The sequence below is a fragment of the Cajanus cajan genome, chromosome 4 (genome assembly GCF_000230855.2).
Source record: "Cajanus cajan strain Asha chromosome 4, NIPB_CcT2T_4, whole genome shotgun sequence".
Lineage (NCBI taxonomy): Eukaryota > Viridiplantae > Streptophyta > Magnoliopsida > Fabales > Fabaceae > Cajanus > Cajanus cajan.
The window spans coordinates 20,238,114-20,310,202 of NC_138520.1; the positions used below are offsets into that span (position 1 = coordinate 20,238,114).

At 39.3% G+C, this 72,089-nt stretch overlaps 2 protein-coding genes and 1 pseudogene across 2 annotated transcripts; 1 reads left to right on the top strand and 2 right to left on the bottom strand.

Moving 5' to 3' along the window:
* Positions 1-7,479: 7,479 nt before the first annotated feature.
* LOC109788914 (uncharacterized) lies at positions 7,480-10,099 on the bottom strand. Its single transcript, XM_020347780.3, has 2 exons — positions 9,763-10,099; positions 7,480-8,946 (listed from the first exon to the last, which is right to left on the bottom strand). Exons 1-2 carry the CDS (start codon positions 9,823-9,825, stop codon positions 7,846-7,848), a joined length of 1,164 nt encoding a protein of 387 aa, XP_020203369.1. The 5' UTR covers positions 9,826-10,099; the 3' UTR covers positions 7,480-7,845.
* Positions 10,100-28,339: 18,240 nt separating this feature from the next.
* Positions 28,340-28,981, bottom strand: LOC145957226 (uncharacterized). The gene has a single exon (XM_083073447.1). The coding sequence runs from the start codon at positions 28,979-28,981 to the stop codon at positions 28,340-28,342; it is 642 nt and encodes a 213-aa protein (XP_082929573.1).
* Positions 28,982-47,509: 18,528 nt separating this feature from the next.
* LOC109788918 (uncharacterized) lies at positions 47,510-50,888 on the top strand (annotated as a pseudogene).
* Positions 50,889-72,089: the final 21,201 nt, after the last annotated feature.

The following is a 72,089-nucleotide window of genomic DNA, read 5'->3' on the forward strand; positions in this document are numbered from 1 at the left end:
GAACTTGTTCAACTTTGCTCAAGAGTGGAGCATCAACTTACAAGAAAATATTTTTGAGAAAACTACACTCCCTCTTATCCTAAGAGTTTTAAGAAGGAGGGTCACTCTTCCCAACCTTTTCCCAAGGAAGAAAAAGAAAAATAAAAAAGAAAAACCATCTTTTAAGGCATCTTCCAAAGACACTAAAACAAGTGACATCAAGTGTTTCAAGTGTCTTGGCCGTGGGAACATTGCTTCATAATGTCCCACCAAGAAAACCATGCTTTTAAAGGGCCAAGATCACTATATTAGCCTTGATGAAACTACTTCCTCATCTTCAAGTGATGAAGAAGAAGTTTTAGAATCCGAGGAAGAAATCTTACCTTGTGAAGGAGACTTATTGTTGGTTAGAAGGCTCATTAACAATCAATCTAGTGAAATTGACCAATCACAAAGAGATAACTTGTTTCAAACAAAATGCAAGGTCTTAGAAAGCATTTTTTCTCTCATTGTCGATAGTGGGTCTACTTCTAATTGTTGTATTACTAGATTGGTTGATAAGTTCACCTTAACTACAAAACCTCATCCTAAACCTTACAAAATGAAATGGATCAATGAGGAAAAAGGTGTTGTAGTTAACTAACAAAAATGCATACCAATCTCTAATGGAAAGTATAAAGAAGAAGTTTTATGTGACATAGTGCCATTAGAGGTTAGTCATGTCTTGCTTGGGAGGCCATGGCAATTTGACAAGAAAACAATCCATGATGGCCTCACAAATAAAATAAGTTTCCAACACTTAGGTAAAAAGTTTGTTTGGAGTCTTCTATCACCCTCTCAAGTGAATGAGGACCAACTCAAACTAAAAGCTAAGAAAGATGAAGAAGAGAAAAACAAAAACAAAAAAAAAGAAAAAAAAAAGAATTTTTCCTTTGAAGAAAAAGGGCTAGGTTCAAAAGAACCTTAACCCTTGTGTCATCCTCATTCTTGTGGTGCCAAAGAAAGATAGCAATAGAGGATGTGCACCAATTTAGAAAGCCACCAATAAAGTTTAGGCACCCCATCCCTAAGATAGATGATTTGATGAATGAATTACATGGGGTCACCAAAACTTTTGAAAATTTTCTTATATGGTTATGCCTTGTGGCTTACTCAATGACCCTAACACTTTCATTCAACAAAATATGTACTTAAGGATTGCATAGCTAAATTTTTAAGTAATTTCTTTCCCTAATTGTGGTCTCACACCTCTTGAAGGTACCAATGGAATAATTGAGCTTGAAGATTTGTGGTAAAATCCTTCTTAAGAAGGAGGGGATGATGGAGGACCATCTATGGAGCTTCATGTGGGACCCATCACTACGCCAATGGCTAGGAGATTGGAAGAGGATAAGGAAGTCAAAACCCTAGAAGACATGCTTCTCAAGATTAAATACACTAATCACTCTCCTAAGCTTTGGTAGCCTAGAATTTATTTTTTATGCCTATTTTGCCCTTGTCTTTGATTTTCCATTTTTACCCTTGTATTTTGGGGTATCTTAGACATAGGATCTATTTTACTTGTATTTCCAATTTTACCCTTATATTTTGGGGTATTTTAGTCACAGGATTTATTTTCTTTTGTATTTCCCATTTTACCCTTATAATATGGGGTGCTTTAGATCATAGGATTTTATTTTTGGGCTAAGGTATTTGATTAGGGTGGGAACAAAAACCTAGACGTAATTTTTGTGGCTATTGGACCTATTTTTGGTGTTAGAAAGGCTTAGGCCCAAGTGGAGAGCAAATGTTGCATGGTCTTATCATGTACCTAGATGTAGCCTAACTAATTTCAAAGATTCCATCCTTGGCCACCAAGTTGCATCTAGGGTTAATTTGCATTTCATTTGGTGTGCATTTGGCTTGTGAATTTCGGCCATGCACTCTCCAAATGCAACCTTAGATGCCTCCCACTCCTATAAATACCCTACGCTATGCATCATGTAAATATTTTGGAAATTGAATATAAAAAGCGCATTTTTTCCTTTATATCATCCTTAGTCACCTTGGCTATTTTCGGCCACATCCCATCCTATCTCCACCTTGAGAGCTAAACCCTAGAAGTTACCTTCATCTACCTTGAAGTGAGCCAAACCCTAGAGTGCCCTCTCAAACCTTTCATCAAACACTTCACCCACACTCTCCATTTTCGTCCATTCTTCCATATTCCTCCTCTAAACAAAACGCCTCCCTTGAAGGACTTGATCCAAGGATTCAAGGTGTCCTCACATTGATCAACCAAACCATCAATGCTAGCAAGGATGCCATCAGAAAATGAGAGCGCGAGAGAGTAAAAAAATGAATAGAGGGAAAGATTAAAGAGAATGAGAATGGAGGGAAATATAAAAGGTTTCTGACGATACTTTTAAAATCGGTTATTTAAGAATCAATTTTTTATACTACATACAAAATTGGTTCTTAAATAACCGATTTTAAAAGTAGCACTTTTAAAATCGATCATAAAATAACCGATCTTAAAAGTGTTCATATTATTTACAAAATTGTCACAACGTCACTTTTAAGATCAGTTACCTTGTAACTGATCTTAAAACTCCGATTTTAAATCTAATGTTTGCACTAGTGCACATTCCCACACCATGAAGTCGAGGCTCTAGCCATACTAGAGGCAATCACATGGCTGATGGATACTAGTCAAAGAAATGTCACCATAGAATCTGATTGCAAGATTGTTATAGACGACCTCTAAGGAACTGCAATATACCACTTAGAATATGGACGTATTTTAAATAAATGCAAACTTCTTCTCAATTCCCACCAAAATTTTTCATTCAAGTTCATTAGGAGACAAACTAATTGGGTTGCTCACTACTTAGCACAGACTGCATGATCTCATGTTAGTCATCACATTTTTTATTCTATTCTAACTTGTATTGTTTTTCTTATTATTAATGAAATAACTTAAGTTTGTTTATTTAAAAAAAAAGGTATACTAGTCTAAGTTAAACCAATTAAAATCAAATAAACAATTTTTTTGTTTAAAGAAACCCTCATGATTTTTGGATAGTGAATTCTCTTTTACATTACGATTGGGAGTGTAGAAGTAGTATGGAAGAGAAGAGATCAGTGAAGAACACATTGTTCAAACATTATTTGGTAGCGAAGAAGCATCAAGAAAAGCAACAAAAAAAAATCGAACAAAATAAAACTTCAACACAAAAGTGAGAAGAGTCATGTGAAAATCACTATACATTTCCCTTTTCTTGTTAATTTATATTGTTTCTTGTCAATTTACAACTTATATGATCAATTATGTTTAAGATACATTTTTTCTTGTTAAAGTTCAACATATATAATTGATTATATATTTTATAATTTATATTTATATGTTGAAAGTAAATAATTTAAAATATAAAAAATTATCTTTCTCCACTTCTACTTTCCTTCTACCAAATAACTTTAACTTCCACTTTATTCCTTACCTATTTCCCTTTTTTTTTTCATTTCTCTTTTCTATACTAAATAAAAAATTAAAGTAGATAATATTCGATCCTTCCAAAAACAATCTTTTACTTCCGAATTAGATTAATTTAAGATAAAGTCTTATGATACTTGTTCCTATAAGAAACACTCTTACTGATCTTCTAGGTGATTGGTCCTCTAACCTCGATATGTTGACTGAATCTTCGCTCCAAGTAGTGGGAAGGGTACTTGTAAAGGCATTCCAACGTTCAAGTGAGTATTCGGTACAGAGCAATAAATGCTATAATGTTAAATAACCATCCTACCTTTTCTATCCCACCAAGGTGTATTTATAATGATGTATTTGGGCCTAATAGGCCTTTTTCCTTGGGGAATGGGTAACTAGGGTTTTTGAGTCCTAATTTAACCTTAATTGATGGAAATATGTCAAGGCCAAGGAATCCAAGAGGTGATACATTAAAGGAACCAAGAGGAATGAGATGATTTTGAAGAACTTTTCTTATGTTTGTAAATATAAGAGTTGTTTTGTATAGGTTTATTTTGCCTTTGTATTTGTAAGACACTTTATTTCATTTTTATAAATCTTTGTATATTATTTCTAGGGTAGGTTACTTGGAGACTTTGACTCCATTTAACCTAATCTTGAAGAACACTCTTTTTCTATTTTTCCAGTAGTAGAAGTGGGGTGGCAATTAGCAATGCTTGAGGGTGTGACTAGTAATTGGGCCAGAATTAGGCCTAGGCAAAATTTTACATATTGGAATCATTTTGCTCCTAATTTTTCATGGATTTAATTTAGCTAGGTCTCATTATTTTTGGATGGACCTGACTAAACCAAACCAAACATTTTTGAAATCATTTTTTTCTAGTTCTTCTTCCTTGGCCGAATTGCTTCTCATTCCTTGAAGCCTTGAGAAGCTTGTGCTACAAGCTTCTCCTTAGCTTGCTTCCCAAGAAAGCTAAGTGAGAAGCTTGCTCCACAAGCCTCTTAACTAGCTTGGACGGTCAAGCAACTCAATCATGGTTCACTTGAACCATGAACCATGGTTAAAGTTAGCTTGCTCCCTAAGCTACCTCCTTCTATATATTTGTAACTCCAACCTTTTCCCTCACTTTGGATGAATAATATTCAGAATTTCTCTCAAAATTCTCTCTTCCAAAGCCTTAGAATTTCGTGAACTTTCTTCCCTAGGTTCTGTCACAAAGGTTTCCAACCTTTGTGCCTTTGATGGAAGCACTTGGTGAAGATTGTTGTTCATCCAAGCTTCCATGCATAGGACCGAAAATACTCTTGAGGCAAATCTTCAAATCTGTACTTGAAGCTCCATGAAGTAAACTCCAATGGAGGAGAGGCACCTTGAGGAGGTTCGGTTACTTCTTGAGAGGTGAAGAAGCTTGAGGAACCAAGCTTCTAGGAGAAGGAACCTAGAGAGAAAACTTAGGAGAAAGTTTCTCACGAATTTGACACTTGAAAATGAGAGAGAATTCTGAATTATTTTTATCATTAATGTCCAAAAGTGAATACAAGAGAAGGTTTTACAAATATATAGGGAGAGGTAGCTTCTAGGAGAAGCTAACCTTAACCATGGTTCACTAGGAACCATGGTAAGGTGTAGCTAACCATCCATGGTTTCTAAAACTTGTAGGAGAAGCTAACCTTGACCATGGTTCACTTAAGAACCATGGTAAGGTCAGCCAAACCTACCAAGGTTTAGAAACTTGGAGGAGAAGCTACTAAGCTTGAAGAAGGTGACTTGAAAATTTCGGCCAAGGAGGGACTTATGAAGCTAGGCGGCCAAGTACTCAATTTGCTGCTTGATTTAATTCAAAAATATTTGATTTGGTTTAGTTAGGTTCATCAAATGATGATGAGACCTAGCTAAATCAAATCTATGAAAAATTAGGAGCAAAATGAGTCCAATATGTAAAATTTTGCCTAGGCCCAATCTTGGCCCATTTACTAGTCACACCCTCAAGCATTGCTAAATGCCACCCCTTTTTCCCTACTAAAAAAAATACAAAATGAATGTATCAACTAGGGAGGTTAAATGGAGTTAAACTCTCCAAGTAGCCTACCCTAAAATCAATATACAAACACTAGAAAAAGCAACTAAAGTGCCTCACAAATACAAAGGCAAAAATAACCTATACAAGAGGCTATGTATAAACTATACAATATACACAAGTAAAACTAGGCCATCTCTTTGTGATTGAGTGGTCGAAGTGAAGAATACCTTGGGCTTGAAAAGCCCACTAGTCTTCAAGAGGTCCAACTCTTCTTGAATTCTTCTAGCCATAGCTCTAGTGATTGGGCCCTTGGCCCATGGTCTATCAGCCTTGGTGCCTCAATCTTCTAGCTTCTTGAAGAAGCTACCGAACCTCCTTGTTGCGTCTCCACCATTGAAGCTTCTTCAAGGTGTTTCTCTCTTCATTGGCGTGTCAACCTCAAGAGAAGAAAGGAATTGAAGGTGGAGAGTGAAGAAGAACATCAACCACTTCTACTCACTTCCATCATTAATGTTGGTTTAACATGGTCATGTATGGTTTAGTTTTCCTTCAGGTAGCATATGGTCCTGTTTTTGAGGTGCTAGGTACCCCTTCGGCTGAACTCTTAGCCGAAGAGGTATTCGACCCGGCTTTCGATCGAATCCCTTTTCTGTTAACTGAGGCATTTTGGCCCTCCTCATAGGTGATTCTTCTTCGGCCAACACTATAACCGAATGTAGGTGTTCGACCTTGGTTGAGGGTACCTTTTGACGCCCCATAGTGGGCGCCAAAATGTTCGTGCAAGAAACACTCCTATTGATCATCTGGTTGATTGGTCCTCTGAACTCGATATGTTGACTGAATCTTCGCTCCGAGTGGTGGGAAGGGTACCTGGAAAGGCACTTCGATGCTCAAGTAAGTATTCGGTACAGAGCAATAAATTTTATAATGTTAAATAACCATCCTACCTTTTTCTGTCCCATCAAGATGTATCTAAAGTGATGTATTTGAGCCTGATGAGCCTTTTTCCTTGGGGAATGGGTAATTAGGGTTTCTAAGTCCTAATTTAACCTTAATGTTGGTTTAACGTGGTCGTGTATAGTTTAGTTTTCCTTTAAGTGGCATATGGTCCTGTTTTTGAGGTGTCGAGTATCCCTGGGGTTTGTTTTGGTCGAATGGGGTCTTTGGAGGTGGCTTTCTTCCCTTTCATGTACAATACTGGTGTAAAATAAAATAAAGCAAACTACTTTCTTTGAAGGATAAAAGTAAATAATCTCATTTATTAATGAAAAAAAACTTAATGATTAATATTTTTTTTGAGCATGAATGATTAATATATGTATAGGCATAACAAATTACTAATCTATTAAATTTCAATATTCATTTAATGAACATTACTTATTTTACTCGCTACAAATTCAATTCATTAAGGTCAAAAAGTAACGACCATTTGCTAGTTCTAGTCAGAGCCTGGACACTACAAGTACTCGGTCTTAAGTTTTATCTTGTGATTCATGTATGTCAAAAAATTATCGCTTTAGCACCTCACTACACTCTGGAAGATTAAATTCCCGTCTTTTGGGACTCCAAAAAGGATTTAAAATGACCTCTTGCATTTCTCTAACCGCGCACTAGTATCATGGCCGAATTCTAAGGAAAAAAAATGCTTCAAACTAAAATTTTGCATTGTTGAATAACATGATACACTCATATTAAACAGAAAGAGACAGCTTTTATGAAATTTAATTAAAGGATCATACAACTAAACATGATTAATCCTCATCGATAAAAATTGTATCTTTCCATTGAATATGACAGTATCATATTCACTTGACAAGATGAAAATTTCCAAATTCTTCAGACTGGGCATGGTAGTGTCCAGCATTACTTCATATTATAAAACTAGATTACTTATAGGAAACTTGAGTTGTAGATAAACAGAAGAAAAAAAATGAAATACAGCAGTAAAATTAAATAGCTGAGAAAAAAGGGAATTTAAATTTAACACTGATCAGAATGGGGATCTAGAAGCAATTAATATAAAGATGATATGTGTATAACTTAGTCCAACAAGAAATCCAATTGGAGCTATTCATACCCAAAGTGAAGGTACAAAAGCTTGCCCAAAGGTATTCATAAAAGACTATTTCCCTCACAAGCTCCTCACTTGAGAATCTCACATGCCTCCCCCCATCACAGGGCTAAAAACCCCAGAGTATTTGAAATTGGATATACACAGGTTCATGTCAAAATTCAAAACCCCATCAGGTTTCTCTGGATACCCTTCTAAAGAATGACCTACATACATATATAGCTATAAATCATTCAATAGAGCCCCTTTTTGGTGTAATACACTTTCCTTCAATTTCCATCATTAAAGTTAATCACCTACATTCAAAGTCAGCCACTTTCTCTTCTACAGTTACCAGGCAACAAAAACCTGTACTTCTCTGCATTATTTAACAAATATGCTGGAAGATGTACTGCTGAGTAAGAATGAGGAATAGGTCCCAATTTCCCAATGATCTCCTTGAATGTATACTCTTCAGGAATCATGTCAAATAAGTCAGAACCCTTACATATAACATCCTGAATCCTGTTAGGGTTCAAGTAGTGAGGGAACCGGACACGATCGTTGTGGCTGTAAGCTTTCATCTTAAATATGAACTCACTGATATGGCGGAAACAGAAGCTACAATGCCAGCCAGCATCAGACAGCAGCACATCAGCCTGTCTATAGTGCGCATACCGAGTCTTGCCAGTCTTGTATCTATGGATTGAAGCTCTCCAACTCTTGTTGTCCAGAAAGAATTCGAAAGAGTACAAGTAGTTCCTCAGCTGAAGATGAAGAACTGGAGGGATGTCATCACACCACCGCAAGAGATTAATCGTGTGTGCGCTGGGAATCTCATCAACATCAGACATTATCAAGAGATCGTCGTCTTCTATGCCTGCTATAGTTAGAAGCTGATCCAGGGCAACTCTTTGATAGGCCTCCTCAATGAAGGGATTTTCATTTTTCTTGAATCTCCCTCCAATCATCCCATATGTAAGCCGTGATTGAACAAACTTGAACTTGTCCCTATTGCTCGCAAACAGCAACGGCTTGACAAATCCTGTGAATGTCGAGTTTGATTCAAGGAGTACATACTGTGTCACATAAGGATACATCTCTTTCCAGCGGATAGTGAGCATGTCAACTTCATTGTTGAACAAGACAGCATCAAAGACTCGTCTCGGTGACTGGCGAATCCCCCACCCATGAAGCTTGCAGAGAGACTCCATCGACATGTTCTCGTGATAATAGTGAGGGATTTCGTGGAAAGGCTTTGGAGGAGACTCCCACAGTGGTCTTAGAAAGTAGGAGATTTTTTGGCCGTGCAAATAGAGACCAAAGATTCCAACAGGGACAACCACAAGCAGAAATATGCAAACCTTGAAGTCCAATCCCCTTAGGATACATTTGAGTCTTGACATGCTCAGCGCTGCAGGAGTTCCATCCTGCATAGAAAATTAATAAAAAAAATTAAATTAAGTTACTAGGTTAACTTTTCATCATAAACGTAGCATAGTTGACTGCACACAGGGGCATAAAGTTACACATTGACTCTATAAACATGTAAATCAGAAGAAAAAGTACATTAAACACCCTGTCATTATTTTCACAATCTTCACATAGAAAACGGGACTCACAATGGTTGATACACATAAGATTCAAAACTACCATCATTCATGTAGAAGGTTCAGAAAGAGACCCAAAGGGTGAAAGAACCACACATTCAAGATTGAATTCAGAAACCCCTTCTGAGGTTCAAAACCATAAGAAAAGAGAAAAATTATGAATTCAAAAGGAGTGAAACAATGGCCTATCAATCAAATCATAGACCCATGAATCATAAATTCCAAAAAAAAATCACAAAATAATCATACCGGAACATCTCTAATCTCCAACACAAACTCACTACTAACAAATTAAGCAGGAGTATTACTTCCATCCATCCAAAAACTCCATTTCAGAAAACTCCCATGGAAGCACTGAAAAACGATTAAAAAACTAAAATTGAACGGCGAAGACAATTAAACTTGACACAAAAAAAACAAAATTCAAAACAAACTATACAGAGAAAAAAAAAATGAAAAAAAAAAACTCGTTAAACTTAAAGTTCCCATTTTGCATTGCCACCAAAACCCAACAGAAGAAACCCATAAAAACCATACCCCAAAAATTCCAAAAAGGAAAAAGGGTAGTGTAGAGTAGAATTAAACAAAATCCCAATCGAAAAAAAACAAAGCAAAAAAAAAAAAAAAAAACAGTACCTGCCCACAAACATCATCGCAGATATCATCAGTCTTCTTGGAATTATAATAGCCCTCAGACATGGCGAAGGAGAACAACCCTCGAAAACAAAACAGTTCGTGTCTGTTTTATGTGTTTTAGTGTTATGAGTAGTACTCTTTTGCCACTAAGAAAATATCGAAACTAGATCAACCCCTTTGAGACCAAATTGCAGGAAAGGGGAAAAACCCAGTAAAGGCACGATCTTTTAGAGTCTCTCTATTGTAACGACAATTATAGCCGTTTGGTGTGGTTTTTTCGCTCTTTCGCCAGAGACACTCTTCTCTTTCTCTCGCTCTCTCTTCTTATAGAACTATTAGGAGGGATTTCGTTTAACTACACGCACGCCTTCCCCAATTAATTATTTTCTTACTCTAAATTCAAATTAAATATTACATTACTGTCAATTCACTGTTAAAATATTATTTTGAGTTCAAACAATTTATTAAAAATTAAATATCAATCACTAATAAGTTAACGTGTTGAATAGTACTGTGAGATTTGGAATAATATCCGCAGGAAGCTAGATTCTGTTGGAAATTTGTAATTTTTATGAATAAAAAAATATGGAATTAGATATGTTTTTAATTTATGATTTTTTGTCGATTTTTGTTTTTAGTTTTTAAATAAATTTTATTTGGTTTTAATCTTTAAAAACAAATTACGAATAAAAGCTTTTAATGTCAGGGATCAAAATGTCAATGGAATTTTTTTTTAAGACTAAATTAAAAGTTAGTAAAATATTAGGAATTAAAATTAATAAAAAAAGTATTCAATTACTAAAAATATAAATGAATTTAATTTATATGCACAATGCAAAGCAATTTATAACATCGATTTATCAGAAAATCATAGTAGATATAATTTTTAATGTGATTATTGTGAAGTCAATCTATTTATTATCCTTATTAGGTATGATGGTTTAAATTTTTCTCCTAAAAATAATTTTTTAATAAAATAAATGTTTTTTTTATACTTTTTTAATGTGTTTATTTACATTAATTTTAGTTATAAATACAAGTAATTTATTTGCTTTCTTTAAGAAGCAAATCTAATTTCGCAAAATTGATTTTTATTAAATCACTTATTTTTATAAAAACTTTTATTTAATTTTAAACAAACATGTTTATTATTTTGTGATTGATTAATAATAGAAGGAATATTTTATATTGTAAGTACTTGTAATATTTTCTCTATGTAAACAAATTGTTGGTCCAAATTGAAATTGATTTCCTTCATCAAAGTCTTATATCTAAGTATTATGAATGGACAAAACATGCTTGGGAGGGAATACTCTATTAAAGGTGGACAATCAAATTCTTCAACAGAGATCAGTCATTGACAAAAGAGAATCTGATGGTGAGAATGTGTTACAAATGAATCATAGTAAAGAGACATGATTGTTATGGTGGACAACAATGTGGAGTAGTGAATCTGAGTGGTTAGCACTCTAAAGGACATGCTTGACAAGGAAAAGAGAATTTAACCATTTTTAATTCGATTAGATTGATTTATGAACACCCTTACTCTCTACAATGTATGTATTATCCGTGTCAGTAATTTCTCTAAAAGTATAATAATGAAAGAAATAAAGAGAAAAATAAATAGAGATAATCTTTTCTCATTATTTTTTTACACATTTAACATATTTTCTTGACGGATATGCCCTTGATTGCTATATACATTTGTGACATCTTATGCAATTGTGCCATTTGACCAAGTCAACCATGTCATTTGAGTCTTTTTGACTTTAAGATATTTTCTCACAATAATAATAATAATAATAATAATAATAATAATAATAATAATAATAATAATAATAATAATAATAATAATATCAATATATGATGGAATATCTTGATGCATGATGTATGGAGAATATTATGAATACCAATACCTATCTAGATCATGTAAGGCAATATACTTAATGGGAGACATGTGATTCATAGATTGTCAAACTAAATTGCGATGGAGCTCTTTCTAACAACCCATTTCAAGCAACTTGTGGAGTATTTAGGGACCATAATAGTAGGTCCATACTAGCCTATACATATAATTAGAGGCCTTGTAGTGTTGTTCAAGCTGAGCTTTGGGGAATCGTTTATGAGATTCAAGTTGTTATGGCTAACAATTTGAGAAACATTCAAGTTGAATTGGATTATTTAGTAGCCGACCAGAATTATCATGTAAGGTTGCCGCAAAGTGCATTCATCTTTGCACTAGTGGCAAAGATTAAAAGCTCGTTATTGTTGGAGAAAAAGATATTCACTAAAAAGGGGGGGTTGAATAGTGTATATCAAAAACTCGCGCTTTTGCAGTGATGTAGTAACTAGACGAAACGTTGAAACTTGATCAAACGAAATGTTGTAATAAAACAAACGAAGTGACACATGTGATACCCATTCCACCCCAACACATATAGTAATAAAATGAAGAATAAATTATCAAAATTCTGGGTAAAATGGTTCACAAATGAAAGCTCCAAATAATTGTTTAATCAAAAAATCAAAATTTGAAAATAACAGTTTGCAATTGTACTTAAATAAAAGAGCTTGAAGCCCAAATACAATAAAAATTATCAAATAAAATCCCTCGCCCTGATGTCACACTATCAGAGCAACCCCTCGACTCAACTGTCGGAACATTGAGTGTCACTCACATCCAGATCTTCCTCACCTAAAAATAATCACAAAATATACAATGAGAAAAGAAGACATGCATATACAAATCACAATAGAAAAATTCAACCAATACACCCTCAATTAAATAAATATACAGAATTAAACCTCGGTCAATCATACTTCATATTATTAATTCTAAGTTCGTTGAATTTCCATTACCACATCACAGTTTAAGTATGCACCATGTCACACATCCAGCACCATGTCACACATATGCTTGTGCCAATGCATCACACATCCAACACCATGTCATGCACACACTCGTACTGATGCATCACACATTCAATTACTGATCATTCACATTTAACCACATTTATGTATCACTCATCCAAATAAAAACCATTTATACTCAAATATACTTAGTCAAATACACATCATTTATATCTATTCATACAATAGTCATTACTAGACATCATACGATTCACAATTGTCATCAAAATCCATCAATATAATATCATATTTCACAATCCCACATCAAACTCATTCAATCATGTCATAAGTATTATAAAAGCATCACTAATAAATCATAAACTATCACAAACATGCTAAAAAGGGATCCCAAAACGTCAAAATCGTAAAGTGAAATAGAATATCCGCGTCGGGCACTGTAAATCCTGACAGCTTGACCTCTACTCACTATTTTGATCATAACTTGAGTTATACACATCCTTTTTGCGTGATTTCAACGCCATTGAAAATATAACACACAAGGCTACAACTTTTGTGAAGAACACGAAGCCTAAAAATGTCGTTAATGTCACCTCGTATGGCTTACAACACAAAACAATATTTCGTGCACTATAATTGAGACTGAACTTATAACTTGCATAACTCAGTCAAGTTTTAACATTTTTACACGATTCTATAGTCTAAATTATAGCCCCAAGTGTCTATTTTCTAACCCAACAAACAAAACTTGATTTGGTTAATCACCCAAAAAGATATTACAAAAATAATAAGGTACATCCATAAGTAAAATCTCTTAATTATTCATTAATTCATATAATTAAGGGTGTTCATCAATCTACAAGAACCCTAACTTACAGAGCACATCCCAATGAATTCAATTATCATCTAGATCATCAATTTTACCAAAAAATATGACAAATACATTCATAAATCAATATGAAACCCGATTGAATCATCAATTTTAGGGTTAGAACTAAACACGGACATCCCTAGTGAGCTTGGAGAAGCTCGATAAAGATGAACTCAAATTGCTCAAGCTATAACACATCAACAGATCTTGCTGAGCAACAATATCCATATCTTGCGTGGAGATGGATGTATAGAACACTCAACCTTTAGAGGATTTGCATGCGTCAAAGATTTGAAGACTTGAACAAATACATATTTATGTCTTTACTTGCCTTTGGAATAGAAAGCACAGAGTCTTTGATATCCGAAGTACAAGTAAAGATGGGAAGCTGTAGACACTAGTTTCTATCCGGGATGAGAATCCAAAGACGGGAAGCTTCTACAGTAAGAGAAGTGACCCTCAAAGGACCTTGAAGACTTTGGAACACTTGAAGAAGGATTAGGAGGCCTCCAGGAGACATTCCAAGGGTCAAACAATCAAGAATCAAGCCTAGAAGCATGGAATCAAGCCTAAAAGGCTGAGAACAACCGTTTTGGTCATGAAAATGGTTGTTTCCATGAAGCACCAAAATGATCGTTCTCATAAGGAGTATGGCCATTCTAAATGGGTTTTTACACTGTAAAATTGGGCTGAGAATGACCGTTCCAAAGGGAGAACGGTTGTTCTGCGCCCTTGAGCCCTATTCAAGCATTAATTCACTTGTATTAGACACACACTCTCAAATTTTGAAAATTTGAGTCCTTTACTCTCTTTAACTCTTTCTAGCATCTTTTGAGCGTCTATGAGGCATTTTGTAAAGCAAGGAGGAAGCCAAAAAGCTCATTCAGTCTTCTCTTCTTCTCTTTTATAAAACTTGCTTCGGAGGTTCCAAAATCTCCCTCTCTTCTTTATTGCTTTTATCTATTGCTTTCGTTAGATTAGACCATAATGTAGATAGCTAGTTACAGTACGTGCATAATTTATGGGGTAATAATGTTAATCACTGCTTTGTTTTATTGATGAATTTGTCATAGGGTACTAATTCTAGGCGTTGTGGGGTGCCTAACACCTTTCCCACACGTAATCGACCCCCGTACTCAACTCTGTTTACGAAAACCTTTCTTTTTCTGATTTTTTAAGTAAAATATCGGTGACAACTCCAAGAACCTTTCTTAAATACCATTGATGGTGGTTTAGTCCAATTATCAAGAATTCCAACATTGATGGAATTTTAAATGAAAGTCAAGTAAGCCATCTTTTTTAGGTCAGGTTCCAATAGGCATGTCCTACACATACAACCATGGCCTTGACGAGTTCCACACATAAAAAGTAAGGGTTGAAACATGTTATTCAAGGTTTGGTGGGCTTGAGTTTGGGCTACAACAAAATTACTAACACTAAGCTTGCCCACTTGTTACTAGGGATGAGAATAAGTTAGGTCATAAAAAAGATCTATGGTCTAACCTATTTAATATAATGGTCAGATTTAGGCTTTTAAAAAAGTCCATTTATTTCAAAAAGTTGGACTTAAGCTAATAAAACCCTATTAGGTCTTATTGGTTGACCTATTTATCTATATAATATAATAAAAATAATATGTATTACATTATTAACAACATACTTAAATAAACTTATAATACAAAAAATAAATTATCAATATTTTTTCACATTTCCGATAAACTTAAATGTTTTACATTCCCTGTTTGTATGTAATAAAGAAATCGATATAGAAACCTAACATGAGATATACATAGATGTTTCTCTTCATTAAAATCAATGAAAATGGTGGAAAGACAAGGCAAGTAAGAAATGAGGAACTTACCACAAGGAGGAATTCCTTGATAAAAGTTCTTGAGGAGAAAGGTTCTCTAAGGATAAAATTATATTTTTAAAGAGAGAAATTTGAACAAATCAATTCTAATATATCTAAAAAAATGGCATGTACAAAGGAAGAAGAGGATATATATATATATATATATATAGAGAGAGAGAGAGAGAAAGAGTTTGGTAGCTTGTGGTGTAAGTTAAGCTAACCATAGTTACATGTAACCTAGGTTAGGTTAACATGTAATCAAGATTACTAACTCTAGTTACAATTTGAAATTTGAATTTCTCTCCTAAAAATGTCACTATCTAGATCTAGAAGAGCCAATAGAAGCATGCTACATGGCAAGGTGCAAAAAGTGTGACTCGTGTCATCATCTTAGCTCTCGAAGTGCCAATGGGGACTTACCACATGGCAATGTGCTAAAAGTGTGAATAGGTGTGACATATGTGACATGTTGGAGACTTGAATGACATTGAGACACCATGTCCGCTAAGTGGACATCCAAGCACATGGACCATACGTCCAAGAGATGCCCTCATGGGCCATTCAAGTTCAATAAGCTTATATCTCATTTTTTTAGTTACACCCCCTAAAATATTATCTACACTTCTGAAAAGAAAATTTATAAGGACATAAATTCCTATACTATTTGACCAAAAAATACAAGGTCAAAAATAAGAAAATATGTACAAGGAAAAATCTTTACAAAAAAGAGAAAATAAGTTACTAAAAGTGACTGAAAGCTCAATATATAAGAGCTTTAATCTTCTTCCTTTAAGCCTAGCTCACTCCTCTTTATTTCTTTTGGATTTGGCCCATTTGCATGATGTCATCACATGAGTTGTCCTTCTTCGTGACATTGTATCTATACCCCTTGATATCGCCTTAAGAAAAATGGTTATGGCAACTTAATATTTAGAAGATAAAAAATTAATGGTAAAATATTGAATTTGCCACTTGTATCTTTATGCAATGTAATAATTTTCTTCACATAAAATTGTTTTTAATATTTTTTTAATTGTTAGTTTTGAAAATTCTTTTGTTAGATTTATAGTTTTCTTTTAAAATCTAATTTTAATGATAATAGAGTAAACAATTTTTATCAAGTAAATTAAAAATTGAAAAACTCTCACGCATATTTTGTAATGACTTGGAAAGTCACTATACTTGATACATTTCAACTACTATACAGCAGTTATAGATGTGTGTATATGTGTGTACGTGTGATTGAAACCTTAGGAGGAACTAGATTGTTGTAGCTTATCCTTCAAGTTTCTCCAATGGTCTTCAAGTGTAAGCCTTTTGTGGATGGTCCTCCATCATACCCTCCTTCTTAAGAAGGATCTGTCCTCAAATCTAACTTTTCACCATCAATGTCAACATCAATTGGAAAAGGTACAAGATTACAAACATTAAATGTGTTGTTAACACCATAATCAAACGATAAATCTAACCTATATGCATTATCATTGATCCTTTGGAGGATTTGGAATGGACCATCTCCTCTTGGACTTGGTTTGGACTTCCTTTGTCTAGGAAATCTATCTTTAAGTGAATCCAAACTAAGTCTCCTTCCTCAAATACAACTTTCTTTCTCCCTTTGTTGTTTTATTCAATATACTTTTGAATTTGTTTTTCAATTTGGTCTTTAAACTTATCATGAAGTGCCAAAATCTTTTTACATATTTTTTAAGTTTCGATCATTTATATGTTAATTTTCATTTAAGTATTGAATGTGTACCTTTTAGCATTACAAAGCATTTGAAAAATTCAATCGTTTTACTTATTATTTTTAAAATTAAATTTAATCATATATATAAATACTTAAGGGGTAGATTATGTCACACTATCAACCAAACCTCTTCTCCCTCATTGGGCCAACATTTTTGTAATGTGTTGGCCTCGCTCAATTGTCCTTGTCAAAGTTTTGACAACGGTTCACCATTCTAGGAAACTAGTGAATCTCCAATTAATTAACAATTCGCTTGATTATTTCGTTGCAAGCCATAATAAACTTCACACACTTTGTATGTTCCTCCATTTCATGGTTTTAGTGAGGAAAATACCATAAAAATTGTTCAAACTCAGCAACATATTTAGCGACAGACATGTTCCTTTGTTTAAGTTCCAAAAACTCCATCTATTTACATTTGCAAATGTCCTAAGGAAAGTACTTCTCTAAAAAAATATCTTTGAAGAATTTCTATGTTATTGCTCTAACTTCAATAACTAATCATTGGTGGATATTCTCCCACCAATATTGGCTTCCTTAGCTAGCATGTATGTACCAAGGGCTATTTTATGTTCATTAGGGCATGCCATTACATGAAAAATCTTCTCAATTTCCCTCAACTAGTTTTGAGCTCCAACTAGATTACAACCACCCTTGAAGGTAATGTGGATTGTTCTTTTGGAACCAATCCAACCTATTGTACTCAAAAGTTCCTCAAACACCAACAACATTCCTCTAACACCAACAACATTGTGATTCCTCGTAACTTGTGCTAATGCTCATAGAGAATTAACTATGTTGTTACCATTCCTACCAAACATTTACTTAATTTGTTGAGATTGCATAGTAAAAAAAAAGAAGGTAAAATTACAACAAAAGAACAAAGTAAGCAAACACATCACTAGATTAAACAAGTTTAGAGTACACAAAGGAAAACATGAAAAACACATAACACATTTGTCAACAGAATTAACTTCACTCTAATACTACTAAAGGTGATACTCATTACTCCTTCATGCATCTATTATTTTATGCATGCAAAATTAAATGAAAATGATGCAATATTTTCCAAAACTTCTCAAAGGAAATAAATGATACACATTTTTCAATCTAAAAGAATGCTTAACATTTAAAAAAATAAACATGAAATTAGAAAGTAAAATTTTGGCATTACAAGGGCCATACAAATGTTTTATAAGCCAAAGATAATTGATATGTAAATGATGTATAAAAAAAATCCAATTATAACTGAAATAAAACCCCAAGCCTAATGTCACATCCTATTAGATTAAGGGACCCAAAACTTGAACAAAAGCTAAGGCGTAAGTTTCTTCTCTAGTATCAGCATCCAACTGATCCTCATCTACAAATTCCTGCACTAATATATACAAATGCTTTATGAATATCCAAGAAGAGTTTGCATGACAACCTAAGGCAAGTTAATGTTATTGTTTTGCTACACAATTTTATTGTTGATGTGTTCTAAGTGTGGTGACTTGTTGGGTCGTTACATTCAAGATGTTGGATCCTTGTTGAGGCACTATTGGATCTCACCCTAGTTGAGAATAATATTGTTAGATACGTATGGATTGTGTGGTAATTTGAGATAATCATGTACTTGTAGACTAGTCTTACGTGTAATGCTACAAGTTTAAAATATCTATAATAAAAGAAACTGAAAACAAGTTCTAGGTGTCGATGAAGAATTCAATAAATAAGTTGTATCATAACAACTTCACAACTTCATCTACAGGCTCTCCCTCCACCTAATCCTAACCTACTTTCACACGAAGTATGATCATCACAATCCAACACCATAATCAATTTTCATCATTAAAACAACTTTAAACATAAGAATTACAATAACATCAACTTAAACAAACACTAGAAATACATTTTATCAACTCATATACACCACTCAGAACACAACTTTATAAATCAATAACTTCATACACACACACACATATATATAAAACAAAACAAGAAAACTTAGCAACATCATGAATAATTTACACAACACAATATACAACTCAACATCTTAATAAACAACTCAAAATCTCTGTACACCATCACACATTTCAACTTAAGAGATCTCCAAAATCATAAGTAAGCAATTAAAGTGGCTTGACCCTATGAAACTATTAATACAAAAAAAAAATTCTTCTCTAAATCATTCAACACAAGTTTGGCTTATAGCCTTTATTAATACTTAAATGGTTTCTCAGATTTCAACACTTAAATTAAGAAAATATAGTAATGTTGTTAGGAATAGAACAATTTGGGTATCAGCCTACCACGACACTAGTATTCGTCGTCTAAGTCTATATGGAATTAACCCATCGTCTAATCTTGAAATACTACACACCATTCCAATAATCCCCCTCATATATATATATATATATATATATATATATATATATATATATATATATATATATATATATAAGGAGAGGGAGAACATATATAAATAGTTCCCTAGTCAATGAATTAAAACATAAATTCTCCTTGTTGGGTTACAATGTGCTTGTATATACAAATATGTACTACATCCAAAACAAAAGCATAAAATCCTAGTGTCTGTCTAAAACATCTACACAGTTGCATTAATGCAACTATAAACAAAAAGCCACCTAAAATAAAGCCTTTACTACCTTTAGGCCTTCCCTCCAACCTATTATTGACTCACTCGCATACTAAGTATAATCATTGCAATCCAACGCATGAAACATAAAGGTAAGCTTGTATATAAGAAAACATCATATAACAAAAAAAATTGAAAGCTAAGAATTTCAACTTCATAAATAATATCCTCATAAGTCAACATTCAACTTTAAAAATAGATTAATGCATCAACTTTAATTAACTTTACAACATCATCAACACCTTTCAAGTTAAATATTTTTCATCATATACAATATATAACTTTCAGCATAACTGAACAACTCTCAAATTTCACAACTTCACAACTCTACGATTGGACAATTGATGCAACTTATAAAATTATACTTCGTCACACATTTTAACTTTGGAGATATCCTACAACATGTGAGCAGTTTAAATGGTTTAATCATATCGAACTATACAACATCAAACCCATTTGGACCAAGTTAAATATTCACATGTTTGGCATTTTAATATAGGTTAACAACTTTTCTTGTCTCAAATCTTTCCATTTAAAGTAGGAAGGTCCAATTTTAATGCTAGGAATAGTACAACTTAGGTGTGAGTATACCACGACATTGGTATGCATCAACCAAGCCCTAAAGCGAATTAGTTTGCCCTTAACCCTTTAAATACCGTGCTCCTTTTCAGCACTCGGTTAGGGATTTTGGCCCACGACTTTATGACTTACTCATTGACTATTTATGACAAGTATGGTTCAACCTTGTCCTGGTATTATTTTGAACTTAAGAATCTAGAGGAGAAAACTTTCAACAAAAAAAAATCCTTCTAGGAAGAAAATTTCTCTCTTAAGGTTTTTCATCATTAGGCTTATTGGAGCACCACAACTTTTGATATTTAAAATGTGAAAACAACTTATTCTCCTATGATTTCAACATTGCCTTGAAACCATGCATTTTAAATGGATGCTTACAACTTTCTACTTTACAACATATAACTTCTACATTCATCAACATACAACTTAACAACACGTACAACTTTTAACATTATCCACAATTGATAGATTAAAGGAAGGATTTTTATGAAATTCCTCTTAATCGAGCTTTATTGGATCTTCAATGGTAGAAACTAGGCACTTTTTGGCAGTCGTTCACACTAAAATTACCTCACAAAACTCAAGAATTACAAGGAGGAGAAGAAGAGAAGTGTGTCAACCCTTTAGGGACTCTTAGAGACTAAATTTATGGCCCTTGGCATTGTGTACGAGCCTATTATTTGCCCATAATAGACTAGGTCAAAATGGGGAATTCTGACCTAGGTTTACAAGCCTTTTTCCTAAGCTTGGAATGGCCTGTTCCAGGCTACTAATTCTGGCACTTGGTTCTTCGGATCTTTGGATGTCATATTGACTTGTTCTGGTGCTGCTTTCGAGCCTTTGTGAGCTTCTTTTCTCCATGCTAGAAGTCTGCTTCTTTGTTTATATGTCCCGGATGAAATCAGGTGTCTATAGATGCCCCTCTTTCTTTGTTTATATTAGACATTTCGTCTGAGTTTTCTCTTTGTCTCTTTGTGTAGATGCTTCCAAGTTGCTTCTTTTGGATAGACAGGTTTGCATGTGTCCCTATTCCTTTAGAGTAGCTAAATGTTGAATTGTGTGCTCCATTGGGTGACAAGGGTGGCAAACTGTACCATCTAGGCGTCCGGTTTGGCATAGAGACACTACGCTCCTTCTACTTATTTTGTGACAGTGTGACTTTATTCGTTGCTTGCTGAAGAAGGAGTATATTCTAAGCTCAGCCTCTCTAGGCTAGACTAATATTTAAGGATTCAACCAGCCTATGGCGGATACTTAGCGGTGATCCTTAGTTTTGACTTGAGGTACTTGACGGTGCCCTCGATGTTTGGGAGTATATTCTAAACTCAGCCTCTCTAGGCTAGACAGACATTAAGGCTTCAGCTAGCCTATGGTGGATACTCAACGGTGATCCTTAGTTTTGACTTGAGGTACTTGACGGTGCCCTCAATGTCTGGAAGTATATTCTATGGTCAACCTCTCTAGGCTGGACTGATATTAAAACTTCAGTCGGCCTATGGCAGATACTCGGTGGTGATCCATAATTTTGACTTGAGGTACTCGGTGGTGCCCTCGATGTCTGGAAGTATATTTTGAGCTCAGCCTCTCCAGGCTGGACTGATATTAAGGCTTCAAGTAGCCTATGGCGAATACTCGACGGTGATCCTTAGTTTCGACTTGAGGTACCCGACGGTGCCCTCGATGTTTGGGAGTATATTTTGAAATCAACCTCTTTAGGCTGGACTAACATTAAGGCTTTAGCCAACCTATGGCGGATACTCGGCGATGATCCTTAGTTTTGACTTGAGGTACTCGATGGTGCCCTCGATGTTGCTTACTAATTTGAGGAACTCGATAGTGTCTTCAAATCAAGATGAGTAGATGTTGACACCTTTTGTGAAGGTCGACGTCCTAACCTTTGATGGATACTCGACGATGATCCTTGAATTGGTGTTTGTAAATCTTGAGGTTGACGTGCAAGGAATGCTTGAAATGCCCCTATTTTAGTCTGGGAATAGTAGGATGTTGGGGATGCCCTACCAGGTTAGTATTGTGATGCCTCTCCATGAATCTTCATTGGGAGAATAAAGTGTGTGGCAGAGATCCTGGTGTTATTCCTGCCATATGAGTATTTGAAGTTAGATGGAAAACACACAGAAGGGGGGTTGAATGTGTGTATACGAAGGATTTTTAAAATCATTTTCAAGGTGGTGTTTCTTTTTGTTGAAAATAATATTTTTAATTACTTGAAGAATATGTAAGGTCTATTGAGAAGAACTTTGTGTCTGAAGAACTATCGTCCATTTTAAAATATTTCTTTAAGTCAAACCAATGTGATTTTTGCCCAAATATGATTTAAAAACAAGTAGTAGTAGAAGAGGATTTTTAGTGCAACATTTTGACAGAAATGAAACTGCATTTGTAAATCAAAAGTAACGTAAAGAGTTTTATACTGGTTCACTCAATCTGAGCTACGTCCAGTCTCCTTCAACTGAAGGGTTCTACTAATCACAACGGATTATAAGTATTCTTAACCACTTCTGGTTCGTCAACTTCACTCGCTGATGCTAGTATTCTCAAACCACTTCTAGTTATCCAAGTATTCTCAACCACTCTTGGTTCGTCAACTTCACTTGCTGACGCTAGTATTCTTAAACCACTTCTGGTTTCCCAAGTATTCTTTTGCTAGCCTATTCAGACTTTACAAACGAATGTTGTTTTGAGTGTGTTTATAACTCTCACAGAGAGGATGAAAAAGGTTTCTACACTCACTAAGGTTTTTGACCTTAGTTTTACAGGAATGTGTTTCTAGAGTGTGTATGTAACTCTCACAGAGAGGATGGAATATTTTCTACACTCACTAAGATGAACTATCTTAGTTTCAAACTGATATTCAAGTTTGAACGAGAAGAGATATAAGTTGGTTTAATGCTTGTTCACATATATTGCTTGATGCTTCTTTTTTTATTTTTTTTTCCTACTCAGGTCTTGATATTTTGTATCCTTATGATGAATCTGCCCGTTGTTTGAATTTGAATGTGTCTGTTGGAGCGGAGTTTTCTGTTGGTGCAGATACTTGAACATCCATGGCTTCACAGATCTTCTTCATTTAATGCATTTGATTTTGCATTAAGTTATTTGCTTGCTAAATATGTGTTACATGAAGTCCTTTGCGTAATTTGTTCCCTTTCATTTCTGACTTCACTCATGACCTAGGTATGTTTTTCCTTTTTTCGTCATCGTAGTTGCGGAGGCGTTACCTTTTTCTGAAAAGTAGGTGTACTTGGTCTGACATATGCAACTTTGACTTGTGAATTCGTGCTCTTTCATTTTTTCTTCTTTCTTTTCATAACTTTGATAACTCTGTGCACTTTTCTTATAGATGAAGATGATGTATGATTTTCATCGTTGTGATTAGTGGACTCTAGACGCTTTTCATCATGCTTCATTTGCGTATAAAATTTGAGTCTTCGTCTAAGAGTTAGACTTTGACACTATCATCTTGTATGATCAGTCTTGTGGATAGGATAAATAACTTTAATTTCGTCTAGAATGTTTCTTCATCTTTGTACTATTGATGGTTTTTGTTGACTCTTGAGCTTAGCTTTGCTCTTGTTTCTGTTTTCTTCTATTGCACTTTGAGTTGCTCTTGATACTTTTTCATTTGATATTTGTTTTCTGACGCACAATTCATGATTCTTCTAACATTTGGCTTGATTCGTTTGATCCTTGCTTCATGTTTTGGCTTTCCCTGCTCTTATACATATCTGAAACACTACTATTCAGATCAGCAATAACAATATGTATTATATTTGTCATATTCAAAAATTGTGCTGGGAATTGCTTTGTTTGACCTAACAATCTCCCCCTTTTTGATGATGACAAATATAATCTATCAGATATCAGATTGTTTCATAAATTTCAAGCAATCATGCACTTCATGTATCATTTTGATTTCTACATATGAAAGACAATATGGAGGGCTACGAGTCTTTCACGAATCTCCCCCTTAATAGATTAATCAATAGGATTGATAGATTCATACGATTTCTCCCCCTTTCTAATCATCCAAAATAGGATCTGCTACTCCCCTATCAGTTCCATTCCTAGCCTAGCTCTTAGCCATGAGAATCTATCTTCTTGAAGAGGTTTAGTAAAGATATCAACTAATTGTTCCTCTATTTTAACATATACTAGATCGAAGGTTCCTTTTTGCACATGAACTCTAATGAAATGATGTTTAATCTTGATATGCTTAGTCCTAGAATGCAAAACAGGATTTTTAGAAATGTTAATTGCAACAGTGTTATCACAGAGTACAGGAATAATACTTTCATAAATATCGTAGTCTTCTAGCTGATGTTTGATCCAAAGCAGTTGCGTAAGACACTATCCTACGACAACATACTCAACTTTGCAAGTTGATAGGGAAATTGTGCTTTGCCTTTTGCTAGTCCACGAAACCAAGCAGCGACCAAGGAAATGAAATCCTCCGCTAGTGTTTTTTCTCTCCCATTTGTCTCCTGCATAATCTACATCACAGTATCCTAGAAGGGAAAAATTATGGCTTCTATAGAAGTTGATCCCTAATTTAGCTGTTCCTTTGAGATATCTCAAAATACATTTAATAGCTTGTAAATGTACCTCCTTAGGTCTCACTTGGAATCTGGCACATACACAGATGCTGTCAGGTCTGGATGCCGTTAGGTATAGGAGTGAGCCTACCATTCCTCGGTACATGGTGCTATCTATGTCTGGTGAATCTTCGTCCAGACCCAAGGTTGTGGATGGATGCATTGGAGTCTTCATTGGTTTTGTATCATCCATCTTATATTTCTTAAGTAGTTCTTTTGTATACTTTGTTTGATGAATTTTGATTCCTTCGTCTGACTGGACGATTTGAAGTCCTAGAAAGAACTTCAGTTCTCCCATCATGCTCATTTCAAATTCATCCTGCATAAGCTTGGAAAACTCTTGACAAAGATTTTCATTAATAGCACCAAATATTATGTCATCTACGTAGATTTGAACTATTATGAAATCATCCTTTATTATTTTTCTAAACAGGGTGTTGTCAATTTTGCCTCTTATAAAATTATTACTTGTTAGAAAAGAGCTTAATTTTTCATACCACGCACGTGGTGCTTGTGTTAATCCATACAAAGCCTTGTTTAATTTGAAAACAAAGATGGAAGCAAATCATTTTCAAAACCAGGGGGTTGGTTTACGTAAACTTCTTCTGAAATGGTTCCATTTAGAAATGCACTTTTAACGTCCATTTGATACAATTTCATACCAGTGCATACAACAAAAGCATGTAAGATTCTAATGGTTTCAATTCTAGCAACAGGAGCAAAAGTTTCAGTGAAGTCTATACCCTCTTGTTGTGAGTATCCTTTTGCGACTAACCTTACTTTGTTTCTTACCACATTTTCGGACTCGTCTAGCTTGTTTCTATATACCCATTTTGTGTCGATGATTGATCTATCTTGTGGTGGTTGCACAAGCTTCCAGACATCATTCTTTTGGAACGGGGTGAGGTCCTCTTGCATTGCTTGGACCCAGCTTTCATCTAATAAGGCTTCGTCCGTGGTTTTTGGTTCAATCTAAGATAATAGTGCTATTTGTGCTTGGGTTTTGAAAGAGCTTCTTGTTCTTACTGCATCTTTTGCTTCTCTGATGATTTGTTCTTGTTGGTGATGAGCTTTCATTTGCCAGTTGCGATTGACTGGCTCTCTTTCCTCTCTTTCGTCTTGTTGAGTCGCTATTTCTTCAGACTCAGGCTTTTTCGTCTAATCATTGTTCACCTGTATATTCTCAAAGAAATTGCCTAGCTTTCTGTATCAAGCTTATTTTTATCAAATTTAACATGTATGGCCTCTTCAACAGTTTTGGTTCTATTGTTAAACACCTTATAGGCTCTTGACCTTTCAGAGTATCCGAGTAGAATACCCTCGTCGGTTTTTTAGTCAAATTTTCCTAGATTATCTTTGGTATTCAAAATAAAGCATTTGCATCCAAATGGATGAAAGTATGATATGTTGGGTGCTCGTCCCTTCCACAATTCATAGGGAGTTTTCTTCAAGATAGGCCTAAGATATATTTTGTTTTGTATGTAGCAGGAAGTATTAACTGCTTCTGCCTAGAAGTGTTTGGGAGTTGAAAAATCATTTAGTAGAGTTCTAGCCATTTCTTGTAAAGAGCGATTCTTTCTTTCTACAACTCCGTTTTGTTGTGGAGTTTTAGGAGTTGAAAAATTGTGTTTAATTCCATTTTCTTCACAAAAATCTTGAAATTGCTCATTTTCAAATTCTCCCCCATGATCACTTTGGATAGACGCAATTGATATTCCTTTTTCATTTTGAAATCTTTTACAAAATACATGGAATACCTTGAAGGACTCATCTTTGTGGGTTATAAACAACACCCATGACCATCTAGTATAGTCATCAACAATGACTAGTCCGTATCTTTTACCACTAACGGATACAGTTCTAGTGGGACCAAATAGATCTATGTGGAGCAGTTCAAGAGGTCTTGAGGTGGAAGCATGATGTTTACTTTCAAAAGAGCTTTTAATTTGTTTTCCCTTTTGACATGCTTCACATATGCTATTTGATTGGTATGCAAGACTCGGTAGACCTCTTACGAGGTTATGCTTTTTCAGCTTTGAGATTAATCTCAGGCTTGCATGACCAAGCTTCATGTGCCACAGCCATTGGTTTTCATAGGATACTAGACAATCAATATTCTGATCTTCTAGTTTATTAGACATTATTTTGTACAGATTGTTGCATCTGTTAGTTATAAACAATATAGATGAATCAGTTTGACTAACAGTACATTTATTTTTGTTAAAGGAAACTTTGTAACCACTGTTGCATAATTGACTCATACTCGGTCAGTTATGTGTTAATCCTTTAACATATAGGACATTATCAATGGTGATCGAGGAATTTATACCTATTTTACCTATTCCCATGATTCTTCCATTCTGTCCTCCTCCAAATGTGACTAGGCCTCCTTTCTTGGACTTGAGGTCTAAGAACATAGACCTTTCGCCCATCATGTGTCGCGAGCAGTAACTGTCCAGGTACCATGACTGGACACTTCTTCTTTTTTATTGAACAAATCTGCAACAAGAATTATTTCAGTCTTTGGTACCCAAATGGATTTGAGTCCATAAATGTTAGTGTTTGAGGTTTTGGAATACCTCTTCTTGTGCATGTGATTACACTTAGGCGTGAGATGCTTGTTATATATAGGATATGCAGATATACTTGTTTTCTTTTTTGACTCAGAATCAACATATCCTAACCCAGACTTATCATTTTTATTCTTAGAGTATTTCAAAAGATTTTAAGATTCTTAATTCCTAGAGTAAATTTTGATAAATAAGATTTTAGTAGTTCGATTTCTTTGAGTCTCTTTTCTGATTCTTTTAATAGTTTTGCATTTTCATTCTTGAGCAAAAGATTTTCTTCAACTAGTTTAGAAATTCTTTTCTTTTGTTCTTTATATGCTGTAGAGATTTTGGCAGAATCAGTTAAAAGCTGATTATATGCATGCTGAAAACCTTCAAAATCAGATACACTAACCTCTTCATCATCTGATTCAGATGATGAGTTTGTGTCTGCCATTAGACATATGTCCGCCTGTTCATAATCCTCAGATGATGTCTTGTCCAGATCTTCCCAGGTGGCCATCATGCCTTTTTTCTTATGGGGAGTTGACTTTTTTCTTTTCTTTTTCCTTTTCTTTTTCTAACTCTAGACATTCTATTTTGTAGTGTCCAGGTTTCTTGCATTCATAGCACAATGGCTGTACCTTTTCTCTTGAGCTTCTGTTGTACCTTTTCTAGCACGATCCTCCCTTCTTCTTCATCATAGAATATATTTTTCTAGAGAAGAGGGACATTTCATCATCTGAGTCACACGTCTCTTCATCACATCTTTCGTCAGATGTTTATTCTTACTTTAAGGCTTTTGATGACGATGATGTAGGTTTCATCTTTTGTGCGCTCAACACAATAGATTTTTGTTTTCATCCTGCTTCATCTTGTTGCAGCTCCATTTCATGGACTTTGAGTAGTCCAACTAGTTCTTCAAGTGAGAGCTTTTCAAGATCCTTGGATGCTCTCAGAGCAGTGACTTGAGGTCTCCATTTTCTAGGTAGGCTACGAAGTAATTTGTCAATATGATAAAAATTATCATAAGTCCTACCTAGAAAAGAAAGTTCATTAACAATAGTTTGAAATCTTCCAAACATAGTTTGGATAGATTCGTTCTCTTCCATCTCGAAGAGTTCATACTTACGGACCAACAAGCGTAACTTGTTGCATTTGACCTCCAGGGATCCCTCATAGGTTATGGCTAAGGTATCCCACATTTGCTTGGCACTTCTGAAGTTGTGTACTTTGGTATATTCTTCTTCGGTTAGAGCACACATGATTGCATTTCTAGCTTTGGAGTTTAGCATGAATCTTTGTTTTTGATTTTCATTCCAACGTCCCTTGGGTATCTCCTTGCCAGCATCATCGTGTGGAATGTAGTCTCCTTGTTCCACAAATTCCCACATGTCTATATGACAAGCATCAAAAAATGCGATCATTCTTTGTCTCCAATAGTCGTAGTTGGTTCCTTTGAATAGTGGTGGGCGATTTACTGCTTGTCCTTTGTTTTCCATGATTGTTCCCCTGTAGTGTTAGATGCTCAACCCTAGGGGTGAAACTTTGATACCAATTGAAGTTAGATGGAAAACACACAGAAGGGGGGTTGAATGTGTGTATACAAAGGATTTTTAAAATCGTTTTCAAGGTGGTGTTTCTTTTTGTTGAAAATAATATTTTTAATTACTTGAAGAATATCTAAGGTCTGTTGAGAAGAACTTTGCGTCTGAAGAACTATCGTCTGTTTGAAAATATTTCTTTAAGTCATACCAATGTGATTTTTTTCCCAAATATGATTTAAAAACAAGTAGTAGTAGAAGAGGATTTTTAGTGCAACATTTTGACAGAAATGAAACTGCGTTTGTAAATCAAAAGTAATGTAAAGAGCTTTATACTGGTTCACTCAATCTGAGCTACGTCCAGTCTCCTTCAACTGAAAGGTTCTACTAATCACAATGGATTACAAGTATTCTTAACCACTTCTGGTTCGTCAACTTCACTCGCTGACGCTAGTATTCTCAAACCACTTTTGGTTATCCAAGTATTCTCAACCACTCCTGGTTCGTCAACTTCACTTGCTAACGCTAGTATCCTTAAACCACTTCTGGTTCCCCAATGTCGCCACCGGCCCGAAACGGGCTTTCGGCATTCGCGAAGGATGGTTGGACTCTTTTATTTGTTTAAAAAAAATATGGATTGCTAGAATGACTTATTCTCAAACTGAGACCTTGTCAAACGAGCAATTTTATTAAAAGGCTCACCAATCCATGTTAATCCCAAGCGGGACCCTCCATGGATTAGCGGTTTTCATAAAAAGGAAGGGTTCATGGAGTCGCCACCAATGTTTTACTCAAAACATTGGAAAAAGAAGTTTAAGGCAATCGATTCAAAAATTGACTTCGGCCATGACAACCAGAGTCGGGTAAGGGAGTCGGTTACGCGTGGGGAAGGTGTTAGCACCCCACAGCGCCCCTTTCGGGTTCCCTATGACAGATTATTTCTAAAAATAATAGTGCGAAATTACTAAATTACCCCTATTTATTCTAAACAATTATAACTTAACTATCTACATGATGACAGTTAAATATGCACACAGAAAGCAGTAAAAGGAAGGACTTAAGAAGAAACCTTTGAAGCGTGCTTTTATATTCAAGTAAAACTGGGAAGCTTTTTGGCGTTCCCTCGCTCTACAAGCCCGCTCGCTCCCTCCTAGAAAATTTTAACTATGGAAATCCGGAGGATTTCCCTTCGACTTAGTTCGAGACTCAAGCAAAAAGCTCAGAACTCGAGAACTTTGTCGGATCAACTCTCCGAGTGATTTCTAGGCAGAGCACTGCTCAAAAAAACCCAGAATACTCAAGAAGAGGGTTAAAACTCAGTGTAAAAAGTGTAGAATGACGTCCAATTGACATCATATTTATAAGGATGAGGCGCAATACGGCCTCTGGGGGTCAATACGGTCCGTATTGAAGTTTTGAACTACAATACGGCCGTATTAAATTTAGTACGGCCGTATTGAAGTTCAAAAAACCTCAATACGGCCGTATTGAGTTCAGTGCAGCCGTATTGAAGTTCAGTGCAGCCGTATTGAGTTCAGTGCAGCCGTATTGAAGTTCAGAAACTTCAATACGGCCGTATTGAGTTCAGTGCGGCCGTATTGTAGTTTAAAATGTTCAATACGGCCGTACTGAACTTTTGGGAGGCCGTATTGGGCTTCATTCCCTCCACTTTCTTATTTTTTGCTACTCTAAGACCTCTAAACCTACAAATTGTTATCCCACGGTCTTCTAAGAGTCCCTTTGGCTGACTTTCCTTTGATCTTCGAGAGTCTTCGAGTCTTATTTCCGACCCGGACAATTTTAGGGGTCTACAGCTGCCCCCCCTTTACTTAGTCAAACGGCCTTTTAGTGTACCGGTTGATAAGTAAAGGAGTTGACCCAATTGTCCGGGGAATAAGGCCATCCTTCCGACTTGTAGTGTCTTCCGGTGGAAAATTGCTGAGTAGCCTCTCCAGGTTTTGCTTCGCTCGTCGCCCGAGCCGGAAGCTGCATACCTCCGTGCTTCTGAACACTCTGGTAGCGTGAGTACCGCCTCTCCAGGCTCAACTTCATTCGACGCCCGAGCTGGAAGTTGTGAGTACCCGCCTCTCCAGGCTTAGCTTCGCTTGCCGCCCAAGCTGGAAGCTGTGAGTACCCGCCTCTCCAGGCTCTGCTTCGGTGCTTCTGACATCCTAGGCAGTTGAGTTTGCCCTCTCCAGGGTTAGCTTCGCTTGCCGCCCAAGCTGGAAGCTGTGAGTACCGCCTCTCCAGGCTCAACTTCACTCGACGCCCGAGCTGGAAGTTGTGAGTACCCGCCTCTCCAGGCTTTACCTCCGTGTTCTTGACAACCTCGGGGTAGTTGGATACCTCCGTGTTCCTGACAACCTCGGGGTAGCTGAGTACCGCCTCTCCAGGCTATACCTCCGTGTTCTTGACAACCTCGGAGTAGTTGCATACCTCCGTGTTCCTGACAACCTCGGGGTAGCTGAGTATTGCCTCTCCAGGCTATACCTCCGTGTTCTTGACAACCTCGGGGTAGTTGCATACCTCCGTGTTCCTGACAACCTCGGGGTAGCTGAGTATTGCCTCTCCAGGCTTGTGCATACCTCGATGCTCTGGACATCTGGGTAGCGTGAGTTTGCCCTCTCCAGGGATTTGTGATGATTTTGTCTCCACAGTCCACGATGCTGTTTCGACGATTGTTTTTTTGATTTTTGTGCCACTGAGGGCTGGATAACGCAGGGATCCGTCTAGGGGATGTGCAGTTACTCATAGGTTCTTGCGTCCCAACTTTCCATTGCGTAGTTGGTGCCCATTGGGGAATTTCTGATTCCTTGGGGTGCAGACACAAAGATGCTCTTTCTGATGTGAGCGGTGCCTTATGATTGGCTGTCGTCCTTTCGACGTTGTGGAGTATCCCGGTTATCCTTATTCGGGTGACTCTTTTGGATTTTCTGATTTTTGCTGCCTCTGTGTAGGCTGTTATCTGCTGGGGATTCTGGATGTTGATTTTTGATTGACCTCTTCTGTTAGGCAAATCATCTTGATGTTTAGCGGTTTGGCTAGATGCCGAATTCCGCTTGGGGAATATTTATTTTTTATTTTTCTCCTTTTGTAAGGGTGCCTCTTGAGTAGGCGACTGGGGATTTGGGGATCTTATGTATCCCAGAGTATTATTTAGAAAGCCTCTTCAGGCTTAGCTTCACTCTTTGTTTGAGTTGGAAAGCTATCTTCCACTGAAGAAGTTTAAGTCCTTTGATTTGGATATTTTGTTTGGATCATGCTTCCGTTGGGGAATTTCGATGATCTGGCCTTGATAGCTTTCACTGGGAAATTTGGTCCAAGGGTGAAAGCTAAAATATCTCTGGGGAGTATTATTTCGGCAAGCCTCTCCAGGCTCAGTTATTCTGTGGGAGTATTATTTCGGCAAGCCTCTCCAGGCTCAATTATTCTGTATGATGAATTGGTTTTTTGTTCAGCCCGAGAATGCGAGCTGAAACGTCTTTTGGAGAGTATTATTTCGGCAAGCCTCTCCAGGCTTAATTATTCCGTGGGAGTATTATTTCAGCAAGCCTCTCCAGGCTCAATTATTCTGTATAATTTGTTGGATTTTCTGTATTTTGCCTTTTTGTTGATTTTGGCTTTTTCTGTGTTTTTGCCTTTTTTGATTTTGGCTTTTTCTATATTTTTGCCTTTTTTGATTTTGGCTTTTTCTGTATTTTTCCTTTTTTGTTGATTTTGGCTTTTGTTGTACAGAAATAAAAGTGCTAAAAGATTTAGACTCAAAGAGTGAAAAATTTCATTCATTAAATAAACATGAAATTTTGTACAAGGGAAATGATGGGACGCAGCCCATTCAAACAAATACATAAAAATAGGAAAAAGAAAGCCAGTCTTCATTCTTCTGCCGGCGGGTCCTGTGGAGGAGCGGGGAACTGGCGGTGCATCCAGACCGAGAGGTTGTCGAACCCCTGCACCAAAGTGTCCAGTCGAGTATCGGTGCTCTGCTGCCATGTGCCGATACTGTGCTGAAAAGCATCGAATTGAGTATCGATGCTTTGCTGTAAAGCGTCAAAGCGGGCATCAAAGTAGGCCCTATCCGACTGTGAGGTGCCGGCCTCTGGCTGTGGGCTGCCGTCGCCCTGAAGATCAACGTCATTGAAGAGCTCGGCGAAGGCATCGGGGCCGTCCGCTCGTACATACCTCCCTCCTGACCTCGCTATGATCTTCATACTGATCAAGGTGGAGGCATTAATTGGCTTCGGTGCCAATGGCCCTGGCTCTACGCCGTCTGGGCATCCCCAAGTCTCCTCAAGCCGTGAGAGGAGTGGGGCAACCAGGATGTATCCCTGCCTAGATCCTCCCTCTCGTGCCCCCAAGTTCTTAACGTGCTCGAGGAAGAAGTATCCGGGGTTGGCCCTCCGACTGGTGGCCATGCAGTATAATGCTAATAAATCCGGCCGTGTCACCGACTCGGGGCTCTTCCACCTGCCATGGATGGTGCTGGTGAGGATCTTGTGACAGATCCGAAGAGCGGTCGGGAGCCGGGTGCCCTTCACCCCGGCATGATAGTCTTCGTGGCCTGTGATCGCTCTCCACATGTCGACCAGGGTCCACTGATCAGGCCACTCGCATATAGCATCTCGATATGCCAGCTGATCAGTCCTGTTGAAAAATCCTGCATGGACGTTGAACTCGTCCAACGTCAGTGAGCGGTACCCCTGGTTCATCCAGAAGTCAACTGAGCAGACAGCCTCCCCAAAACTGTTTGTCGACTCAGTAACGCCGACAGTGGCCAGAAACTCCTTCGTCGCCGTCAAGTACAGGTGAGAAGGGGGATCAAGGAGGAATCCCCATCCTATACTGTCAAAGTAGCCTCGGACTTCATCCTCCAAGCCCACTGTACGGAGAATGTCGAAGTCGAGCGCCCTCGACGGCTCGAAGGTGAATGACTCTATGAGCTGCAACCGTTCCTGATGTCTGTCTGTCATCTCACGTCGAGCTGGGGCCCTCTGCCTCTTTCTAGATGACTCTGCCATTTCTGAGGTTTCTTCTTGGGGTTCACTCACAAGCAGGATGCAGAGGAATGAAGATTGGAATGCAAAAATGAGAAGGAAAACACTTATTTATAGACAAATTTTCGCCAATACGTCCCGTATTGATTCAATACGGCCGTATTGGTGTAGCCGTTATTGGGCAATTTTGGCAACCAATACGGCCCGTGTTGAATTCAATACGGGCGTATTGGAGGTCAATACGGGCGTATTGGATTTAATACGCCCGTATTGAAGCTGAAAGGTTGCTTCAACGGTCGTCTTAATACGGCCGTATTGGGACCAATACGAGCGTATTGAAATTTTTATTTTTTATTTTTATTTTATTTTTTAAAGATAAACAGAGAATAAGTGATCTTCTAGTACACCTATCATCTGTATGCATGTATGCAAATATGATGCACCTAATTCTTTTTGATTCATTTTTCAAAAGAATTAACCGATGCGTTTTTTGCTTGGATTTTGCCATTCCTCCAGACGGACTGTGCGCTGCCGATTTCTGTAACCGAGGAATGATGCATGTTATATTGAGATTTGGTGTCATCAACCAAATGATTTTCCTTTCCTTTAGAAGATGTGTCAACCCTCCTATTGACTACTATATCTCCATGTTTCCACTAGATTATTCAAAAATCGTTTGGGACAAGAGAGAAAAGAAGGAAAGGATATTTTTTTCGAAAGTTTGTGTTTTAGAGGGGATTATTTATTTTTTGAAAAATGGATTTTGTAAGAATGGCTTGGCCAATGGTAGGCTTAAGTGTTTAGGCTTGTTTGATTAAACACTTATGAAGTTAAGCACGTCTTGGTTATTAACGTTTGTGATTTGATAACTTGGATAGCTTTTCTTGAGCTTTTTGTTGAATTCAATTGGTGGTACCATCATGGATTTATTCTGTTTTTTTTTTCTTTCTTTTTGATGGCCTTTTCTTTTTGCCTAAAACACCCCTTTGTGGTGTCTTAGCGGGCTTTTGTTTTTATTCATTATTTTGTAACCCTAATTTTTGCCTAGGTCACCCTTTTGTGGGATTCCTAGCGGGTCTTTTGCTCTTATTTTTGCGCAGCCCCCCTTTTTGGGTTTCCTGCCGAGCTTCTTTTAGGATTTCTTTTTATCCATGATGGCACTTATTGAAGCCAAGAAAAGGTGCTCCAAGTTGTCGTGCACACTTCCACACAAAATGATGTGGGTTTATTGATTATTAAGACGATTTTAACCTCACTTATGTTCATTCAAACAGGGTTAAATAGTGTGGTTTAGAATTTTATTGCAAGCAAGAAAAGAAGCAATAAGAAATAATAATGAATGATTTTATTATAATCATAGTGGAAAACATGTGCCCTATCGAGGCTCGGGGGTCGGGCTGTCCCCGAGGAGTAATCTCTAATAGTCATCAGGTTTACATATCCCTATCAGAAGGAGAAGAACACTTGATGACGACAACCGGCCTTGACGCTTGTGAACCAGCCTTCCTAAAGATCCGGCTTAAAGAACGTCGAGAAGGATCTTGATTCCTCTTCGTTCTTTGATCTTTATTAGGGTCATATCCTAACCCTTGTTTCCCCGGATTATCCTTAATAACGGGTAGCTCGGGAATAACTTGGGAGTCCTTGCCAAGTCCTTGTCACAGCAAGTATCCATTCTTGGTGAGCATATGAGCTACCTTCTTCATTTCTCGGGGAAACGTTTCAACATTGGCAATTTCCAATGCTTGGAAGGCGGTTTCCAAAGCTTCCTCTGCTGCATCCACATAAGGTATGGTGGATGGCTTGCTGATGAGTATGTCATCTTCAGCTTGCACGGTCACCAGCTTGTCACCCATTATGAACTTGACTTTCTGGTGGAGCGTAGAAGGAACAGCTTTCGCATCATGAATCCAAGGTCGGCCGAGGAGACAGCTGTATGCAGGAGTGATGTCCATCACTTGAAATTCGACGTTGAAGATAGTGGGTCCAATTTGGATTGGAAGATTGATCTCTCCCACCACTTCTCTTTTAGATCCATCGAAGGCTCAAACGATCATGTTGCTCGGGCGCATTTGGATTCCCTTGATTGCCACTTGCTCGAGCGCTCTTTTTGGCATTACGTTCAAGGAAGATCCATTATCTACCAAGACTTTAGCGATGTGATACTCCTTGCACTTTACAGAGATGTGCAAGGGCTTGTTGTGGTTCGGTCCCTCAGCGGGGATCTCTTCATCGGTGAAAGAGAGGTGATCATTAGCCGTGATGTGACTAACAATCCCCTCAAATTTGTCTTGGGAGATAGTATGCGACACATATGCCTCGTTCAAGACTTTCAACAGAGCTTGCCGATGCGGTCCGGAGATTAGGATCAATGACAACAAAGTGATCTTTGCTGGTGTCTTGTGAAGTTGATCCACAATGGAATACTCGCTTTGTTTGATGATTTTTAACAGCTCATCAGTCTCCTCCTCGGATTCTCTATCTTCCTCGGTTTTCTCCTTTTCTTTTCCTTTATCCTTGGGAGCTTTGTCGTGCAGATCTTCGGGAGTGTAGATCCTTCCACTCCTAGTCATGCCCCCAAGTCCAGCGATGTTGGAGATATCGCTGTCGGCAGAAGAATGGATGTCGTATATCCACGGCACAGCCTTATTTGATTCGTAGGGGAAAGGTCTTGGAGCAGTAATCCTTAATGGTGTTGGACCTTCCCCTTTATTCGTCTTGATTACCAACAACGGAGTCGCCGCGTGTGCAGTTGTTGGCTTGCATTTAATTACCAATGGCGTGCGATCCATTCTGAACATACGCATCGATTATTTCTTTCTTTTTATTAATATTTATTATTAAATTACCGGGAGAGATAAATGCAAATGAATGACTAATGAGATGCAAAGGCAATAAATCTCAAAAATACAATTTTTATTAATTGAAGAAAGTGTACAACTTTTATACAATGCTTTGAAGCAACTTTTTACAAAAAGAGAAAAGCCGGTAAAAACCCACAGGCGGGTTCATATGTCTTTGCCATTCATCTTCGGCTTCCTCCACATGGCGGCCCATTGCTTCAATCTGAGTATGGACCGCTTGGCTCATATCATCACTGATTTTCTGAGCATCTTTCGCTTTTTGTATATGATAGTTGATCATGGCCTGCAGCTCATTAAGCTCATCCTCGGCCCGATCCTTCTCCTCTTGGAGTTTGGCCATTTGTGCCAACCCTTCCCTTTCCTTTTTGCGGAAGTCGGAAAGGTTTGCGGCTTGTCGTTGAACAACTTCCCGCCATTGTTGCGCATCGGATCGAGTCAAAAGCAGATCGTCTTGCATATCCTTGATCAACTGTGCCTGCTTTGAATACTCGGCCTCAAGGTGTGCTATCTTCATGTTGACTTCTTGGAGTTGACTACTTGGTTCAACCTTTGGCATTTTGGGTGCCCGAGTAGCCTCCTCATTGAGGTTAGCACACTCATCCTTGAGCCGCTCTATCTCGTGGTCTTTCTTCTTGCATTGCCTTTGAAGACCATCAATAGTAAAACTGGATTCTTCATTTTTCTCTTCAAGAACTCTCATCTGAGCTCCCATGATTTCCAGTTTCTTGGTCAAGGCGTCGACTTGCTCTTGCAACACCTTCCTTGTTGCTGTGGTTGCACAAGAAGTGGATGGTTGAGGCACTCCCCTCTCGCTCCTCCATTTCTCATAATCAATGGAGACGGATTCCCGAGGCTTTCCAAGCTCGAGATCTCCCTCATAGGTTGGTCTCTCCCACGCTCTCATGACAGCGTGCATGTCCTTCTGATGCTCGGAATCGAAGGAGAAACACAACCCTCCAAGCTCCTCTATAGTAGGAATGGTCTGAGTCCTCATCAGTTGCCTCATAACCAATCTAGGTGAGTAGGCTATGCAACCTCTGAGGCCTATCAATGGTATGCTTGGATAACTGCCGCATCTCATCAATACATGGCTTGGACGGAACCAAGGGCAAACCCACGTGAAGTGCTCGATACTCCACTGTTCCATCTCTTCCTTCCACTCAGAAGCATATCGGCGGCGTACGGGAATTTTCGAAAAACTCCTCAAAGGGTCGAGCAAGGTCCCCATATGACTAGAGGCATAGAAATGAGTGATGCTCCACACATACAGCAAGGAGGTGCAGCATCGGATGATTTTTCCTTGCTTCTGTTGAGACAGATGAACAGAGAGCAAGGTGTCGGCAAGAATAACAGGCACGGGACTCTTCATGTGTACGTCCCAAGCGAAGAAAGCGTCCATCGCAGCATGGTCCACTGTGTTAGCGTGAAAGGGGAATAGGATCATCCCAAACACAGCTAACGCTAGAGTCTTGTTGAAAGCTAACCAATCTCCCTCACCAGCCAAGGAAGAAAGGTGGTCCTCAATCATAGCAAGCTTCCAACCTTTAATACTGCCGTTCCCCACTAAGGCAGCTGATCGTGATGGTAATTTGACCTGAGTGGCAACTCTCTCTACGGCCACATGGTTGTCATGAAAGATATAGACCCCGGCTGATTTGGGCCATCGTAGCATGAGTTCGTACTCCTCGAGAGTAGGAACTAGGTCAAACTGGGGGAACTCGAAGCAGTGCAAATCGATACTCCAGAAGTGAACCAGTGCTCTCAGAAATGCTGGATCCACACAGATCTTCATCAAGTCGAGGACTCGTCCATATGATTTCTCAAACTTGACGCGAGCCTCTCTTGGCATCAAAGTACAGAGGTGATCCAACCTCTCAGCACGGTATAACAAGAAGTCTACTTTCTTCAACTGCCCATGCATCTCCTTAGACCTCTCCATATTCTACAATACAATGCATGATATGAGATGATGGAGATGAATATGCATGCATAGTGTTTATTCAACTAAGCATTATCATGTTTTGGGATTTTCCTAAGATGATGCATGATATTGCTTGGTTTGGATAAATACATATTTTTTCTTTTGGATATTTTGTATCTTTTTTGTATTTTTTGGGTGAAAAGGGAAACTACCTATATGAATGCAATGAAGGTAGATGTTAACACCATGTACTAGAAGATCTTTATTTCTATTTATTCTTATTATTTAAAAAGGAATGTTGTATGTTTAAAAGGTGCAATGTATGCTCATACAATGTCACATAAAAATGCACAAACAATTCACTCATCCACAAACAGTCACGAGCGAATCACGAGGTAGGGGTATCCTGCAGAAAGGTGCATATTCAAGGTGGTTCTAACTGTTCTCACCGGTCTGAGGCCCCCAAGGTGCCCCCATTATAGGGACCCAATTCCTCTCGTCGTAAGTCGATGGAAAGCTCCAACGCACTGTCGGGCTCGAGTTCATGGTTATCACCTTGAGTGATGCTTTCCGACAACGGTCTACGGGCACCTATAGACCCATTCGACAACCGGCCGTACTAACATCCACTCCCTATGGCTTACCACTCATGCCCCCGGGTATAGAGGGAACTGTTGTGTGCAAAGGTTTGTGTGCAGTTTTTATTTCAAACAATTGCGGAAAATTAAACAAACAACAGTTATTAAAGCCAAATAAATAAAGCATGTTATCATACAAGTGAGGTAATAAAGTAATTTTAACTATTATTTGTTAAAAATAATCTGTCACTAAATGGGACTGACTCTCGAGGCTTCCCCAGTGGAGTCGCCATCTGTCGCCACCGGCCCGAAACGGGCTTTCGGCATTCGCGAAGGATGGTTGGACTCTTTTATTTGTTTAAAAAAAATATGGATTGCTAGAATGACTTATTCTCAAACTGAGACCTTGTCAAACGAGCAATTTTATTAAAAGGCTCACCAATCCATGTTAATCCCAAGCGGGACCCTCCATGGATTAGCGGTTTTCATAAAAAGGAAGGGTTCATGGAGTCGCCACCAATGTTTTACTCAAAACATTGGAAAAAGAAGTTTAAGGCAATCGATTCAAAAATCGACTTCGGCCATGACAACCAGAGTCGGGTAAGGGAGTCGGTTACGCGTGGGGAAGGTGTTAGCACCCCACAGCGCCCCTTTCGGGTTCCCTATGACAGATTATTTCTAAAAATAATAGTGCGAAATTACTAAATTACCCCTATTTATTCTAAACAATTATAACTTAACTATCTACATGATGACAGTTCAATATGCACACAGAAAGCAGTAAAAGGAAGGACTTAAGAAGAAACCTTTGAAGCGTGCTTTTATATTCAAGTAAAACTGGGAAGCTTTTTGGCGTTCCCTCGCTCTACAAGCCCGCTCGCTCCCTCCTAGAAAATTTTAACTATGGAAATCCGGAGGATTTCCCTTCGACTCAGTTCGAGACTCAAGCAAAAAGCTCAGAACTCGAGAACTTTGTCGGATCAACTCTCCGAGTGATTTCTAGGAAGAGCACTGCTCAAAAAAACCCAGAATACTCAAGAAGAGGGTTAAAACTCAGTGTAAAAAGTGTAGAATGACGTCCAATTGACGTCATATTTATAGGGATGAGGCGCAATACGGCCTCTGGGGGTCAATACGGTCCGTATTGAAGTTTTGAACTACAACACGGCCGTATTAAATTCAGTACGGCCGTATTGAAGTTCAAAAAACCTCAATACGGCCGTATTGAGTTCAGTGCAGCCGTATTGAAGTTCAGTGCAGCCGTATTGAGTTCAGTGCAGCCGTATTGAAGTTCAGAAACTTCAATACGGCCGTATTGAGTTCAGTGCGGCCGTATTGTAGTTTAAAATGTTCAATACGGCCGTACTGAACTTTTGGGAGGCCGTATTGGGCTTCATTCCCTCCACTTTCTTATTTTTTGCTACTCTAAGACCTCTAAACCTACAGATTGTCATCCCACGGTCTTCTAAGAGTCCCTTTGGCTGACTTTCCTTTGATCTTCGAGAGTCTTCGAGTCTTATTTCCGACCCGGACAATTTTAGGGGTCTACACCCAAGTATTGTTTTGCTAGCCTCTTAAAGTTTTACAGACGAATGTTTTTGTAACTCTCACAGAGAGGATGAAAAAGGTTTCTACATTCACTAAGGTTTTCGACCTTAGTTTTACAGGAATGTGTTTCTAGAGTGTGTATGTAACTCTCACAGAGAGGATGGAATATTTTCTACACCCACTAAGATGAACTGTCTTAGTTTCAAACTGATATTAAAGTTTGAACGAGAAGAGATATAAGTTGGTTTGACGCTTGTTCACATATATTGCCTGATGCTTCTTTTTTTTTTTTCTACTTAGGTCTTGATATTTATATCCTTATGATGAATCTGCCCGTTGTTTGAATTTGAATGTGTCCGTTGGAGCAAAGTTTTCCGTTGGTGCAGATACTTGAACATCCATGGCTTCACAGATCTTCTTCATTTAATGCAATTGATTTTACATTAAATGCTTTGCTTGCTAAATCTGTGTTACATGAAGTCCTTTGTAATTTATTCCCTTTCATTTTTGACTTCACTCATGACCTAGGTATGTTTGTCCTTTTTCCGTCATCATAATTGCGGAGGCGTTACCTTTTTCTGAAAAGTAGGTGTACTTGCTCTGACATATGCAACTTTGACAAGTGAATTTGTGCTCTTTCATTTTTTCTTCTTTCTTTCCATAACTTTGATAACTTTGTGCGCTTTTCTTATAGATGGAGATGATGTATGATTTTCATCATTGTGGTTAGTGGACTCTAGATGCTTTTCATCATGTTTTGTTTGAGTCTAGAAATTGAGTCTTCGTCTAAGAGTTAGACTTTGACACTTTCATCTCGTCTTATCAGTCTTGTGGATAAATAACTTTAATATCGTCTAGAATGTTTCTTAATCTTTGTACTATTGATGGCTTTTGTTGACTCTTGAGCTTCGTCTGATGTTTAGTGCTTGAGCCAATTTTGACTTGATCTAGCTTTTCTCTTGTTTCTGTTTTCTTCTATTGCACTTTGAGTTGCTCCTGATACTTCTTCATTTGATATTTGTCGTCTGACGCACAATTCATGATTCTTCTAACATTTGGCTTGATTCTTTGATCCTTGCTTCATGTTTTGGCTTTCCCTGCTCTTATACATATTTGAAACGCTACGATCTAGATCAGTAATAACAATATGTATTGTATTTGTCATATTCAAAACTTGTGCTGGGAATTACTTCGTCTGACCTAGCAGTATTGTGTTGTCTCTTTGGGCGTCTTTTGAGGATTACTTTCTCTGATTTGGTCACCTTTTTTCTTAGGCAAGAATGTCTAGTGAAGTTAGTTTTTAGATAACATCCTTTTGCTGGTGGGTGAAGGATCATCCTTTTTGTGGGGTGATCGTTTTTTTTTTTGCTACATGCAAGATGTTGAATGTTTTCTTATTCCTTCTGGGTAGGTTCTACTTTGTCCTATTGTTGTTATGCTTTTCTTTGCTTAGTGGCTATGAAATCACTTTTAAGGAGTGCCCCTGCTTCTTACGTCCCTTTGTCGATATGGTTTTGGCCCATTTGGTCTTGCTCGACTGTTGAGTCTTTCTAACGTTTGTGGATGCTTTTGGCTCAAGAACTCCCCGTGGCTCATGGAAAGTAAACACAAGCAAAGAATGCAAGAATGCAAGATGCAAAGAGAATGCAAAGTAGGAATGGATTATAATTCTTTTTTCTTGAAGTTGAATTTATACCTTTATTGTGCATCCTTGTGCCATATGCATGTAATGCATTAATGCTTCTATGCTAAGCTTAAAGTGCAAATTAACTTTTACCTTCAACTGCACCAAATTTATTCTAAGTGTTGCCTTTTGAACCCAAGGTTTGTGCAGTTCGACCCTCTTGCTTGTACCAGGTATGTTGTATTAGCCCTTAGATCATGTGTACCTAGACTCTATTCTAGGACACTTCCAACTTCTCCCTATGAGTGTTCACTGTGCATACTTCATGTATCTCTCAATATTACCTTAATGTCATATGGGTCAAGAGAAAGAAAAGGGATGTACATATTTTTTGCAAAAGGTTTGTTAGAAGGGATTTTTCAAATTGGGTTTTTAGAAGCATGGCTGACCGAGGTAGGATAGTGTTTTAGGTTGATAAACAAGCGTATTCATTACAGGGAAGTCGTTGTTGTACTTAGCCTTTTCTTTTCTTAGGAGTCGAGCAATGACTTGGGGTCGTGCTTTGATTGAATGATCCTCCCCTGAGCCACCTTTCGATTTTCAACTCAGGTTGCTACTTTAGCATCCTAAGTTTTGCCTAGGTCACTTGAGATGTGTTCCCTAGCGGACGATTTTCTTTTGATCCTTACTTTTGTCTAGGTTTCCCTTTTTGCTTGTGGGTCTTTTAGCGGATCTTGTCCTAATTTTTGCGCAGCTCCCTTAGTGGGTTTCCTACCGGGCTTCTGTCTTTACAGCGTTTGTTTGGGATATGGGATTCCTTCTTTGTTTACTTTTATTACACCCCAGTCATGTTTGAATTGGGTGATTATTCCTTTTCTTCACTTTTCAATTTTAGTGTGATGTAACTACTTGAAGGAGATTGATGTTCTTCAAGTTGAACCATGCTTAGTCCCTTCTTCTCTTGAGGTTCTTCACGGCAATGGAGGATTCAATGGAGGTTCAAGCTTCAAAGCTTGAAGAACAACCGAAGGTGGCTCGGTTTCTCTTGAAGGAGAGAAACTTGAGGAACCTAACACAAAGGAGAAGTTCCTTTGTGAAGCTTCTAGGAGAAGACAATTCTCCACAGAAATTGGACTCTTGAGTTGAGAGAGAATTCTGAATTCTATTTCTCAATTATGTCAAAAGTGTGGTACAAGGTAAGGTTTACAAATATATTGGGAGAAGTAGCTTAAGGAGCAAGATAACCTTAACCATGGTTCACTAGGAACCATGGTAAGGTTACTTGACCGTCCAAGTGTGTCTAGAAACTTGTGGAGCAAGCTTATCACTTAGCTTGCTTGGGAAGCAAGCTAAGGAGAAGCTTTTAGCACAAGCTTCTCAAGCTTAGGTGAGTGAAGAGGAAATTCGGCCAAAAATGATAACCAAGGCTAAGCGGCCATTTAGGCTAGTTTGCTCCAAACTGGATTTTGAAAAATGTTGATTTGGTTTAGTTAGGTTCATCCAATGTTGATGAGACCTAGCTAAATCAAATACTTGAAAATTTAGGAGCAAAACAAGTCTAATATGTAAAATTTTTCCTAGGCCCAATTCTGGCCCAATTACTAATCACACCCTCAAGCATTGCTAATTGCCACCCCCACTCCTACTACTGAAAAATAGAAAAAGAATGTACTTCAAGGTTAGGTTAAATGGAGTCAAAGTTTCCAAGTAACCTACCTTAGAAACAATATACAATGAGAAATAAAAAGAAATAAAATGTCTCACAAATACAAAGGCAAAAATAGACCTATACAAGGAAACTATGTACAATTTATATACAATTAGAACTAGGCCTTCTCTTCATGATAGAGTAGTCCAAGTGAAGAGTACCTTGGGCTTAGAAAGCCCACTAGTCTTCAAGTTTTCCAACTCTTCCTGTATGCGCCTGGCCATAGCTCTAGTGATTGGGCCCTTGGCCCATGGTCCATCATAGTGTATATTAGGCTATCGTTTGAGCAACGTCCATATTCTAGATACATTTTGTTTATTGCGGGTTAATGGGTGAGGCTTAGAGTAAGTGTTTAAAGAGAGAGAAAAGAAATGAGATAGAGAAGTATATGACATTTAAAATAATATTTTGATTTACACGTGCACTTTTAATGTAGCTCGAGGGCCTGGGAATGCCTTAAGTTTGTGATTCATACATAGAGAAAAGAAGGGAGAATGCCCCTTAGAGAGGTTCGGTACAATTAAGCCTTCTTCGGATGCCAACATTTTGGAAGCTCTTATGCAAAGGGAAATGTCTCTGTTTTCCTCCCTTGAAGATGTGGCTGGCTCATATCCTGAATCTTGTCGTCTTGAATTTCCCCTGAAGTCTGTAGCTATGTTATTCCTTGGGAATTCTTACCAAGTCCTTCTCTTGGATGGTAGTTGCTTTTAAGTAGAATTTGCGCGACTAGGCTTCCCTTGTTTGAGATCTTCTCAACATGGGAAATCTCCAATGGTTTCCTTCATCGTACCCATATATGAAATGGTGAGTGGTTTGCTAACGGGTTAATCTTCCTCAGCTTGCCCATTATCAGTTTTCCATCCATTGCTAATTCGAATTTCTTGTCGAACGTGGAGGGTTGATGAGTCATTATTTTCCCTTATTTTCTTACCTTTCTGTACTTATTTTAATCTCTGATTTGTGCTTATTTGTTGATATTCTGCACTATTTTCTATTTGGGCTTTAATTGGACCGGTAATTCATATTTTAACTAATTTGAAGTTTCTGAATCTAATTATTCCAAATTTTATTTTCAGAGCACTTTAATAATTATTTGGGCTTGGAATTAATTTTTGGACTTCAAGAGGAGCTGCCACGTCATCTACCATGTCACCGCTGCACCATTTTCCACCTCAGCATTTATTTTTAGTCTTTACTCTATTTTATTGTAGCTTGGGTCAGACTTGTATTGTTGGGGGCCCATTTTTGTTTTAGCTCATAGGAGCCTAGGGTAGGGCTAACTTGGCAGCCACTAACATGAGAGGTTGATGTGACTACGTAGTTGCTCTCTTCTCTCCTTCATTATTCCTTTACGTTTTGGCTTCCCTCTGGTGCTGGGTTCTTTGTTTTTTTGCATTTTGCTCTCTCAGCTGCCATTTTCATTTTCGTTTTGCTCTCTGAACATTTGAAGAATACAGATTACTCATTTCGTTTTCCTTCTCTGCCTTGCATTTTCGTTTTCCTTCTCTGCCTTGCATTTTCGTTTTTGTTTCTGTTCTATTTTAATGGAAGGCTAAAAACCCCTGGGTTGGCTTCTTGTTGCGGATTGTAATCTCTGTTTGAGGTTCAGTTATGGTTGTATATCTCTGTTCTTCTTTGTCTTCTTCATTTAACCTCTGTATCAATGTGTCCATGCTTAATGGGCTGTGCTCAATGCCACAATTGCTTAATCTGTGAAGAGGTTGATGTTGTATACGTTTGCTTAATTCGTGTAGGGAAATCTTGAGTTAATCTTCGCTTAGTTGGTTAACTCGGATGGAACAAGGATTAAGTGGTTAACAGAGTAATCTTTTGAGAACCAGGGATAAAAGAGTTGCAATCCGAACAAGGAGCTAATCTATTTTACTTGTTGTGTTATCTGCGTTTATTGTGTTACAAACTAAAAATTCTGAACCAAAACCCCCCTCTCCGTGTGTTTAAGCCTTTAACAGTAAAAGACGATCCTTGGGAGATGACCTAGGAGTCAATTCCTAGTACTACATTTAATTGCATTTATTTGACCAGATACGGCTTCGATCAAATTTGGCGCCGTTGCCGGGGACCATCAGTTCCTGTTAGAGGCTGTGTGTTTGTGTGTTATTTTTTTTTGTTGTGCTCTGTTGTGTGTTTTGTGTTTTAGAGTCTCTGTTATGTTATGTGTGTAGTGTGTTAGTGTATCTGTGTTTCAGTTTTAGTGCATCAGTGTTTCAGTTTTAGTGCATCAGTTTTTGTCTCAATTTTGTGTATCAGTTTGGTGCTTGCGTTTTTGTGTCTCATTACATGTTATGTTGTGTATATGTGTTTGTTATTAGCCCCCAGGTGTAGCACGTTTTTCAGTGGGAAGAATTCATATTGTTGAGTCTGATGCATATAGAGAATCAATGGAACAGTAAACTAATGGAACAGTAACTTGAGTTTGGTTTTTGGTGCATTTGCTGTCATGTGTTTGTGATAACTGATCTTTATTGCATTCCATATCTCATTGACCAATGACTGTTAACCAATTATATTGATTTCATTTGGTGTGCTAAAATCATTGTTCTGTTGAGTTTCAAATCTGGTGCATTTCGTGGTACATTCTGGTTCAATTTTGGTGCATGTGAATAGTGCTGAATAGTAGCAATTTTCCAATTAATTGTGATTTTTGGTTTTGATAGCTAGACTTGTTATTTTTGCCTCAAATTTTGTGTGGTAACTTATTTCAACCTATATTTTGTGTAAAAAATAGCTAGGCACCCAATTTGGTCAAGATTTGAAGATACCAAAATTTTGAAAATTGTTTTCAGCAAAACTTCAAAGGGCCATAGCTTTGGCTCTGGTTATCGGAATTAGGCAAAAAAAAATTTCATTTTGTGTAGAAAAAAAAGATCTATCAAAATTGTTTTTCAAAGGGCCATAACTTTGGCCCCAGTAGATTGTCAAAAAAGGGTCATTTACTATTTCTTTTCTATTTTTGAAGTTTTATTTCCATATTTTTCCAACCTTTTCTTAGGTAGTTCATATAGCTAAGCTTTGAATTTTGTTCTCAAATTTTTTGTGGTAGTTTCTAATGATTTTAGGATGATATTGGTGCATTAGTTTGAATGGTTTCCAAATTTTCATGAAAATTCCAATGATTTTTGTGGTAATTTCTACTGTTCACTGTCACTATTCATGCATGTGTTGCATGTAGTGCATGACTAGGAGCAACTTTGAATTTTTGCACCCATTTGATCTTGAGATTGATAGGACATTCCATAGACTAATTAGAGAGCATATCATTCCATCTTTAGATAGTGATAGTGATAGTGATAGTGATAGTGATAGTGATAGTGATAGTGATAGTGATAGTGATAGTGATAGTGATAGTGATAGTGATAGTGATAGTGATAGTCATAGTCATAGTCATAGTCATAGTCATAGTCATAGTCATAGTGTAAGTGTTGCATCTGAGATTGATTCAAGTCAAATAGAAAACATGGGTGAACAACCTTATAATGGACCTCGAGAGAGAACACTTAGGGAGATGGCTGCACCTGATTTCACATATGAGAGTTTATGCATTCAATACCTTGAGGAAGATGTTCCTTTTGTGCTTAAAACTGGACTAATCCATTTGCTGCCTAAGTTTCATGGTTATGCAGGTGAGGATCCACACAAGCATCTCAAGGAGTTCCACATAGTTTGTTCCACCATGAGGCCACATAATGTCCCTGAAGATCACATCTACCTTAAGGCATTCCCTTTTTCATTGGAGGATCTTGCCAAAGACTGGTTGTATTATCTGGCTCCTGGTTTAATAACAAGCTGGGATGATTTGAAGAGAGTGTTCCTCGAAAAATTCTTCCCTGCATCCAGGACCACTGCAATCTAGAAGGACATATATGGAATTCGACAACTCACGGGGGAGAGCTTATACGAGTACTGGGAGAGATTCAAGAGACTCTGTGCTAGCTGCCCTCACCATCAAATTTCTGAGCAGTTATTATTGCAATATTTCTATGAGGGGCTGAACATAATGGATAGAAGCATGATTGATGCAGCTAGTGGAGGAGCTTTAGGAGATATGACACTTGCTTCTGCTAGAGGGCTGATTGAAAAAATGGCGTCCAACTCACAACAATTCAATATGAGGAGTGATGCCATAGTTGTGAGGGGTGTGCATGATGTGGTAGCCTTAGATTCCACTAAACACAAAAAGCTGGAGAGTAAGATTGATGCTCTCACCACCTTGGTTTCACAACTGGCTGCAAATCAAAAATCAGCTCCACCACCAACAAAAGTATGTGGCATCTGCACTTCAATTAATCATCCAACAGATGCTTGTCCCTCCTTGCAAGACTATTCTACAGGTCCTGATGCCCCACAAGCATATGCTGCCAACATTTACAACAACAGACCTTCACACCAGCAACAAAATAATTATGATCTGTCTTCTAATAATTACAATCCTGGTTGGAGAAATCATCCTAACTTGAGGTGGGGAAACTCTTAGCAGCAGCAGCAAAATCCACTACCTTTCCAGAACAATCCCTCAAGTTCTACATACCAGCCCCCTCAATAGAGACCTCCTCTTGCATCTGCACCTCCACCAGCTCCTCAAGCTTCTACTTCTGAACCTTCATTGGAGGAGTTGGTGAGGCAGATGACTCTTCAAAATATGCAATTCCAACAAGAGACCAGAGCTTCCATTCAGAGTTTGACAAATCAAATGGGTCAGATGGCCACTAAGCTCAATCAGGCACAATCCCAAAATTCAGACAAGCTACCTTCACAAACTGTGCAAAATCCGAAGAATGTGAGTGCCATCACCTTGAGGTCTGGCAAACAAATTGACATACCAGCACCTACAGCTGTTGTACCTCCACCTGAGCCTACACTTGAGAAAGAGGTCCATACAGGTAGTAGCCAAAATTTTCATGCAGGTGGACCTTCTTCCAGTGCACACAGTGATGATGTACATTAGCCTCCTATCCCTCTTCCATTTCCACCAAAATCAATTCCAAGCAAAAAGATGGAAGAGGAGGATAAGGAGATATTGGAGACCTTCAGGAAGGTGGAGGTGAACATACCTCTACTGGATGCCATCAAGCAAATTCCTAGATATGCTAAGTTCTTGAAAGACTTGTGCACCCACAAGAGGAAGCTGAAGGGCAATGAGCAAATCAGCAGGGGCAGAAATGTCTCAGCACTCATAGGTAAATCTGTTCCACACATTCCTGAAAAGTGTAAGGACCCAGGTACATTTTGTGTACCTTGCATTATTGGTAACAATAAATTTGAAAATGCCATGCTTGATTTAGGAGATTCAATTAATGTCAAGCCTCTGTCTATTTTTAATTCTTTGTCTCTTGGTACTTTGCAACCTACGGGTGTGGTCATTCAGTTGGCCAATAGGAGTGTTGCCCACCCCACAGGTTTTGTAGAGGATGTCTTGGTTCGGGTTGGTGAACTAATTTTTCCCGTTGATTTTTATGTTCTTGATATGGAGGAGGGATTCTCCCATGGTTCTGTCCCAATCATTCTAGGCAGACCATTTTTGAAAGCAGCCCGGACCAAGATTGATGTTTATGCTGGCACCTTGTCTATGGAATTTGGTGATATTATTGTTCATTTTAATATTTTGGATGCCATGAAATTTCCTTCTGAAGCTCATTCTGTTTTTCGTGCTGAATTGATTGATGATCTAGTTGAAGAGCACATTCATGGTTTAGATTCTTCTCATGCTAAGAAGCATTCATTTTCATTTGATTTGTATAACTATCTTCCATGCATTGAGTCTGAGTTTGAATCTGAATATCAATCTGAATGTGAAACTGATTATGAGGCATCTAAATTTGAATTTGACACTTTGGGTGTTGTACCTCTTGCTCTTGATTTTATACAGTCAGAATGCATTAACCATTTTGCAGGAAGTACAAAAGAATCTGACTTGCAGGTTGAGGTACGGGCTGCGGAACCCCTTCTCCCTTCTTTGGTTCCTTCTAATGTTCAGCCAGCACCCACACCAGAGTTGAAGCCTCTTCTAGAGAACCTCAAGTATGCTTACTTGGAGGATGATGAGAGATTCCATGTGATCATATCCATATCCCTTGATGCTGATCAAGAAGAGAGGTTGCTGCATGTTCTTCGGAAGCACAAGAAGGCAATTGGTTGTACCCTGGCAGACATTCCTGGCATTAGCCCATCCACATGCATGCACAGGATATTATTGGTGTCACAACCCGAAAATTTTCGATCTTGCGACTAATGGTTTAGACATCCTTTTGAAAATCTCATCAATTAAGGAATGCCCGGACACCAGACTAATCCTTAATTAATGATTTTGAAAATAGGTTCATGGAGTTGCCACCAATGTTTTACTCAAAACATTGGAAAAAGAAAAGGTTTTCAAAAGTCCAATAATGGCCTTGATAACCAGAATTGGGTTCAGGGGTCAGTTACGTGTAGGGAAGGTATTAAGCACCCCTACAACACCCTTAATTGGTACCCTATGATGAAATTAACACGATAAGAATTAATAAATTAAATATTGAATCCCCTTTATTAATGTTTATTTACATGCTTAAAATATAAATTAAGCGATTAACCCTAAAATATCTACGTTATGACGTTTATTATAACAAAAAAGAGATAAAGATGAGGAATAAAAAGAAGAGAAGATGATTGACTGAAATACCTCTTGAACAAGCTTTATTGAATCTTCAAATATGGAGAAGGTGCTTTGTGGCTACCTTTCACCCTACAGTATGTCTCACAAATCTTCAAGAAATACAATATGAGGGAGAGAGAAGATAGAGATGCGACACAAATCTCAAGAAATATAATAGAAGGGAGAGAGATCGAGAATTTTCGTGCTCAAAGGAGTCTTAGATGAAATTTTTGAGGTCCCTTGATCTGTGCCCGAGATTTCGTATTTATAGGCATCAGACGTGGGCCGGAACGGCCCGTTCTGAATTCTGAATGGCCCTTTCCAAATCTGAACGTTATGTAGCATTTTCGTACCCTAGAACGGCCCGTTCTGAAATTAGAACGGCCCGTTCCAGGGAACCAGAACGGCCCGTTCTGAAGTGTGAACGGCCGTTCTGGGGTACAAAATTTAGCCCCTTTGATTGGTTTGGAATGGCCTGTTCTGGTCTAGAACGGCCCGTTCCAACCTACACTTTTTAGGTCTTTTAGAAGCCTCGGAACGGCCCGTTCTGATCCGAGAACGGCCCGTTCCGGACTTGGGAACGACCCGTTCCGATTTTGGAACGGCCCATTCCAAACCACTAAAAAAGTTAATTTAGGCTTTTGGGCCCTCTAATGTCCTATCTTGTTATTTGTTTGCCCCTAGAAGAAATTGGGTGTTTACAATTGGAGGATGGAGCTAAACCAGTGAGACAGCCTCAAAGGAGACTTAACCCAGTGATTTTGGAAGTTGTGAAGAAAGAGGTCACCAAGCTTCTACAGGCTGGGATCATCTATCCCATTTTAGATAGTCAGTGGGTGAGTCCGGTCCAGGTTGTCCCCAAGAAGACAGGCCTCACTGTTGTTAAGAATAAGAGGGATGAGCTCATACCCACCAGAGTCCAAAATAGTTGGCGGGTCTGTATTGACTACCGGAGGCTCAACCAAGTAACAAGGAAGGATCATTTTCCTCTGCCCTTCATTGATTAGATGCTTGAGCGTCTGGCAGGTAAATCCCACTACTATTTTCTTGATGGGTTCTCTGGTTATTTTCAGATTCATATCGCTCCTAAGGATCAGGAAAAGACCACATTCACCTGCCCTTTTGGTACTTTTGCCTATAGAAGGATGCCTTTTGGCCTATGCAATGCCCCTAGCACATTCTAGCGGTGCATGCTTAGTATTTTTAGTGATTTTCTTGAAAATTGCATAGAGGTGTTTATGGATGATTTTACTGTTTATGGATCCTCTTTTGATGCATGTTTGGATAGTTTGGATAGAGTTCTGAATAGATGCATTGAGACTAAGCTTGTTCTTAATTTTGAGAAATGTCATTTCATGGTTGAGCAGGGTATAGTTTTAGGGCATATCATTTCTAGTCGGGGCATTCAGGTTGACCCTGCAAAGATATCTTTCATTGCACAATTGCCTTACACCTCTTGCGTGCGAGAGGTGCGATCTTTTCTTGGCCATGCAGGTTTCTACTGGCACTTCATTAAGGACTTCAGCAAGAAAGCCCTTCCATTGTCCAGCTTGCTTCAGAAGGATATTGAATTTAATTTTGATGACAGGTGCAAGGAGGCGTTTGATTGCCTCAAGAGAGCCTTGACCACCACTCCTATCATTCAGGCAACAGACTGGACAGTTCCCTTTGAGCTGATGTGTGATGCTTCAAATTATGCACTAGGGGCTGTCTTAGCACAGAGGGTTGACAAATCACCTAGGGTGATATACTACGTTTCTAGGACATTGGATGCTGCTCAAGAAAATTACACGACCACGGAAAAGGAACTTTTAGCTATTGTTTTTGCACTTGATAAATTTCGATCATATTTGCTTGGTTCTCATGTCGTTGTTTTTACAGATCATGCAGCTCTAAAGTACCTGTTGAAGAAGGTTGACTCAAAGCCTAGGCTGATCAAATGGATGCTTTGGCTTTAAGAGTTTGACTTGGACATCCGTGACAGGAGCGGAGCACAAAACTTGGTGGCAGACCATCTCAGCAGGATTGTGAGAGCTGAGGATGAGGACACTTTGCCCATTCAGGATGATTTTCCTGATGAACACTTGTTAACAGTTTCTTTTCCTTCCCACACCCCTTGGTTTGCGAACATTGTCAATTATTTAGTTGCTTCTATTTTTCCTCCTTTAGCATCTAGAGCTCAGATTGATAAACTTAAGAGTGATGCTAAACATTCTGTTTGGGATGACCCTTATTTGTGGAAGTTTTGCAGTGATCAAGTAATCAGGAGATGCTTGTCGGACCAGGAGATTGACTCTGTCCTGCAGTTCTATCATTCTTCTACATCTGGTGGTCATCTTGGCATTTAGAGGATAGCTCGCAAGGTGCTTGACTATGGTTTTTACTGGCCCACCATCTTCAAGGATGCGTGGAAGATTTGCAGCACTTGTGAGCAGTGTCAGAAAGCAAGAGGAGCCCTTTCTTGGAGACAACAGATGCTTCAGCAACCCATGCTATTCTGTGAGGTCTTTGATGTTTGGGGTATAGATTTCATGGGTCCTTTTCCTGTCTCTTTTGGTTTTTCATATATTCTCCTAGCTGTTGATTATGTTTCAAAATGGGTGGAAGCCAAAGCCACCAGAACTAATGATGCTCGGGTTGTTGTGGATTTTGTCAGATCTAACATATTCTGCAGGTTTGGAGTACCCAGAGCTATTGTTAGTGATCAGGGCACCCATTTTTGTAACAGATCCATGCAGGCTTTGCTCAAGAAGTATGGGGTAGTGCACAGAATCTCTACACCCTACCACCCCCAGACTAATGGGCAAGCTGAGATTTCAAATAGGGAGATCAAGAGGATCTTAGAGAAGATTGTGCAGCCCAACAAGAAAGATTGGAGCAATAGGCTAGAGGATGCTCTTTGGGAACATAGGACTGCTTACAAAGCACCCATAGGGATGTCTCCTTATCGGGTTGTCTTTGGCAAAGCATGTCATCTTCCTGTGGAGATAGAGCACCGAGCCTACTGGGCTGTGAAGACTTGCAACTTCTCTATTGATCAGGCTGGAGAGGAAAGGAAGTTGCAACTGAGTGAGCTTGATGAGATCCTCCTTGAAGCCTATGAGAACTAAGTTCTACAAGGAGAAAACTAAGAAGTTCCATGACAGCTTGATAGCTAGGAAGGACTTCGTGGTTGGCCAGAAAGTTCTCTTGTACAATTCTCAGCTTGGACTCATGGGTGGTAAGTTACGTTCTAAGTGGATTGGACCTTTTGTTGTTACTAATGTTTTTCCTTATGGTACAGTTGAGATCAAAAGTGAATCCACAAACAAGAGCTTCAAAGTTAATGGGCACCGTCTGAAGCCTTTCCTCAGCAATCCATCCCTGTTGAATGCAGTTGAAGAGGAGATGTCTCTGCTCGACCCCGCTACTCTCCCACCATGACTTAGGGAGTTTTCTTTCCCCTTCACCTTCTTTACTTTTATTACACTTGTCCAAATTTATTGATTGTTCTGATTACTCTGATCTTCTGTTTGTGCCACATTGGGACAATGTGTAGTTTAAGTTTGGGGGGAACTGTTGATTATAAGTTTTTAGGGTTTAATTGTTATTTTTGGGTCTAGGTTTTATGTTTAGTTGTTATGTACAGTTTTGCATGTTTCTCTTTGATTTCTGGGTTTTGATTGTTTGTAGGCACTCACTTCATTCTTGGATAGGAGTTTCTTGATACTATATGGTTTGAAATCCCTATTTTTCTCTGCTTGGAAAAATGATTTTGAGGTTTGAGAGGTTGTTTTAATTGTGGCAGATTTACCCTGTGTGAGGATTTAAGCCACTCTCTGTTCTTACTTGTGTGTTATGCCTCTTGATTACTTGCACAGTTGCCTTGTCTTGACTCTGTTTGATACTTCTTGATTCACATGCATGTTTGGATATGATTAAGGCATTTTGATTCTCATAAGCCACTAGCCAAATAAGCCTACCTTGAATTAACTCCTCTGATAACCCCTACTGAGCCTATTTCCCCTTCTTTGTTTGAAGCTCATTACAAGCCTTAAGCGAAAAACCATGATTACCTTAACCTTAGGGAGTTTTGGAGCTTTGGAATTGTTTTGGGAATAAGTTTTTGAATAAGTGTGGGGGTGTGTGTATGTTTCATTGGATGATGTATATTGGCTAGTTGATTCCTTATGATGTACACTTTACTTCTCTGCATGTTATCTTATCTCATTTCAAATTTTCATGTGCACTGTTCACACGTACTGTTCATTCAAAAAAAAATGAAAAAGAGAAGTTGTTTGAGGCAAGAGAAAGAGGATTGATCATCTTAGAGGTCATTAGAGGTTTCTGGGTTTGTTTCTTGTGCGTATTCTTGACTTATTCCCCATTGCTCCTCTAGTTCCTCTGGTTTGTAGTTACTTATCCCATATATTTTCCTCTATCCTGTCCTTGGCCTCATTACAACCCTAAAAAGACCTTTTGATCCTTATGTGCATGTTTGTTGGGTGTTGATTTTAGAGGCTTGCCAAGTCTATCTGTTGCTTGTTTTCATGAGTGTAGACCCCTAAAATTGTCCGGGTCGGAAATAAAGCTTGAAGACTCTTGAGGACTGAAGGAAAGTCAGCCAGAAGGACTCATGGAAGGCCCTAGGAGGATTCTCTGTAGGTCTAGAGGTCTTGTAATAGCTCAAAATAAGGAAGTGGAGGGAATGAAGCACAATACGGCCTCCCAAAAGTTCAGTACGGCCGTATTGAACATTTTGAACTTCAATACGGCCGCACTGAACTCAATACGGCTGTATTGAGGTTTCTTGAACTTCAATACGGCCGCACTGAACTCAATACGGCTGTATTGAGGTTTCTTGAACTTCAATACGGCCGTACTGAATTCAATACGGCCGTATTGAAGTTCAAAAACTCAATACGGGCCGTATTGACCCCCAGAGGCCGTATTGCGCCTCATCCCTATAAATATGACGTCAATTAGACGTCATTTGACACTTTTACACTGAGTTTTAACCCTCTTCTTGAGTATTCTGGGTTTTTTTGAGCAGTGCTCTGCCTAGAAATCACTCGGAGAGTTGATCCGACAAAGTTCTCGAGTTCTGAGCTTTTTGCTTGAGTCTCGAACTGAGTCGAAGGGAAATCCTCCGGATTTCCATAGTTAAAATTTTCTAGGAGGGAGCGAGCGGGCTTGTAGAGCGAGGGAACGCCAAAAAGCTTCCCAGTTTTACTTGAATATAAAAGCACGCTTCAAAGGTTTCTTCTTAAGTCCTTCCTTTTACTGCTTTCTGTGTGTATATTTAACTGTCATCATGTAGATAGTTAAGTTATAATTGTTTAGAATAAATAGGGGTAATTTAGTAATTTCGCACTATTATTTTTAGAAATAATCTGTCATAGGGAACCCGAAAGGGGCGCTGTGGGGTGCTAACACCTTCCCCACGCGTAACCGACTCCCTTACCCGACTCTGGTTGTCATGGCCGAAGTCGATTTTTGAATCGATTGCCTTAAACTTCTTTTTCCAATGTTTTGAGTAAAACATTGGTGGCGACTCCATGAACCCTTCCTTTTATGAAAACCGCTAATCCATGGAGGGTCCCGCTTGGGATTAACATGGATTGGTGAGCCTTTTAATAAAATTGCTCGTTTGACAAGGTCTCAGTTTGAGAATAAGTCATTCTAGCAATCCATATTTTTAAACAAATAAAAGAGTCCAACCATCCTTCGCGAATGCCGAAAGCCCGTTTCGGGCCGGTGGCGACAGATGGCGACTCCACTGGGGAAGCCTCGAGAGTCAGTCCCATTTAGTGATGGATTATTTCTAAAATAATAGTTAAAATTACTTTATTACCCCTTGTTTGTATGATAACATGCTTTATTTATTTGGCTTTAATAACTGTTGTTTGTTTAATTTTCCGCAATTGTTTGAAATATAAATTGCACACAAACCTTTGCACACAACAGTTCCCTCTATACCCGGGGGCATGAGTGGTAAGCCATAGGGAGTGGATGTTAGTACGGCCGGTTGTCGAATGGGTCTATAGGTGCCCGTAGACCGTTTTCGGAAAGCATCACTCAAGGTGATAACCATGAACTCGAGTCCGACAGTGCGTTGGAGCTTTCCATCGGCTTACGACGAGAGGAATTGGGTCCCTATAATGGGGGCACCTTGGGGGCCTCAGACCGGTGAGAACAGTTAGAACCACCTTGAATATGCACTTTTCTGCAGGATACCCCTACCTCGTGATTCGCTCGTGACTGTTCGTGGATGAGTGAATTGTTTGTGCATTGATTATGTGAAATTGTTTGAGCATACATTGCATTTCTTTAAACATACAACATTCCTTTTTAAAATAAGAATAAATAGGAATAAGAATCTTCCATTGCATGGTGTTAACATCTACCTTCATCACATTCATATAGGTAGTTTCCCTTTTCACCAAAAAAAATACAAAAAACAAAATACCCAAAAAAAAAAAAGAAGAAAAAAGGGTTATTTATCCAAACCAAGCAATATCATGCATCATTTTAGGAATATCCCGAAAACATGATAATGCTTAGTTAAATAAACACTATGCATGCATATTCAACATCACCATCTCATATCATGCATTTTAATTGTAGATTATGGAGGGATCTAGGGGAATACAAGGGCAATTAAAGAAAGTGGACTTCTTATTGTACCGTGCCGAGAGGTTGGATCACCTCTGTTCCTTGATGCCGCGAGAGGCTCGTTTGGAGTTCCAAAAATCTTATGGACGAGTCCTCGACTTGATGGAGATTTGTGTGGATCCAGCTTTTCTGAGAGCATTGGTCCATTTTTGGAGTCTCGATCTGCATTGTTTCGAGTTCCCCCAGTTTGACTTAGTTCCTACTCTCGAGGAGTATGAGCTCATGCTACGATGGCCCAAATCAGCAGGGGTCTATATCTTCCATGGAAATCATGTGGCCGTAGAGAGGGTCGCGACTCAAGTCAAACTGCCATCACGATCATCCGCTTTAGTGGGGAACGGCAGTATCAGGGGTTGGAAGCTCGCAATGATTGAAGACCACCTTTCTTCCTTGGCTCGTGAGGGAGATTGGTTAGCTTTCAACAAGACTCTAGCGTTAGCCGTGTTTGGGACAATCCTATTCCCCTTTCACGCTAACACAGTGGACCATGCAGCTATGGACGCTTTCTTCGCTTGGGACGTACACATGAAGAGTCCCGTGCCTGCCATTCTTGCCGACACCTTGCTTTCTGTTAACCTATCTCAACAGAAGCAAGGGAAGACTATCCGATGCTGCACCTCCTTGTTGTATGTGTGGGGCATCACACACTTCTATGCCTCTAGTCACATGGGGACCTTGCCCGATCCGTTGAGGAGTTTTTCGAAGATCCCCGTACGCCGCCGATATGCTTCCGAGTGGAAGGAAGAGATGGAACAGTGGAGTATTGAGCACTTCACGTGGGTTTGTCCTTGGTTCCGTCCAAGTAATGTATTGACAAGATGCGGCAGTTATCCAAGCATACCATTGATGGGCCTCAGAGGTTGCATAGCCTACTCACCTAGATTGGTTATGAGACAACTAATGAGGACTCAAATTATTCCTACTAAAGAGGAGCTTGGAGGGTTGTGTTTCTCCTTTGATTCCGAGCATCAGAGGGATATGCACGCTGTCATTAGAGCGTGGGAGAAGCCAATCTATGAGGGAGATCGAGAGCTTGGAAAGCCTCGGGTATCCGCCTCCACCGACTACGAGATATGGAGGAGCGAGAGGGGGGTGTCTCAACCATCCACCTCTTGCGCAACCGCAACCACAAGGAGGTTAATGCAAGAACAAGTCGACGCCTTGACCAAGAAGCTGGAAATTATGGGAGCTCAGATGAGAGTTCTTGAAGAGAAAAATGAAGAATCCAGTTTCATCATTGATGGTCTACAAAGGCAATGCAAGAAGAAAGATCACGAGATAGAGCGGCTCAAGGATGAATGTGCTAACCTCAATGAGGAGGCTACTCGGACATCCAAAATGCCAAAGGTTGAACCGAGTAGTCAACTCCAAGAAATTAACGCAAAGATAGCACGCCTTGAAGTCGAGCATGCAAGGCAGGCACAGTTGATCAAGGACATGCAAGACGATCTGCTCTTGACTCGATCCGACGCACAACAATGGCGGGAAGTTGCTCAACAACAAACCGCAAGCCTTTCCAACTTCCGCAAGAGGGAAAGGGAAGGACTAGCACAAATGGCTAGACTCCGAGAGGAGAAGGATCGAGCCGAAGACGAGCTCAATGAGCTGCAGGCCATGATCAACTATCACATTCAAAAAGCGAAGGACGCTCAGAAGATCAGTGATGATATGAGCCAAGCGGTCCATACGCAAGTTGAAGCAATGGCACGCCATGTAGAGGAAGCCGAAGACGAATGAAGAAGAAATATGAACCCGCCTGTGGGTTTTTACCGGCTTTTCTCATATTGTAAAAAATTGCTTCAAAGCATCGTATGATAAGTTGTACACTTTCTATGATCAATGAAATCAAGTTTTTGATTTATGAAATCTCTCAATTGCCCTTGCATTTCATAGTCATTCATTTGCATACGTCTCTCCAAGTAATTTAATAATAAACATTAATAAAAAGAAAGAATTAATCGATGCGTATAATCAAAGAGTGGATCGCACGCCATTTGTTATCAAATGCAAACCAACAACTGCGCCAAGCGAGCACACGACAACTTCGTTGTTGGTAATCAAGACGAACAAAGGGGAAGGTCCGACACCGTTAAGGATCACTACTCCAAGGCCTTTTCCCTATGAATCAAATAAGGCTGTGCCATGGATATATGACATCCATTTTTCTGCCAACAGCGATTTCTCTAACATCGCTGGACTTGGGGGCATGACTAGGAGTGGCAGGATCTACACTCCCAATGATCTTCATGATAAAAGCTCCCAAGAATAAAGGAAAGGAAAATAAAGAATCCGAGGAGGAAAATCTAGAGACCGCCTTCCAAGCATTGGAAAGTGCCAATGTTGAAACGTTTCCCCAAGAAATGAAGAAGGTAGCCTACATGCTTACCAAGAACGGATACTTGCCCGGACAAGGACTTGGCAAGGACTCCCAAGGGACTCCAGAGCTACCCATTATCAAAGATAATCCGGGGAAACAAGGGTTAGGATACAACCCTAATAAAGATCAAAGGACGAAGAGGAACCAAGATCCTTCTCGACGTTCTTTAAGCCAGATCTTTAGGAAGGCCGATTCACAAGCGTCAAGGCCGGTCGTCGTCATCAAGTGTTCTTCTCCTTCTGATAAGGATGTATAGACCTGATGACTATTAGAGATCACTCCTCGGGGACAGCCCGACCCCCGAGCCTCGATAGGGCACATGTTTCCACTATGATTATAATAAAATCATTCTTTATTATTTCTTATTGCTTCTTTTCTTGCTTGCAATAAATCTCTAGACCACATTATTTTAACCCTGTTTGAATAAGCATGAATGAGGTTAAAATTGTCTTAATAACAATAATCCCGCATCATTTTTATGTGGAAGTGTGTGTGACAACTTGGAGCACCTTCCCTTGGCCTCGACAAGTGCCATCATGGATAAAAAGAAATCCATAAAAACAAAAAAGCTCGGCAGGAAACCCAAAAAGGGGGCTGCGCAAAAATAAGAGCAAAAGACCCGCTAGGAATCCCACGAAAGGGTGACCTAGGCAAAAGTTAGGGTTGCAAAAACGAACAAAAACAAAAGTCCGCTAAAACGCCACAAAAGGGTGTTTTAGGCAAAAATAAGGACAATCAAAAAGCGAAAAGAAATCCATGATGGTACCATGAGCCAAATTCAAAAAAGAAAGGCTCAAGGGAAGCTATCCAAGTTGTCAAATCACAACATCAATAAACAAGACTCTCTTAACTTCATAAATGCTTAAACAAACAAGCCTAAACACAATAAGCCTACCTTGGCCAGCCATTCTTACAAAAACCATTTTTCAAAATAAAAATAAAACCCCTCTAAAACACAAACTTACAAAAAATATCTTTCCTTTCTTTTCTCTCTTGTCCCAAACGATTTTGGAATAATCTAGTGGAAACATGGAGATATAGTGGTCAATAGGAGGGTTGACATGTCTTCTAAAGGAAGGGAAGAATCACTTGGTTGATGACGCCCATAACACGCATCATTCCTCGGTTACAGAAATCGGCAGCGCACAGCCCGTCTGGAGGAATGGCAAAATTCAAACAGAGAAACGCATCGGTTAATTCTTTTGAAAAATGAATCAAATAGAATTAGGTGCATCATACCGCATACATGCATACAGATGATAGGTGTACTGGAAGATCACTTATTCTCTGTTTATTGAAAAAACCAAAAATAAAAAAAATCAAACTTCAGAAAAAACAATGCGCCCGTACCATGTTCAGTACACCCGTACTAAAAATAGGGTTATGAACAAGTTTTCAACTCAATACGGGCGTACTGAAATGGATATGGCCGTATTGGCCACAAAGAAATTTTCAAAGACCTCTTCATGAGGCAATTACATAAAATAGAAAAATAGGAAAAATTGCTTGTGTATGACAGCAGTCAACAAAAGCCGAAAAACGACAAAAAAGGCAAAAATACAGAAAAAGTCAAAATTCGACAAAAAAGACAAAGATTCCGCATCGTACAGAATAATTGAGCCTGGAGAGGCTTGCCGAAATAATACTCTCTCAGAATAACTGAGCCTGGAGAGGCTTGCTGAAATAATACTCTCTCAGAATAATTGAGCTTGGAGAGGCTCGCCGAAATAATACTCTCACAGAATAATTGAGCCTGGAGAGGCTTGCCGAAATAATACTCTCTCAGAATAACTGAGCCTGGAGAGGCTTGCCGAAACAATACTCTCTCAGAATAATTGAGCCTGGAGAGGCTTGCTGAAATAATACTCCCCAACTGTACAGAATAAATGAGCCTGGAGAGGCTCGCAGAAATAATACTCCCCAGAGAAACCTCAGCTTAAGCTCATGGAACAAATCCCCAGCGAGAGCTATCAAAGCAAGATCGTCAAAATCCCCAATGGAAGCGCGATCATCCAAGCACAATATTCAGTCAAAGGACTTGAAACTTCCTCAGTGGAAGATAGCTCTCTGACTCAAGCGCTGAGTGAGGCTAAGCCTGCAGAGGCTTCCTAAATAATACTCTGGGATACATAAGATCCCCAAATCCCCAGTCGCCTACTCAAGAGGCACCCCTACAAAAGGAGAAAAATAAAAATCGAAAGATCAATAATCATTCCCCAAGCGGAATTCGGCATTCAGCCAATCATTGAACGTCAAGATGATCCGCCTAACATAAGAGGCTAATCACAACAAAACGACAAAATCCCCCAGCGGATGATAGCCTACATAGAGGCAACAAAACCAGAAAAACAAAAAGAGTCACCCGAATAAGGATAACCGGGATACTCCACCAACGTCAAAGGACGTCAGCCAATCATAAGGCATCGCTCACATCAGAAAGAGCATCTTCGTGTCTACACCCCAAGGAAACAGAAATTCCTCAATGGGTACCAACTACGCAATGGAAAGTTGGGACACAAGAACCTATGAGTAACTGCACATCCCCTAGACGGATCCCTGCGTTATCCAGCTCTCAGCGGCACCAAAATCAAAAACAAATCGTCGAAGCAGCATCGTGGACTGTGGAGACAAACTTATCTCAAAACCCTGGAGAGGGCAAACTCACCCTGGAGAGGGCAAACTCACCCTGGAGAGGGCAAACTCACCCTGGAGAGGGCAAACTCAGCCACCCTGGAGAGGGCAAACTCACCCTGGAGAGGGCAAACTCAGCCACCCTGGAGAGGGCAAACTCACCCTGGAGAGGGAAAACTCACCCTGGAGAGGGCAAACTCACCCTGGAGAGGGCAAACTCAACACCCTGGAGAGGGCAAACTCAGCCACCCTGGAGAGGGCAAACTCACCCTGGAGAGGGCAAACTCACCCTGGAGAGGGCAAACTCAGCCACCCTGGAGAGGGCAAACTCACCCTGGAGAGGGCGAACTCAGCCACCCTGGAGAGGGCAAACTCACCCTGGAGAGGGCAAACTCACCCTGGAGAGGGCAAACTCAGCCACCCTGGAGAGGGCAAACTCACCCTGGAGAGGGCAAGACTCATGCTACCAAAGTGACTAGAAGCGCGGAGGTATGCACCAACCTGGAGAGGCTACTCAACAATTTTCCCACCTGAAGACACTACAAGTCAGAAGGATGGCACATTCCCCGGACAATTGGGTCAACTCCTTTACTTATCAAACGGTACACCAAAAGGCCGTTTGACTAAGTAAAGGGGGGGCAGCTGTAGACCCCTAAAATTGTCCGGGTCAGAAATAAAGCTTGAAGACTCTTGAGGACTGAAGGAAAGTCAGCCAGAAGGACTCATGGAAGGCCCTAGGAGGATTCTCTATAGGTCTAGAGGTCTTGTAATAGCTCAAAATAAGGAAGTGGAGGGAATGAAGCACAATACGGCCTCCCAAAAGTTCAGTACGGCCGTATTGAACATTTTGAACTTCAATACGGCCGCACTGAACTCAATACGGCTGTATTGAGGTTTCTTGAACTTCAATACGGCCGCACTGAACTCAATACGGCTGTATTGAGGTTTCTTGAACTTCAATACGGCCGTACTGAATTCAATACGGCCGTATTGAAGTTCAAAAACTCAATACGGGCCGTATTGACCCCCAGAGGCCGTATTGCGCCTCATCCCTATAAATATGACGTCAATTAGACGTCATTTGACACTTTTACACTGAGTTTTAACCCTCTTCTTGAGTATTCTGGGTTTTTTTGAGCAGTGCTCTGCCTAGAAATCACTCGGAGAGTTGATCCGACAAAGTTCTCGAGTTCTGAGCTTTTTGCTTGAGTCTCGAACTGAGTCGAAGGGAAATCCTCCGGATTTCCATAGTTAAAATTTTCTAGGAGGGAGCGAGCGGGCTTGTAGAGCGAGGGAACGCCAAAAAGCTTCCCAGTTTTACTTGAATATAAAAGCACGCTTCAAAGGTTTCTTCTTAAGTCCTTCCTTTTACTGCTTTCTGTGTGTATATTTAACTGTCATCATGTAGATAGTTAAGTTATAATTGTTTAGAATAAATAGGGGTAATTTAGTAATTTCGCACTATTATTTTTAGAAATAATCTGTCATAGGGAACCCGAAAGGGGCGCTGTGGGGTGCTAACACCTTCCCCACGCGTAACCGACTCCCTTACCCGACTCTGGTTGTCATGGCCGAAGTCGATTTTTGAATCGATTGCCTTAAACTTCTTTTTCCAATGTTTTGAGTAAAACATTGGTGGCGACTCCATGAACCCTTCCTTTTTATGAAAACCGCTAATCCATGGAGGGTCCCGCTTGGGATTAACATGGATTGGTGAGCCTTTTAATAAAATTGCTCGTTTGACAAGGTCTCAGTTTGAGAATAAGTCATTCTAGCAATCCATATTTTTAAACAAATAAAAGAGTCCAACCATCCTTCGCGAATGCCGAAAGCCCGTTTCGGGCCGGTGGCGACAATGAGTGCTTTGAGAGTATACAGTTGCCTAGACACTTGAGAGATACAGTGATACAGTGCATCTAGTGAGGCTCTGTTGCTTTTGATTCACCTCTTGAGCTGATTGATTGCCTTGCTATGTTTTGAAATGCTTGGATGATTTCCATAAGTATCTGGTTTCTCTGATTCTTTTTGTGTTGGATGTTGTCTACTCCTTTTCTTTCCCCAGGATTCATTGAGGATTGTGTAAATCTGTTTGTTTTCTTGTTTGTATTCTTGTTTTTGTTTCTTCCTGTTGTGTCACTTTCTTTGATGTCTCTGGAATTGTTCCTTGCTCTGCTTTTTGATTTTGCCCAGGAGTACAAAAAGCTAAGTGTGGGGGAATTTGATGAGTCATTATTTTCCCTTATTTTCTTACCTTTCTATACTTATTTTAATCTCCGATTTGTGCTTAATTGTTGATATTCTGCACTGTTTTCTATTTGGGCTTTAATTGGACCGGTAATTCATATTTTAACTAATTTGAATTTTCTGAATCTAATTATTCCAAATTTTATTTTCAGAGCAGTTTAATAATTTTTTGGGCTTGGAATTAATTTTTGGACTTCAAGAGGAGCTGCCACGTCATCTGCCATGTCACCGCTACACCATTTTCCACCTCAACATTTAATTTCAGTCTTTACTCTATTTTATTGTAGCTTGGGTCAGACTTGTATTGTTGGGGCCCATTTTCGTTTTAGCTCATAGGAGCCTAGGGTAGGGCTGACTTGGCAGCCACTAACATGAGAGGTTGATGTGACTATGTAGCTGCTCTCTTCTCTCCTTCATTATTCCTTTACGTTTTGGCTTCCCTTTGGTGATGGGTTCTTTTTTCTTTTACGTTTTGCTCTGTAGACCCCTAAAATTGTCCGGGTCGGAAATAAAGCTTGAAGACTCTTGAGGACTGAAGGAAAGTCAGCCAGAAGGACTCATGGAAGGCCCTAGGAGGATTCTCTGTAGGTCTAGAGGTCTTGTAATAAGCTCAAAATAAGGAAGTGGAGGGAATGAAGCCCAATACGGCCTCCCAAAAGTTCAGTACGGCCGTATTGAACATTTTGAACTACAATACGGCCGCACTGAACTCAATACGGCCGGATTGAAGTTTCTGAACTTCACTACGGCCGCACTGAACTCAATACGGCCGTATTGAAGTTTTTTGAACTTCAATACGGCCGTACTGAATTCAATACGGCCGTATTGTAGTTCAAAAACTCAATACGGGCCGTATTGACCCCCAGAGGCCGTACTGCGCCTCATCCCTATAAATATGACGTCAATTGGACGTCATTTGACACTTTTACACTGAGTTTTAACCCTCTTCTTGAGTATTCTGGGTTTTTTTGAGCAGTGCTCTGCCTAGAAATCACTCGGAGAGTTGATCCGACAAAGTTCTCGAGTTCTGAGCTTTTTGCTTGAGTCTCGAACTGAGTCGAAGGGAAATCCTCCGGATTTCCATAGTTAAAATTTTCTAGGAGGGAGCGAGCGGGCTTGTAGAGCGAGGGAACGCCAAAAAGCTTCCCAGTTTTACTTGAATATAAAAGCACGCTTCAAAGGTTTCTTCTTAAGACCTTCCTTTTACTGCTTTCTGTGTGTATATTTAACTGTCAACATGTAGATAGTTAAGTTATAATTGTTTAGAATAAATAGGGGTAATTTAGTAATTTTGCACTATTATTTTTAGAAATAATCTGTCATAGGGAACCCGAAAGGGGCGCTATGGGGTGCTAACACCTTCCCCACGCGTAACCGACTCCCTTACCCGACTCTGGTTGTCATGGCCGAAGTCGATTTTTGAATCGATTGCCTTAAACTTCTTTTTCCAATGTTTTGAGTAAAACATTGGTGGCGACTCCATGAACCCTTCCTTTTTATGAAAACCGCTAATCCATGGAGGGTCCCGCTTGGGATTAACATGGATTGGTGAGCCTTTTAATAAAATTGCTCATTTGACAAGGTCTCAGTTTGAGAATAAGTCATTCTAGCAATCCATATTTTTAAACAAATAAAAGAGTCCAACCATCCTTCGCGAATGCCGAAAGCCCGTTTCGGGCCGGTGGCGACAGATGGCGACTCTGCTGGGGAAGCCTCGAGAGTCAATCCCATTTAGTGATGGATTCTTTTTAAAATAATAGTTTAAAATTACTTTATTACCCCTTACTTGTATGATAACATGTTTTATCTATTTGGCTTTAATAACTGTTGTTTGTTTAATTTTCCGCAATTGTTTGAAATACAAACTGCACACGAACCTTTGCACACAACAGTTCCCTCTATACCCGGGGGCATGAGTGGTAAGCCATAGGGAGTGGATGTTAGTACGGCCGGTTGTCGAATGGGTCTATAGGTGCCCGTAGACCGTTGTCGGAAAACATCACTCAAGGTGATAACCATGAACTCGAGTCCGACAGTGCGTTGGAACTTTCCATCGACTTACGACAAGAGGAATTGGGTCCCTATAATGGGGGCACCTTGGGGGCCTCAGACCGGTGAGAACAGTTAGAACCACCTTGAATATGCACTTTTCTGCAGGATACCCCTACCTCGTGATTCGCTCGTGACTGTTCGTGGATGAGTGAATTGTTTGTGTATAGGTTTATGTGATATTGTTTGTGCATTAATAATAAACCTCGTGATAAGGTCTAAAGAATAATCCCCATGCATGAAAATACCATGACATGAGAAGAAAGACCATGTGTGAAAATATAATAAAAGTGAGGAGCATGTGCATCATTACCAATAAGACATCATGCATCCTCATAAACCATGCATTTTAGGTTCACCAATACCTCTTGACATGAGTAAAAGAGACCCATAATTATCGAGATTCTCTGTTGAGGAGAGATCATAAGTCAAGGAAGGTGGTAACACTCCGTTTTAAAAAGGCAGCGCCTTAAAAATGGAGGGTTATCAAGCTCATGTCAAGAGCGTATTCATTCCATAAATTAATTAGATTAAATATTCATTTTTAGAAAGTGGCTGGTCATCTCTCTGTCCTCACACGCGCGCAGAAAATCAAGAAGATGGAAGCGCTGGAGGACCAAAATAAGAAGCTTACAGCCGAGCTCTCGCAGCTCAAAGAACAAATGGCGCAAATGATGGAGCTCATGCGTCATCATAATGTACATGGGTCTCACCACAGTGACCATGAGTCCCATCATGTTGGAGGAAAAGTGGAACAAGAGCTGAAAAGTGGGAAGCTAGCTAAACCTTCCCAATCATTTAAAGCTAAGAAGACCTTTGGGAAGAAGAAGGAGAGAGGAGTCAGCGCCATAACCATTTCCTCGTCTTCCTCCACTTCGAAGTCAGGAAAGTCGCAATACAACTCTGTGAAGAAGTTTGATAAACTTCCGACCACATATAGCGACCTCCTGCCGAAGCTAGTGGAAGCACGTCTCCTAGCTTACGTTCCACTAAAGAAGATTGATCCACCTCATCCCTATTGGTACAAACCGCAAGACAAATGTCTATACCATTCGGGGCATCGGGGCATTCAACGGAGAACTGTAGAGCTCTCAAATATAAGGTCCAAAACCTTATCGATGCTGGGTGGATCACTTTTGATTCAACAGCGCCCGACGTGAGCAAGAATCCTCGGCCAAAGCAGGATTAGAGAGAAGAACAAGCCACGATAGGGCCCCTTCATATTTCTCTTTTAGGGACTCATGATCAGTACCCGAGATCATGAGAACCTTTTCATGTAAATAAGGGTTTTTGTACAGTTTTAATACATATCAATAAAGAGGCATTTTTCACACATTATTCTCTCTTTTGTTCTTTTCTCTCTTTCCTCATTAACATTAATAATTCTAAACCTAAACAGAACCAATAAAATAATTATGTCTGTAATTGTTCGCTCTGACCGGGATCCGAAAGTGAATGGGTTGAGTTGGACAGTGATGAGGAGACCATCTCTCCGGATCTGCAAAGACTGCTAGATCAAGAAGCTCGTCTACTCCGACCGTGTCAAGAGAAATTAGAGACTGTGAATTTGGGGCCAGGCCGAGAGATAAAAAAGGTCAACATTGGGACCCATATCAGTGATGAAATAAAGACTAATGTTTCCGCTATGATTATAATAAAATCATTCTTTCTCATTGCTTCTTTTCTTGCTTATAATAAAATTCTAAACCACATTATTTTTAACCCTGTTTGAATAAACATGAATGAGGTTAAAATCATCTTAATAATAATAAACCCGCATCATTTTTATGTGGAAGTGTGTGTGACAACTTGGAGCACCTTCCCTTGGCCTTGACAAGTGCCATCATGGGTAAAAAGAAATCTTTCAAAATAAAAGAAGCTCGGCAGGAAACTCAAAAAGGGGACTGCGCAAAAATAAGAGCAAAAGACTCGCTAGGAATCCCACGAAAGGGTGACCTAGGCAAAAGTTAGGGTTAAGAAAATAAACAAAAACAAAGGTCCGCTGAAACGCCACAAAAGGGTGTTTTAGGCAAAAATAAGGACAATAAAAAAAAAAACAAAAGAAATCCATGATGGTACCACGAGCCGAATTCAAGAAAGGTTCAAGGGAAGCTATCCAAGTTGTCGAATCACAACACGACTTTTTAACTTCATAAGTGTTTAATCAAACAAGCCTAAACACATAAGCCTACCTTGGCCATCCATTCTTACAAAAACCATTTTTGAAAAATAAATCCTCTCTAAAACACAAACTTCAGAACAAAAATATCTTTCCTTTCTCTTCTCTCTTGTCCCAAAAGATTTTAGAATAATAATCTAGTGGAAGCATGGAGAAATAAATCATCACTGAAAATGGATCTAATCTGAATAATAAAATGGTGGAAGAACTGTGCCAAGAATTCAAGATCCAACACCGCAACTCTTCCCCATATCGGCCAAAGATGAATGGGGCAGTCAAGGCAACCAATAAGAACATCAAGAAAATAGGGCAAATGATGGTTGCCTCATTTAAAGACTGGCACGAGATGTTACCCTTCGCTCTTCATGGTTATAGGACTTCAGTACGCACATCTACAGGAGCTACTCCATTCTCCCTCGTCTATGGGATGGAGGCAGTTCTACCCGTCGAAGTCAAGATACCTTCTCTAAGGGTAATTATGGAAGCAAAACTTTCCGAGGCAGAGTGGGTTCAAAGCCGATATGATCAATTGAACCTCATCGAAGAAAAACGGCTGAACGCCATATGCCATGGTCAAGCCTATCAGAGGAAGATCAAAAAAGGCTTTTGACAAGAAAGTCCACCCTCGAGTCTACCATGAGGGAGAGCTGGTAATGAAGAAATTGCTACCAGCTCAAAAGGACAAAATCGGAAAGTGGGCCCCAAATTACTAAGGACCATAAGTGATAAAACGAGCCTTCTCAGGAGGAGCATTAACCCTCACAGACATGGATGGAGAAGAACTTCGATACCCAGTCAATGCTGACGTGGTAAAGAAGTATTATGCTTGAAGACGTTGCTTGCATAAGCCCGCTAGGATGAAAACCCGAAAAGGGCGTCCTAGGCAAAAATTAGGGAAAAATAAAAGCCCGCCAGTACAAGGGTACTAGGCAAAACAAAGGCGAATCTATCCCCGCTAGGATACGTCCTAGGCAAAAGTTAGGGGCAAAAGAATAAGATACAAAAACAAAGCAAGTAACGATCACTTGAGTCGAAAACCGAAAGGCGGTTCAAGTGATTATCTTCTAGAAGCAAGCGTCTTGCAGCATCTACGCTCCTGGCTCAGACATCTCACCCGAAGCAATTAGGGGAGCGTAAAGAGCAACAATTACAGATATAATTGTTAAGCCCAATGTATATAGCCTACCCTGGCCAGCCATTCTTCAGAAATTCCTTCTGTATATCTTTCTGTAAAAACACTTGTGAATATCAATAAAATATCTATTCACTTTCTCTTCTCTCTTAACCATGTGATTATGCCTCTAAAATTGGTATTTCATAAAAATTGTACGAAATTCCTTTAATAATCAGTCAATAAAGAAAATTGGAGGGGTTCCTATAAAATCCATAATCTCCTGCATAAAAGGCTCACAAAAATATTCCCTCTCGTCGATGACAGAAATTCCTCCAAGAAAAGGAGGATAGGGAGAGCCATTCATTTTTCTAAAAAACATTAAATAATAAAACTTGCATTTGTGCATCACACACACATTAGTTGCACATTCAAAGACCTTATCATGAGGCAATCGCATAAAATAAAAAAAATAGAAAAATTGCTTGTGTATGACAGCAGTCAACAAAAGCTGAAAAACGACAAAAAAGGCAAAAATACAGAAAAAGTCAAAATTCGACAAAAAAGACAAAGATTCCGCATCATACAGAATAATTGAGCCTGGAGAGGCTTGCCGAAATAATACTCTCTCACAGAATAACTGAGCCTGGAGAGGCTCGCCGAAATAATACTCTCACAGAATAATTGAGCCTGGAGAGGCTTGCCGAAATAATACTCCCACAGAATAATTGAGTCTGGAGAGACGGTACTCAAAGTCTGGAGAGACGGTACTCAAAGTCTGGAGAGACGGTACTCAAAGTCTGGAGAGACGGTACTCAGAGTCTGGAGAGACGGTACTCAGAGTCTGGAGAGACGGTACTCAAAGTCTGGAGAGACGGTACTCATAGTCTGGAGAGACGGTACTCAGAGTCTGAAGAGACGGTACTCAGAGTCTGGAGAGACGGTACTCAGAGACTGGAGAGACGGTACTCAGAGTCTGGAGAGACGGTACTCAAAGTCTGGAGAGACGGTACTCAAAGTCCGGAGAGACGGTACTCAAAGTCTGGAGAGACGGTACTCAAAGTCTGGAGAGACGGTACTCAAAGTCTGGAGAGACGGTACTCAAAGTCTGGAGAGACGGTACTCAAAGTCTGGAGAGACGGTACTCAGAGTCTGGAGAGACGGTACTCAGAGTCTGGAGAGACGGTACTCAGAGTCTGGAGAGACGGTACTCAGAGTCTGGAGAGACGGTACTCAGAGTCTGGAGAGACGGTACTCAGAGTCTGGAGAGACGGTACTCAGAGTCTGGAGAGACGGTACTCAGAGTCTGGAGAGACGGTACTCAAAGTCTGGAGAGACGGTACTCAGAGTCTGGAGAGACGGTACTCAGAGTCTGGAGAGACGGTACTCAGAGTCTGGAGAGACGGTACTCAGAGTCTGGAGAGACGGTACTCAGAGTCTGGAGAGACGGTACTCAGAGTCTGGAGAGACGGTACTCAGAGTCTGGAGAGACGGTACTCAGAGTCTGGAGAGACGGTACTCAGAGTCTGGAGAGACGGTACTCAGAGTCTGGAGAGACGGTACTCAGAGTCTGGAGAGACGGTACTCAAGGTCTGGAGAGACGGTACTCAAAGTCTGGAGAGACGGTACTCAAGGTCTGGAGAGACAGTACTCAACCATCGGCGTCGTCAGAGGCATGTTGGTGTTCAACTTCCGGCTCGGGCGTCGAGTGAAGTTGACCCTGGAGAGGGTAAACTTAGCTACCGAGGTTGTCAGAAGCGCCGAGGTATGCAACAACCTGGAGAGGCTACTCAACAATTTTCCACCGGAAGACGCTACAAGTCAGAAGGTTGGCACATCACCCGGACAATTGGGTCAACTCCTTTACTTGTCAGCTGGTACACCAAAAGGCCGTCCGACTAAGTAAAGGGGGGGCAGCTGTAGACCCCTAAAATT

What these genes read in the sequence shown, in the direction of transcription:
- LOC109788914 (XM_020347780.3), bottom strand. Translation starts at nt 9,825, where the DNA reads ATGTCTGAGGGCTATTATAATTCCAAGAAGACTGATGATATCTGCGAT. An exon ending in GCGATGATGTTTGTGGGCAG is followed by an intron (nt 8,947 to 9,762) that starts GTACTGTTTTTT and finishes TTTTCTATGCAG; the next exon opens with GATGGAACTCCTGCAGCGCT.
- LOC145957226 (XM_083073447.1), bottom strand. Translation starts at nt 28,981, where the DNA reads ATGGAAAACAAAGGACAAGCAGTAAATCGCCCACCACTATTCAAAGGA.